This window comes from Pieris napi, chromosome 3, assembly GCF_905475465.1.
Source record: "Pieris napi chromosome 3, ilPieNapi1.2, whole genome shotgun sequence".
Taxonomy (NCBI): Eukaryota; Metazoa; Arthropoda; class Insecta; order Lepidoptera; family Pieridae; genus Pieris; species Pieris napi.
In genome coordinates, this window is record NC_062236.1 from 7,474,665 (window position 1) to 7,546,753 (window position 72,089).

The 72,089-nt window shown below is 32.9% G+C and overlaps 1 protein-coding gene across 2 annotated transcripts; it reads left to right on the forward strand.

Annotated features, from left to right (window-relative positions):
* The first annotated feature begins 17,670 nt into the window (after positions 1-17,670).
* Positions 17,671-49,468, forward strand: LOC125063691 (homeobox protein MSX-2-like). 2 transcript variants are annotated; one of them, XM_047670265.1, is made up of 3 exons: positions 17,671-18,252; positions 47,044-47,237; positions 48,684-49,468. In XM_047670265.1, the coding sequence occupies exons 1-3, from the start codon at positions 17,877-17,879 to the stop codon at positions 48,930-48,932; spliced, it is 819 nt and encodes a 272-aa protein (XP_047526221.1). In that variant the 5' UTR covers positions 17,671-17,876; the 3' UTR covers positions 48,933-49,468. The 2 variants fall into 2 exon arrangements, with proteins under 2 accessions (XP_047526221.1, XP_047526222.1); XM_047670266.1 differs by having other exon boundaries at positions 47,053-47,237.
* Positions 49,469-72,089: the final 22,621 nt, after the last annotated feature.

Genomic DNA, 72,089 nt, shown 5'->3' on the forward strand with positions numbered 1-72,089 from the left:
TACTTAGACAGTTCAGTAAGCTATTCGAATAAGGAACAAGTAGGTGCTTTGCCGGTCTTTGAGGAAGGAGTACCCTCTTTTTCAACAGTTCGCTAGTACACAAAAGAAAATGGAAGGAAAAATGAAAGAAAATGGTCGGACCGTGGAAGACTTCCAGTAATCTAGGTGATGCGGATGATATTTTGAGTTCAAGCAGATCAAAAATTTGATCAAAAGGAAGAAGATTATATTTTCGTTCGACTTTAAATTACTTATCAAACTAAATCTGTCATTCACTATTTGTAACCAATCCAATTAAAATTTATTCAAAGGAACACTTAATGGAATCACACAATGGCCCAAAAGTACAATTTAATTCAATGAAGTCCCTACGCGTTGTAATTGTCGAATCATTCAGTGAGCTTGTCGTTTAACCCCGGGCATTATTTATGTGTTAGCTCATAGCCCCTATTTGGGGAACTAAAGTGGCCCATTACGAACCCGAAATGCATTTATACGAATGATTTGAAACGCTTCGTAACGCCATGTTTTGGTTTTCTTTATAGATTCTTTGAGGGGTTATAAATAGGTACAGTGATTTTAGAAAGATTGAGCTTGTACAACTTATGGTAATTGTACATATTTTTACGCCCTTGCCATATTTAATTAAATTAAAAATCATTAAATAATGTTCACTGGCTTTGATAGCGATTTACGCGTGCGTTCAGGTCCGCCCACACAACTTTCACACAATTCATACAAAGCATCGTAAGGAAATCGACATATCTATACCCAAAAACGACGTGTCAGGGGAGGGTTCAGTTTCAAGTTAAGTCAGTCCACGTCAATGAAATTATATTTAAACCTAAAAAGTGTTCATGTTTCCCTGTGTGCAGTGCCTGCGCCGGAGTGTACTCACCATATACCCTATGGATAATATGTATTGCCTTATTAGTATTTTAAAGGTAGGTGGGTGAATAGGTAGGTGAGTCATGTGGAACATGGTGTAATGGTTGCAGCTCCTTACAAACGTTGTGAAAAAAAATGGCGATTAAAAAAAAATGGCGGAGAGTTTATTTTTCTTCTCTTCCGTTCTACGCCCTTGATTTGAGAGCTGGCAGTAAATGTAAAATTAGAAGCATTAAAAGAGATCCATATTTACTGACGAGTCATAAGTGTACATTATGTTACCTATATGATTAAATGATTTTTTACTTTTACTTCAAAATACTCAGTAGGTATATTATCAGCATCTAGTACATTAAAGATTGTAGGTTACTTGTTTATAATATATGTCAAATTGACGTGCTTTTGACAGTTTTAAAGCAATTGTTATAGTCTACGCTCTAATTATTATTATAATCTATAATTTCGGTAATTAATGGAATTATTATCATTAATTTTTATTATTAAGTTATTTTAACTGCGGCTTTCCTGTTGTTTAAAATAGTTCAATAAGGATAAAAACAAAAATATAATAAAGCGATATTTTTGTACTTGCATAACTGAACAACGATTAAGGAATTACTTAAAAATTTATCGTTTCATTCGTTTAATTAAAATGGAAGTAACTTTATTTATAGTTTTTATTAATCTATATATATAAAAATGAAACCCGTTTTCCGTTGTCACGACATAACATGAAAACGGCTTGACCGATTTGGCCAATTCTTTTTTTTATAATATTCTTTGAAGTACGAGGATGGTTCTTACGGAGAGAAAAAATAAAAAAAAAGAGTGAAAAAGTCTAAAAACAACACTTCTATATTCCCATACATAATATTCGTAATAATACTTAAAAGTCAATTTGAACTTTAATACCATATCATAAAGTTCAAGTGTTAGTGGAGGGGTTCCGGGAAGGTAAATTTTTATTTTTTGACATAATGTATTTGTTGTATTATCAACTTTCTTTTTTTATCTTACTAGCTAGACCGGTGTCCCGAATAGCAGAATAAGTATTAAAAAAAATAAAGAATCAACTGTTAGGCGGTACGAGGTTAGCCAGGCCCGCTAGTTTGAAATAAAATTGTTTTATGGCATTGCGCAAGTAGAATTGAAATTAACAGTGTACATTGAAACCTAAATGAATAAATGATTTTGGATTTATTGATAATGCCCAAACCTTAGGTTGGCCAGCTGAGTAACACCAAGTGACTCAAGACAGCAGAGGTGGGACTGAGTGCAAAAGTACTCTCTCTATTAGAGATTCCTCCAGCCTGGGTTTTATTTGTGCTAAATTGAAGATTCGTATCGCCCCAATCCAAAACCAGGACCAATTTAGAAGTTTCTCGACGCTAACGTTAGACACATAAACATTAAAAGAAGATTCAATGCTAAGTAAACTTTAAGTATAATCTATATATATAAAAGAAAGTCGTGTTTGTTACAACACTTATAACTCGAGAACGGCTGGACCGATTGCCATGGTTTTTGATTTGTTCGATTTGTTTCCGTCCCGAATAGCAGAATAAGCAATAAAATATCGGATAAATGATCGAATAACAATTAATTAATTAATTTTACGAATGCAAAAACCATATGGTGCCATCTGTTGACAAAACTACGCATCATTTTACGTCGAATTCGTGTCAGTTCAAGAAATTCCGATCTTGAGGTGAATGAGGAGATGCATAACCATGCTTTGATCCTGATCAAAAGATGTTGGTTATCAGAAAGTGCTTAACATGCAGTATCGCCATATTGACGCTAGAGAGAAGATGCCTAATGTGTAAAACTGCCATTCTTCTTTCGCAATGGCAAGCAATAAAACATTTCTGTATTTGCAAAAAAGTTGTATGAATGTAATACTTAATATTAATAAAATCCTAAAATAAGTTAAATTAAAGTAACAACGATATTATAAGGTTGTAGGGCGGAACGAAGTTAGCCAGGTCAGCTAGTTATTAATATAATTAAGGATGTTATTGTTTAACATTGGTATTTCCACATGACCTGAGCTAAGTGGTAGGTATACCTAATTAAAATTTGTAAAGTTTCCCGCATAGATTATTTTTATTGGTATTTTGGGCTTTTCCAGTGTTTGTGTTACATAATGAGATATATTTAAACAAACTTGCCTATAACCGGAAAAGTAAGGTTGGTATTAAATTGGTAAAATAATGAGATGCAAGGAGAAGAAACAGAAGATAGATGACTCATTGGTCTAGTGGTTAGTACCCCTGACTGCGAATCCATGGGTCCCGGGTTCGATCCCCGGCTGAGGCGAACATCGATGTGATGAGCATTTGGTGTTGTTCTTAGGTCTTGGGTGTTTAAATATGTATTTATATGTATATCTATCTATAATATGTATGTATATCCGTTGCCTAGTACCCATAACACAAGCTTCACCAGCTTAGCATGGGACTAGGTCAATTGGTGTGAATTGTCTTTTCAAAAAAAAATCAGTAGCGCTGTAACCCTTGGTTCCTGCTATTCACATGCCGACTCTTGCTGGGTCGAAAGCTTTCATTTAAATTCGCACATACAGTCCAGTCCATTGGTGCACAGTTGGGGCCCATTTAAAATAATCATTCATCTCTTTCGGACAAATTGTTTTTACGCTGTGATAAAAAGAAACATGTATAGGTTTAGTTAATGTGTAATTTATTTATTTCTAATTGTGTATAAGGTTAATAATACTTAATTTTTTGAATATGAAACAAAATTACTTTCGTTTTAAATTTCGAGAATACGCTTTCACTACAGCGCCCCAAGGTCCTTTTAAACTTTTGTTTTTGACGTGACAACGTCTTAAAAATCGATGGAGCCGGCACGCAAGAAAAAACATGACTCATGCGGCGTTACCTCTGAGGCGTTCCATTTAAGGCTTGAAGTGCAAGCGAGAGCACTCTTTCCGCGCTCTCGCTTGCACACAAAAATTGACATAATTGTATTTATGCGTACAAATAAATGTAACTTGATCAATTCAATTGTGATTCCCATTTACTTCCTTCTCTATATCCATACAAAATATCTATCTAACAAATAAAATTAAAATTTTCTTTTGAAGAATGCAACCATTCCATCAGTATTTTCTTATGACGTTGTCACGTTCAACTATCGTCAGTAAACCGACTTTACAGACAACCGATATTTTTTTTTTGCTTTAATCTGTGTAAAATTTGTTTATGAATTTTAGTCTATGTTATTTCAAAAAAAGGGTCATTCATAGTTGTCACACAGTCCATGTTTTCGTTTAAAAAAATACTTATTTGTATTAGAAAAAAATGTGCAACGTTTGACAACTTTTGACACAACGCCACCTTTGACATATGTTACTCGTTAATCACTCCCTTTTCACTGAATTTGATGAAGAACTTTCCTCTTTAACTTACTAGTTCCTGCCCGCAGCTTGGTCCGTATATCGTGTAGGCAAGATTTACGTAAATTTAAATACAACTATAATTAGGAATTGAGAAGCTCTTTATTTTAAGTGAAAATACACATTTGAGGGGTAGTTCTTTAAAACTTAAGACCACTCAACATAGCACAAATTCCCTAAAGGACTTTCTCCCAAACCGAGTAGTGGCCGACTGGAATAGGCTTCCGGAAAGTGTAATCAGTGCACCATCTTTGAACACCTTTAAAAATAGTTTCTCCAAATCTCAAAATACACGTGCATCAGCTTATTAAAAGCTGTCAGCTGTCAATACATAATAATAATAATAATAATATAATAAAACAATTAATCTGTCTCAGGAATCACTCAATCTATTGGTAGGTTCTAAAATTAGTTCAGTAGTTTTTGAGTTTCTGGCGTTCATACAGTCGCTGCCAGGTCTGTATATAATATGTATTACAAATGTTGATAATGTGTATTACGTAATATGTGTTCCACGTCCGTTATAATTAATTACCAATTACATTAATTATAATAAGGAAAACCTCTAATTAGGCAATTTGTTGTAAAATCAGTTTCCTGGTTGTATTTATAGTTATCGTATATAATGAGGGAAAATATAATGTTTTTGTTAATTAAATAATATATGCTACTACTAACTAAAGAGCCGACAACGCACTTGTAAGCCTGTGCATATGTTATAAGCTTCGTGTGCCTGTGAAATAACTATGTGCCGGAAATCAAACCCCGGACCCAGGCATATAGCCTTTGGTTATATCCATGCGATATCCTCTAAGGGACAAAGGCACAATCAATTTTTTTTTTAATTAATCAATGCCGAGTTTACGATATCTTTTATGAAGTTCATATAGAGATAAGATGTTATCAAATTTTCTCTAAACACCCTATACATACCCCCCAACCCGGTTTTCCACGCGTAGAATCACACGCGATAGGCCATTACATGAATAATAATTGTTAAATGTACCAGAAGTGAGCAAATTCGTTTTTAAACGGCTATCAGTCGGTCATTAAAATGGCTCTGAATGCGCGTTTGGGTCCTATATTGTGTTAGCTGGGGTGGCAAGGTTTTAATAGAACTAATTTCTGTATAAATTCATAATTCAAACGTACTTAATAACAGATAACTGTTATGCAGATATTGTTTGTTAACAGTTAGCACGCAACGGTTAAAGCGTGAATTAAAAAAACTAAAATCACACATTCCAAATTTAAAATACAAATCAACCGTCATTTTTTATTTTATTTTATATATGCTCTCAAACTTCACACATGTTAAAATGAGGACAATAATTATGAAAATATGAAATACGTGTGTGTGTGTGAAAATGACACGAGATCCCGCAATCGCAGTCCAAACCAGACCCATGCAACTTCCTAACAATCGAGTAGTCCGCAATATCGCACACTCCTGAGGGAAGATTTTGTATAGAAGTCGCATGGGTCCGCCAAGCATGTACAAATATACAATGTAAATATATAAATAGCAATTAGGTAATATAAAAAAGCAAAATAAAACAATATTATTAAATAATTTACAATGCAAGGTAGCTAAAACGACGACTAAATTTTTTTTTAGCCTCACTGTCTAGCTGGTATGAGTAAAATAACCTGTCTACTGTCTACTAAGTACATAAAAAGTTGCCTTTAGTTCTTCCTATATCTTCAATTGTATATAATGAGTTCTAAATTTAAAATACAAATTTATTGTTTGGCCTCACTGACTTAGTGGTATGAGTAAAAGAACCTGTCTAATTTTAAGTACATATAAAGTTGCCCTTAGTTCTTCCTATATCTTCAATTGTATAAAATGAGTTCTAAATTTAAAATACAAATCTAACCTCATTTGTTTGGCCTCACCGTTAGTGGTATGAGTAAAACCTGTCTGCTTTTAAGTACATACAAAATTTCTTCAATTGTAGAGAGCTGTTCCAAATTTAAAATATAATTCGATATATGTATACAAAATTATAAGCAAATATTGTCACCCTATTACCGGTACTCACGATAATAGGAGCAGTGACAATGGAGTACGATAAATGGAATATCACTCGCTGTTTGGACATATGGGGTTTCGGAGCCGAGTTAATAGATTGTACATTTGCGCTGTCATTTCGCTGAATGGTCTCTTCAATATAATAATACATGGTTACATTACAATAAGTCAATAGTAAACCATTCATGATTTGATTCGATACAAAGTCCAGAGTACTAAGGCCCACTTACCAAAACGTATCTCGGTTTTAAAGATTTCCCCTTAATAGAATAATAATAATGCAGTGGCGCTACAATATGGAACTTGGCCTCAGATCGCATCCGTTCAATTGGTAATTATATTTCAAAGACAAGTAGGTAGCCCTTAGTCATATACTCACGATGTTTTCGCACATACCTAGATGACTCCATTGGTGCACAGTCGGGGATCGAAACTACGACCTCAAAGATGAGGCGCAAGCTATTCAGCCAATACTGCTTCTTATTCATATGATCAAATCATTCTAATTCCACCGTATGAACTAAAGTATTCATCTGTATTTTTTCTTCATAGTGCAAACAGAATTTGACAGAAAGAAACAAAAGAGCTCTTTTTACTTTTATACACATTAATAATGAATAAATGTATTTAAACTCGATAGTCAAACAGTTTAGATTTGATACATGATAAAAAAACTAAAGAAAATCAAGATGTTATATGATGTAGTAAACTACTTACATACTAAATAATGTTTAATATAAATAAATAATTAAATGACACAAACATTAATTAATTTAGTACATAAAAAAATACATATTGTATGTACTGTGATAGTATACTTACTCTGTATTTGGAGAAATTAAAAAAATAATAGTGGCATTACAATCCTTTAGATGAGGTCTCAGATTTGATTTGAATCCCCTTCATTCTCATTTCTCTTTCTTAATAGACAAGCAGGTTCTGTAGCATCAGCCTTATGTGCGCGACACTCCGTCGACTTTTTGGGTCTAAGATATGCCGGTTTCTTCTGATGTTGTCCTTCATAGAACAAGCGTTAAATGCGCACATAGACAGAGTTCCATCGGTGCACAACCGGGGATCAAACCTTCGACTTCAGGTTTCAGTCACACGCTGAAGCCACACTGCCATCACGATGAATACTTAAAAATAACTTTCTTTAAATAAGCATAGTCCAACTTAGACTGGTTGAAAACCCCTAACCAATGGGCAATTTAGGAATACATAAAGTATATAATGGAGTACTTAACTGAGAGTTAATGAGGTGAAAAGTGATGTTTAACCCACCCTCATCTAATTTACCGTTTCAGTTTAAACAGAATCCCTTTAACAACTTTGTCGTACTTTACAAGGGCATTGGGAATTAAACTGCGAAAACCTTTTGAATTATTTTCTAATCATAATAACAGATACTAATATAATTATATATTTATTTTTAATGGATTGTGTGGTTTATTATTATTTATGCTTTATACACAAACATACACATAACAAAAATACAAAAAAAAACATGTTACAAAAGTTATAAGGCAACGGGCGGCCTTATCGCTAACAAGCGATTTCTTCCAGGCAACCCTAATGTGGAACAATGAAAAAGAAACACCTATAGAGGGTAGAGTACAAGAATTGCAAAAATTATTAACAAAAAAAAAACTCAAAATAACCCGTTACTATAACTAAAATAAAGTAAAGTCTAAAGGAAAAATAACAATAATAATAAATAAAAGTATGTATAGACAAAAAGTTAAAATACATACTTACGTGGTTTTATGAAACCACGGTATAAGTGAAACTTTTTTTCACGTTATAGACATTTAACTAAATTTTTTTGGAATAATATTCCATTAAGGGTAGGTATATAAATCGCTTTATCAATCTTAATTTTATACTTGGAAAATTGGAATGATAATGGGAAATAATAGAAGTAGACTAAGTCTCCAATTAATATTTTTATTTAACTCTGTGTCTTAGAGAGTACGACATATCGTCGCTGCGCGTGCAATACCGCGGAAGAGCACTTTGTAAAAACCGCGTATCTGCGTTTTTGCGATTTTACAGGAAGAAGAAAAAACTAAATATCTCAGTCATTTAACTACATTTTGCTGACTGAACTCTATCACTACTAGTTTGGGGCTTACTTTATGGAGTAATAGTGTAAATTTATTTGTAACTTCCGTAAATTCCGTGTAAAATCACTTACGCGGTTTTGTTGCAACAATTGATAGAAAAAGTAGTATAGTATCAGTAAGTACGCGGGTTTGAATTTTTTTTTTATTATTAGAAAACATTATTAATTGTGATAAAAAGCAAAATTTTTTCAGAAAAACAATATCTTTCTATTATTAATAATCAACATTATAAAGAAAACTTATTTTTGCTAAGTATAAGATGTGAGCTTCTTATAAAAAAAAAACTTCTAATCTGTAGAAAATTAATATTTTATTCATTAGTTGGACGAGGAATAGATTTTTATTTTCATAAGGAGTTCACATCTTTTACTTAGTAATACACAGAAAAAACTTTTTATAAACGTTTTAAAAGAAGTACAGGGAAACTATAATATTTTTTTTACTATTCTCTATCAACATTCATCTATACTTAACATTACGTATATAAAAAAACTTTTTTATTGGTAAGTTTAAGATTTGAACTTAACACTCTTAAGCTCCTGTAAGTGATCATACTTAGTCTTGGATATTGGCTGTCTAGATTCATAAAGTGAAGGCACACTGTCAATCGGAACTATTTTCTTTGGCCGTCTTGGTAAAGGAATAAAATCATCTGCAAAGCGGAGCTTATAGTCTATTGTGCCACTTGGATTATATCTGAGTGCTTTTATTTCAACGACACAGTGATCACCCGCCCCACGACCAGGTCTTATTGAGTCATAAATCAAGCATTCTTTAAGACCGAAGTCTTTAAAAAATGTATAATCAGGTGTAATAACTTCGTAATGACTTGGTACTTTTCTCGCTTCCTTCGTGATCGTGGCGTATTGTGAAGGTAAAAAATTTCCCGATTTTTCAGCTTTCTCTCAATCACCGAATGAACTGAATTTACTTCCATTTGAGTATGGCCCTTTTCTAGATATTTTTAAGTAATAACTATGTTCTTAGCCATAGCCAAACGCAACAATGCATTGGAGACAATGTTATTTCTGTTCTGCGCTGTACAGCCATCTGTAAATATCACAACGTCCTTCGGATCATTATCCAGTAATTTGGTCAAATAATCCACAAAAAATGAAGCGTATGTAGTGGCTTTTAAATCGCATGCCGTCTCATCGAACCAGTAACAAGTGACTCCATTATTACCCAGAATGTAGATGGAAAAGTTATGGACGGCAAGTTTTGTTTTAAAGTAAAGTGCACTCGCATTGAGGAAAGGACATAGTTTTACAGCTTGAAGATCTGCTGTTAATGCATGTATGGCACCTTTCTGTGCCGCTTCTTTGTCAGAAGTTTTTTCAGCTCTAGCTAAGTCTTTCCGTTCAATATGTTCAGTATACTGCTCATGCGATATATTACCTGCTTTGTAAGCGCAGCACTGGTCGCATGCATCTTTTTTAGGCTGAAACAACCCTATATTCTTTTCAAACAAAATACTTTCAAATACTTTTCTTGAAGCTACCCGTGGTTCATTTTCCGAAAATGAATAGTCTACATATAGACGATACAATTGCGCTTTTGATTGGATTATGGGTTCTAAATATAATTTTGAAGTAGATTGCCTACAATAAAGGGACGGCAGTTTCGGTAATGCAGTTAAATATTTTCGGGAGCACGCGGTAATCGTGTCATAATTTCTTCACCGTTTGGGTAAATACGCGGACTTGCAGCCAACTTCAGGCATACTACTGTTCCGCTGTATTGCTACGATGCCAAAAAAGAGGTTTCCCATTGGCTAATTCAAATTGCGTGAGAGCTAGTTTAAGCCAATCCGCATCTAGGATCTATTGGCGCGATATCTCAATTTTGTTCCTTTTGCTGTTACGCGGTATTAACAAAGTGCTCTTCCGCGGTATTGCACGCGCAGCGACGATATATAATACTTAACAATTATTTAGATTATATACACATTAAATAATAGTCTATACACTACACGGTCAGCTGCTGCGAACTATAGGCGCCGCCATATTGGCCTTGGGTGCTATGACGAGCGCCTTTTACTTTATCCCTACTCCGCGGCCGACCGTCACGCGACATGCAGCACACAGACGAAAAAGTTTGAGACGATGTAATAAAAGTTTCACTTTAATATACGGTTAATCATTAAGAAAAGAGTAATAGGTAACTAGTTATCATCTATTTTTATACTCTAACAGAAACTACATTTTTGTTATTGTTTGTGTGTTTTTGTAGTAATATTTAGTAGATCGGAAGAAGTGGGCGTCTAAGTGTGGAAACTGAGTCCAAACTTCTAGTAGAATGTTGTGCCTCCAAGGCTGATTTGGTAACTTCAGGTACTGAAGACTAAATCATTGTGGTGCGTTGGTTGGCACCCTGTATCGAACTCCATCTATGGACTATCGATGTGCACATTTAAGACTCACCCGTGAAGGAAGAGAGGAAACTGGCATACCTTAGACCTGAAAGGCGAAGTAAGGTACAGAAGGCTGAACTTGTATTAGAAAAAACAAATGATCACGGAACAGATCTGAGGCCCAGCACTTAAAATATTGAAAGGCTTCATTTATTTGAAAGCTAGCCTACTTATAAAATACTGATTAACGAAAACCTGAAAATCAAACGATTCTGTTATGCTTACGGGATATAAAACTATGTTTTAAATTGTATGAAATTTTACGATTGCGCGCGCACCGTGACACAAAGTTGTCAGTGTGATTATAGCGTGCGCGAGCGAGATGGGAATAAAACAATCTAAATAAAAAGAAATAGAATATGCGTGAAGTTAGCCAAGAATTTTGAATGACCATAATGACATTTATCTTTTAAACAAATAAAGGAGTTTTAATTATTTTTTCAAAGAAAGTTAGCAATGTTTTTTCACAAAGACCTATTGTTACTTAGTTAAAAGGTTATGAAACATACCAAGTTATTAAATTGAATTAATAATATAATAAAATAATAAATAATAATAATAATTGTTATTAATATACTAAATATTAAATATTATTAAATTGTTTACGTTAAATATTAATTATATTTAAAAAATATAAAGAAAGCCAAAGAAGTATAACTTCTTACGCGCGTACCTGATACTGTAGGTATACTTAAGATACTTTGTATGAATATTATGTTATATAATGGTATATATAACCGTTACAGTTTTATTTTCATAAGAGACTTGACTCTTAACATTTGACTATTGCGGGAGGCTTCCAAAAAACTAATTCCTCTATCACATTTGACAAGCCATTGTGCAAAAACCCTTTCAATTATCCCCCTCGCAAGAAAGGAGCCGACTAGCAGATGTTTTACTATTTAATGCCATAAATAATTTGATTAGTTGCGTATTTATCAACATAAAACCATCTCACGGAAAAACGTCACCCATTCATATCTATGAATAGTGTTTTATATGGGAACCCATTGAAGTGGCTGGACAACCGTTTAGAAGCCACTAATGTTATCTAAATATCTTCACGGAAATGAAGACATCATCTTTGACACAGACTACAAAGTGCCATAGATAAAGGATGCCTATGGACTCAACCTTATTCGAGGGTAATAAGGACTGGCAGTTTATAAAGTTTGAATTTAGAACGTTGGGTTTTATTGTTGTTTATTGATGTTTTTTCGCGTCACCTTCGTGATATCAAAGACCCTCGAGATGTGAACACAAAGGGATTTTGCACGTGTTCATGCGCACGCGTTTCAATAGCTTTAAATAACTTAAGTAATTTTTATTTAATTCAGTTGGTGAGTAGGAGTTGGGTTTATACAAGGATATTTGATAATAATCACGAGAGTTAAGGGAATTACGCTCTTTGTTGTATTATTTTTTTAAAACAAGGAATAGTTAGCGAATTAGATTTATAGCCGATTTTCCGACACTTTTCAGAAATAAAAATATCTATTACAGTATCGCATAGATAACATCTCCATGCTAAATATAATTAAAATCTGTTAATCAGGTCAACCGTTAATATACACCAATACAACATTTAAAATTATATTTGATATATCCACGATTTAAAGTTACACGTAAATATTAGCAGATGCTTGAATAAACTCAATACAGCCCTAAACTACACAAAAACCGAACAAAGAGCTTCTCAACCACAATTAGGCGCTAATACGAAAGGAAAACACGTTAAAAGGAGAGTCACAGATTAAAAATCATCAAGCAGGTAGACCACACACGTAATGTTTAACTCCCTTAAAAGCATAAAAGGTGTTAAATGCGAAAACGTTCCATTTTTGAAAAGTAAATACAGAGCCATAATCTGCTGTTGGCGCCAATATTTGAACAGAGTTCGAATTGTTACAGTTACACAGTTCAATATTTGTTATATGAGGTACTTACCTATACGCGAGAGTATAATGTAACGTTCTTTGGTTCTGTTTTAGTTTTATTATACTTCTCTAATCACAGTTCGATAAAGTAAAGCGATAGTCTGTAGTACGTCTAGATATAATCCCAAAAAAAATTGAAAAGGTTTAAAAATATGCTCTTTATTTTTACGACAATACAAAGTTAGTAAGTTTGGCGAACTGGTCACGTACCTACATGTCAAAACTTATAACTATATTTATTGTTTATTGTAATTAAGCCTTTATTGCTGAGACCCAGTATATATAAACATTTGTTTTAGTTACATAACCTTAATCTAATACATCAGATGTGCCGGTTTTGCTAATCAGCGTGTCCTGTGACACATAGGCCTCTTCCAGCTGCTTTCATTCTTATCTGATGTCAGCTCTTCTTGTACAAGTTGTCCCTCCTATTCTCTTTATATCGTATTGCCCATCTCATGCTCTGTCTTCCTCTCTTCCTATTTCCATCTCGTGGTGGCCATTCTGTATGATGATATTACTATTTTAGTGTAATGATTTTATTTATATTAGGATATTTCGCTAAGCTATATAGTTGACGCTTGTGGCGTTAGGTGTGTACCCAGAAAATGTTTAAATTAGGTAGAACCCCATTTAATGAGACGGTTTATCTCGAAGGGACGAGTCGAGGGGTCATTTAAAATTGGCCGAGATAAGTGATGCTTAAGTGGTAGTATGTTTGCTTGTTTTAGGGTGCTGTTTGTTTTTGAGATTTACACAGCCTTCTCTAACAAGGTGGCGGTGTTGTCGTGATTAATTTTTTTCCGAAGTTCTTAAATATGTGCTAAACTTTTGCACGGACGGATTTTAATAATGTTTACGTATGGGTATGAAAGTTAACAGCATATAATGAGCAGCGTGGGCCTGGCTTCAGCGTGCGACTCTCATCTTCGAGGTCGTAGGTTCGAGTACCGGCTATGCACTGATGGACTTTCTATCGAACATCTTAAAATTCGCTCGAACGGTGGAGGAAAGCTTGCCTTAGACCCAAAAAGTCGACGGTGTGTGTCAACTGTCAAGCTGAGTAGGCTGATTGCCTACTTATCTACCTATTAGATTGACAAATGATCATGAAACATAAGAAATCTGAGGCCCAGACCTAAACCTTTTGTACTGTAGTTTCTGGAATAATTGGGTACAAACATATTTATTATGTACCTATAGTAACTGCGATGGACTTCTTGGGTTCGCTGGTGAGAAAATAATAGCTCTTCCATGATGAACAGTACAGAATTGCCTATGGTGAACATTTAAAACAGCTAGAGGTCCCCATGCCCCGTTGGGGATTACCGGATACTTTTACTGTTTGTATTTGTGCACTTTAGTGACGTGTAGGTTTTGAATGTTGCATTTTAATGCAAGCAATTTTTTTATGTGCTTATCTGTCTGACTAAGATCATCATTATCTATAATTAAACAGAGCCTTAACTAAAGCTAAAGGTATTCTCCATTAAAATAAAAATAGATTTAAAATAATTCCTTGCAATTTTAAGTATAAACAGACTCGCTACAATGGCTATTCGGAAGGGGATTTATATACCTAATAAAAATTTAATTACGTAAAAAAACCGTTTAGCAACTAAATTAAATACTCTGCAGAGACATTAAATTGAAATTAAACCTCATTGGAATATTCCCGGGCCCAGGATACGGTTATCTGGGTGACATTAAGCATAAAAATATAAGGAAAAGTGGCAATTGCGGAATATTAAAGAGGGAAATGTTTTTACGATGACAGCGGCGGCGACGCACGTTTTATTACTTTTGCCGCTTTTCCGACACAGGCTGTTCGGAAAATTCCTTGATTTTCTCTAGCCTAATGAGGTTACAATTAATTATAAAGTCTGTAGTAGTAGTAGATTGTATTTTTATATTCGAAAAATAGAGTCCGCCAACACTCGTGATGTGAGGACCACGATTGATTGACGAGCATGAATTTTTCGTTACTTTTTAATGTAGTTTAATTCTATATTTATTATCTGGTTAAATTGAAAATCTTTAACAGATATAAACGTGAATACTTTCATCTACAAAGACATATTTATATAAACATATATAAATCTTGCCCTTTCTCAGTCAATTAGTCTCTAAGGCCGGCAACCCATTTCCGAGCCCTCTGGCAATGTGAGAGTCTATACGGCGGTATCACTTGACATCATGAGGCCCGTTTACACCCTTTTTACAAAAAAAATATTTAAGTATGTGGTTCGTGCAAGCCAATTGAATTCAATAAAATATAGAAGAACGATGAATGAAATCATTTCAATTTGACAATTGACACTGGCATTAATTGACAATAAAACAAAACATGCTCTTGCTTGCCATAATTGTCAGCTGCTAATCAAATTGACACAGCCTGTATAACGAAAAAAGGTCGCCAACTAAAAACTCATTTCGCGCGGAGTAATGGCCGCCCTCGCCAACTTTTAATAAAAAAATATCTCATCTCCGCTAAATTGTTTGCAACACTCGGGAATATGAAAGTCATTATTACAAAGAGCTTTATATTATTTCAGTATAAATTTTCAGTGGCCCCTTGAAACTCAAATTTTATTTGCTCTTCATTATCATATAAGCCGACGTAGTGAGATTTATAATGGAATTTTAACTCAGATATTTCGTCATTTAGGGGTTTTATAGAAGTACAGCATTGCGATTCTGTAACTCACGAAAAGTGAGTTACAGAATCGCAAGGCACGCCTCTTAAACATACGTTAAACATATAGATGTGTAAAAGATCTTTATTTTATTCAACAAATGCTTATGAATATCGCTGTACAGATAATTAAATATGACAGAAGGCGATAGTTGTAAAACATTGTTGAAGAGATCGAAAAGCAATACAATTTAGTTCATCTTATTCCTCATAGAGAATACAATCTCGAAAATTTGACATTTCCTTCTTGGAGTATAATATCTATTAATAAATTTAAAAAATTCATTATAAGTATATGCATTAAAATGTATAAGATTTGGACTTTTAATTAAAAATACCTGTGTCAAGGTTCTCAGTTCTTCCTAGTTTAGAAGTAGGTACTTTCGTCTCTGTTCTATGTTCTACATGTCTTTTAAAAATGTAGAATCATCCCTCCAGTTATACCAATGGCGCTATAACTTTTTAGGTCAAATCCGCAGATTTCCGTTTTTGTTTCATGATCATTTCTAATACGCAACCTCTGTGCCTGACACACACCGACGATTTTTTGGATATAAGGCATGCCAGTTTTTCACGATGTTTTCCTTCAATGTACGAGCTAGTGATTAGCACATAGACAGAAAGACGAACCTACGACCTCAGGGATGAGAATTGCACGCTGAAGCTACACTAGGCTAACACTTCTTTACCTTTGTAAAAATATCCATATGATTCATTATCTACATTAAGCAATTTAATTACACAAATTCTATGGAAGTTTATGATAAATATCATTAACTAAATTAAACATAATAAATCCGATTATTTTCATATCAAAATCGGTACATTACACTCTTTTCATTAAACGAAGGATAATCTGTATCAACAATTACTGCGTTAATTGGATAGGGGACGTAATCTCTAGTTTATGGACCGTATGAAAATTGACATAAGGTTTATTTTTCTTTGACATTCTGTGCTTTTGTTCTTTTATTGTTTCGTATATCTATGAGAATAAGGTTCAAAATTGTATCAGTGATTAAAATGCGAACATTTCGATCCGGGTTTGACGTATTTATGTCTATTTAATGACATTGATCTTGTTAATTTAGTGTCATCTATGAAGTGCATTTATAATAGTAATGATTTGCAATAAATTCCTACATAAAATGTAGCATTTAATACCTACAGTTCTATTAGATTTCACGTCTAATCATAAATATCAATTAACTTGCTGTGATATTATTGAATGAAACCTTAGCTACTCTGAGTTGTTCATTAAAAGTTACCTAGCGGTTATTTAACCATTTAGATCAGATTCGAAAGATCAATGAGAAAGATACTGAGGATTTTAATATTGATCATTTTTAAAATAAACGAGTTTCCGTATTTGTAGCACAAGTCTACTAAACTGGCTTTTTTGGCTTTTTTTATTAGGACGGAATGAATCCCGAATGTATAATTTTTTTAATATAATAAAATTCAAAAATATTTGATACCAAAATTGTTAATTTGGTTTAAGAAGATTTAGGCATACAATAGATCTTAATGATTAGAAGTTCGATGGTAATCATTAAGACAAATCCCGTTTGGACATAATTAATCAAACAAAGACAATACAATTAATACATCGTTGACACAAACAGCATCCCACCGAAACAACTAACAAGCAGTACATTCAGCTAAATTAACTCCAACTTGCTAAGTTCCCACAGACAATATAGACGTTTCAACTGCCAACATCAACGTTTGCACCTAGCCCGTGTCATAAACAAATCAAACATGGCCGGCCCGAGATATTAATGAGACAATGAGACATTAGCTCGCTACAAAATGCCTCCGTATTCGCGAATAATTAAATCGTAAAGTCCCCTCCAACGTCGGTAGTCTATTTACTCCTTTTTCATTCAACACAATAGCAACTTCAATCTGACGTGTCCACTGCTATTACGTCACTAGTGCTTATTTAATCACAATGCAAAATACACTTTATGCACACCACGTAAGGTTTATAATATTAGTAGCAATGGTTATTGTATAAGGCGTACTCCATGGAGGCGATTAATTTGAGCGCGACGGTCCCCGCCTACCCAATCTCGCGTTTACACACATGTTGAATAGTATCGTTGTCTCGTTCTGGCCGCGCCGCTTATTAAAATTCCTCGGTTCATATCTGCGTCTCTGTCGCTTCGGGAGAGGCGGGCCGCGATCTCCCCAATACAGCCGCGATTACCGGCGAGCCGCCACGCGAATCATTTCGCGTACGACTCGCGAACACTACAACGGATTACTTGAGTGATCTGTGATTAATCACTGTGAACTAGTGATGTGTTTGAATTGAGAATGTCACCGCCGGCGGGGAGGTGATCGGGAAATGTCAAATAGATGATGAAGACGTCGCTCGAATGCGAGCGGTCTGACACCGCCGAGAACGGCGGGAAAGGCCGCATTTCCTTTAGCGTAGACTCTTTATTGGGGAGTAAGAATGACGCGCCGAGAGATACTCCGGAGCCGAGTAACGATAGTGTGATAGACACTGATGATAGTGATGTGGATATTGAAGATGTCGAGTCGAATGTGGGTGATGAGCGGGACGAGAGAGAGAGTAATCAAGATGGAGAGGAAGTGGAAAGAACGGGCGTTGTGGTGCCGCAGCCGCTACTGCCTAGGCTGTATCAGGGTCCTACTCCGCACGCCTGGCCCTTCGGAGCCTTCCCGTGGATGGCACCAAACCCTATGTTTAGAGGGGGCTCACCTAACAGTAAGTTTAATTATCTATAGCAAAAATCCAATAAGACGTTATCACTGGTAAATTTTAATAGATACCTAATAATATTTTGCGTGTAAATATATTTCCAGTTCTATGTTTATTTCCGAGCGTTAATTTGTAAGGTAAACATTTTTAAGAATTCAAGGATTATCGGTTATTCACAAGGTCTGTTTACTCAAAGAATATAAAGAGTGGGCACTATATGATTACCAAATTGAAATACAACATAAACATAACAATTCTACAGCGAAATCATTTAAATTGATAATTTTTTGTTATATTTTTGACTGCGTAAAAAATTTCAGCAAATGTTTTTTATTACTAAGTTTTATAAGAAAATTCTGTTTAAATTATATGATTTATTTCTCACTGCAATATTTACTTATCTTTACTGACAATAAAGTATTTTGAATATGACATAAAGGACGTCATTATTTATCACATAATCAATATAACTATATAAATAGCTGCTAAATATACTAAAATGCTTTATATTTAAAAATAAACAAATAATTAATAAGTTTTCTTCAGTATAATAATAAATACATTACGATCAATTAAAAATAACAATAATAATTATACGTTTGAATATAAACTATTTCTATGAAAATCGTTAATATGAGATAATAAATACATTTGTATCTTATAGTAATTGTTTTATTTTAATATAACTTTTTATTATAACAGTTGGAGGAACAGAAAATATACGGAGAATATTTAATATAGAAATATTACGAGCTCAGATAGATAAAAGCGTTCTTTAACGCATATAAAAGACAACTTATAACGTAATTCACACAAATCAAGAGCTTTTCATAAATCGTGAGCGCGTAAAATCTTTCCATCGTACAAATACTCCAGCGCATCATCAAAGTAGGAACTTATCTTACTGTACCGAAACGAAATTAAACGCAATATTTTTTACATGTATAATTACAAACGGGAGCGGATAAGTTTTTAAAAACCCCAGAAGTCATCATGATAAGTCGAAATACAAAAACAAAAAATGTTAATTACCGTAAAATGCAACTTCATCTAAGTTAAAACAAAGCAATGTTAAAACAAAGAAATTAAAATTTGTATGCTAATTGTCAAATTAATATTATAACATGAGAACAAAGAATGCTACTATACTAAGAACCTTCTGTTTTAAAATGCGAAAAACAACTGTATTTTATATGAGAAAATTTACAACGCTCATAATTATTTATTCGTTTTTAAATATGAAAAATATACCAAACCGATCATAGTATTATTAACAAACGATAACCGTACTCAGAGACATCCATTAATCGTAGATTGATAGACTATTGCATTTAAAAAACGTTTTACCTCTGCTACGAAAATTCGACCCTTTTCAAGAAGAATTAAAACCTCATTGCTATTCAAGAACTAACATGATTGATTATGTAAAGTATTAATTAAATATCTCAAACCTATCAAAGTATTATTAACAAACAATAACCGTACTCAGAGACGTCCATTAATCGTGAATTAATTCATAGATATCATAATTAATAGGCGTTTCAAAACCGTTACACCTTTGCTACGAAATTATCACTCTATTTAAGAAGAAATAAAATCTTACTTATTTGTTTATAAATATTAAAAATATTAATTAAATATCCCAAACCGATCATAGTATACAAACAATAACCGTACCGACGTGCATTAATCGTTCATTACAATTAATGTACGATTAATGCACGTCAATATAGACTATTGTTTTTGAAAACCGTTTCAGCTCTGCTATAAAAATGCCACACTTTTAAGGAGGCATTAAAACTCCTTTATTCGCTTCTCATTGCTATTAAATAACCGATAACTGTTAATGAAACATTCGTAGCCTTGTCCAGTCGTACTAATAGTCATTACAACACTTTCATTGAGAATTTTATCAAGGTGCTACTTCGCCAAAATATAGGTACGGTTATCCAACAAAGCAATCTTTTTATTCACATTTCGTTATATTAATACAAATCAAAGAACATTATATTAAAATTAAACAAATAATATTAATAAAACAAACTAAAAAGCCAATCTCGCGGGTGAATTACAATGCAATACAAAAGAATAAGAATTACAAAAGTCAAGATTGAGCAGTATGGGATATGGTTAAGTAATTTTTGTGCAGACAGTTTTCAAAGATGTTAGGTAGGTAGCCAATCGTATGGAGTCGGATAGCCTATTCCATTATATTCCGGTAGGTTCTTATCAATTTTGATATTTCTTTTAGCGACCCCTTCATAAAAATATTATTAAAAATGTAATTTTTTAAAACAATTTAGTTGTGTAGGTTCTATAATAATTGCGAGAATATTAATATAATCCAGTGGCGCTACAACCCTATACAAGTCTTGAGATTGCATCCATTTAGTCAATAATAATTGAAGTGAGAGTTCTTAAGGCGCATGAGGGTAAATTTATTTACGGATGAAACGCAATAATAATAATATTAGCGTCACGACTATGTGCAGCGTTTTTGTCGAAGAAAAGATATATTTATACTAGCTGACCTGGCAAACGTCCTTTTGCCATGTACCTATATCATTTATAATAAAAAATAGGGGTCAATCGTAGAGGGGTGAAAATTAGGGGTTGTATGTATTTTTAATGCTGTATCATAAAAACTAAAATAAAAAAAAAATTATCTAAAAATTTAAAAAAAAAATAGGGGTGGACTACCCTTAACAATTAGGGGTATGAATCACAGATGTTGTCCGATTCTCAGACATACCCAATATGCACACAAAATTTCATGAGAATCGGTCAATCCGTGGAGGAGTTTAACTACACACACCGCGACACGAGAATTTTATATATTAGATAGATAGAAATTCTATTTTTTAAATTAAAATTTCGTAAAGAGAATTTATGAAATATTAGTATTTTATATATGCAAAATAATTTATTGAAATCTCAAATGACGAATTGTAAATTTAAATTAAATAGATTTTTGGATTTGAGACATGCCGGTATCCTTACGATGTTTTACTTGACGTAACTACCGTACGAGTGAGAATTAGATGCTTATATAGACAGAAACTCAATTGATTCACAGCCGGAGATGAGATTCGCACGCTGTAGCCAATAGGCCAATATTGCTTTTGAATTACGAACCTTCACTATATCAACTGACCAAATTACTGATGGTAGGAGACGAGACTCCCATTGTTAACCCACCAGAGTCATACTTAGCACCACGTGTCGACTCTGAGAGCCAAATTCCAAGACTCGCGTCTATACTAAAGTCATGGATTCTAATCTCTGCCGTACCTACATGTAATTATTTTATCTATGTGATACTTGATAGTAAGATGGATGTCTTGGTCCCAAAAATCGACAGTATATGATGGCTGATACAGCCACTGAACATAGATATATTTTATTTAATATAGCAATTAACTCTAAGTTCGTAACACATTGTTCAAATTGGACACAATCAAAACAAATGAGTAGCGGCCAAGGTCTCGATCAAAATTCTTAACTAATTAATCATTTGTATGTTAATGCTCTAATGTAATTACTTTCGATTACAACTATTTTTTGTTTGTTTTTAGAATAAAATTAAAAAATTGAATTCAGTGTTAGGTGTTACATGTGTCCGAAACCGAAATTCCTGTAATAATATGTTTCAATTTTATCTCAAATATTGTTACATTTAACTTACTTATTCTTATCCATTAGAACAACAACATACTCTACTTTACGTGATACATAAAAAAAGTAACAACAGTAAATATAACTATATAAAAGAGCAGTAATGGCCTAGTGGCTTCAGCGTGCGAATCTCATCCCTGACGTCGTAGTTTCGATCCCCGGCTGTGCACCAATGGACATTATTTCTATGTGCGCATTTAACATTCCCTCGAACGGTGAAGGAAAACATCGTGAGGAAACTGGCTTGCCTTAGACCCAAAAATTCGACGGCGCACGTCAGGCACAGGATCACCTACTTGCCTATTAGGTTAACAAATTTTCATGAAACAGATACAGCAATCTGAGGCCCAGACCTAAAAAGGTTGTAGCGCCACTTATTTTTAATAAAAGTATGATAGCCTAAGTCATAGTCATTCTAATAAACGACTCTGACTGCAGCTGAATCCAAATTATCTTTCCATTCGATGTGCGATTAATTTTGCAAATATTGTATACAACTTTTTTGTGTCAGCTTCGCAAAACTTTGTTCGCTGAGTCATTGTTATTCGATTTACCTTTAAAATCTCATTATTGTTCGAATTAAACTAATTAAGTTAATTGTACAATTATAATTGAGTTAATTTCAATGACAAACAAAATACACGATAAAAACATTATCTGTCTGTCGCTTTAATCATTATCAACAAATTTACGATTTGATAAAACTAGTTTCTTCGGTCCAAGATCTTAATTCATAAAGATATCAGAACACGTATTATATAATATCGTAAATATATTATAGTATAGAACAATCTGTCAATTAAAATCAATTATAACCATTTATAAAAGTATTGTTGGTCTAAAAGTTTGGTTTAAAGTGAGAATCAAGAGTTTAGAGTCACATCTTTCATGAGTTTCATGTATGTTTAGTAATTGGATTCTTCTTATTTTTGTGCACAATTGTGTGTGCAATTGTGCAATTAACATCTGCTCAGCTGAAGACATTGCAAGCACCTTATATAGGACTCATACGATATCTTTTGTATGACTAAGCGAACTTTAACTTTAACTCAAAAGTCAGGGATAGAAGGTCAAATGCCTTAAAAAGAATAATGAATTATACAGATACATAAATCTGACCCCACTAGAGTATTATTATGATTCATTTCACCGTAAGTTTACTAGTAGAGTATATTACTAACAATCAAGAAATAATGTCATTTACTAGCTAGTATACGTTAGATTAATTTAGAAATTATTAGATTTTTGTGCTTCCTGTAATGGCATCTGTAAAATGAATTGAAAGTAACAATGTTTCTTCAGGTTTTGGTATACGAAAAGAAACTAAATGTTTTCCATACAGTTTACTGCAGAAGTCCCATCGAACTTTGTATGTTCGTAAGGAGTGTTGTAGGTAAGTTTGTGCTTGTGGTTAAATGGTTCCTGACATTTTTGATTGATGAAGATTTGAATCCAAAATTAATGGTTGGTCATACTCTTTAGGTAAAATGCCTAGGAGTTGGGCGTTCGTTTAGTTCTTATCTACTTACGAAGCACTGCCTAATTTTCTACACGAGTTTGTATAAATATATTACTATTAAGTTAGGACATTAAAAATAAATACTTAAAATTCCTTTTCGGTAACAGAGTCGCGTTCCAAACTAGTATACAGACTGTATGCAAATTAAGAACGAAAACAAATTTTAAAATTTTAACAATCGTGCACGTTAGATTAAAGGTTAATTTAACTTTGTATGTTAATTTAATATGTTTAAATTTGGTTAAAGATGTCCCAGGTAGCTTACGAATGAATAATTAAAAGTAGCGCCGTGATATGGTAAATTTATAAATAATCCTTTAAATTACAACGAATTTAGTTATTTATTTACTTGTTAAGATAAACATACAATTATATTAAATAAAAAAGGAGCTACTTAAAATGGGGACAAAATTTGATATTTTTGTTAAAATCCAGTGGAATAATGTAAATAAAATTTACATTACAATAACAATATCATGGCGTATCAATAAAATAAAACAAAGATAAAATATATTTATTATGGAATATAAGATACAGGTATCACTTAATTATCATTAAATATGTATAGGTAGACACCGGCGATTCCTACTCACCGGCGTAAAAATCTCTCGGTACTCTTTTAAAATATCAAATCATCATACAAAATGACTATGGCAATTGGCAAACATAGATAGAAGAAACCAGAAGGATGGAGATACGGTCCGCTCTTTATTTGTATTAAGTTTCCGTAAGTGACATGACGTCTGAGCCATAGACATCAAATATAGTTGTTGGCCTAGTGGCTTGTCTGACTCTCATCCCTGAACAGGTAGGTTCCATCCCCAGCTGTTCGTACCAATGGACTCTCTATGTGCGCTCTATCACTAGCTCGTACGGTAACATCCTGAAGAAACCGGCATGCCTTAGGCTTATTAAAAAAACCAATGATTACGAAAGAGATATACATATCTGAGACACAGACCTAATAGGTTGAAGCGCGATTACATTTGTGTAAAAGAAAAAAAAGAAGATTGATTAAAGAGAATTGTATGTACATTTATCTATTCTGTGTTCGGTCCCATGCCCAAATGGAGGTTACGGAACTTCTAATATAGTATGTCTATTTATGATGAATTGTACGTCACCGTTGAATTAATGATGTTTGTCTAGACAGGGCGGACGGATTTTAATAATAATACCGAGATGTCCTTGAGGTTAATGAACTCTGTCTTACTATAGACAATTGTTCTATACTTTAGAACAATTGTTCGAACCTATAGAATCTATAGGTTCAATCTTATTAGCTGTGCTCGTCATCCTTCACCAATCACCAGTTCCTTGAAGGACTTAAATTTCGGATAAAAAATATTTTGTGTTAAATTGAATTATGCCAATAAAGTACAAGGTAATTTGAAAGGTGAATTTGCGTTTAGTTCATCAATTCCAAATACAACGTCCATCGTTCCAGCAGTTTCTGCATCGCACCACCACTACGTAGAACCAGCTGCCCACTGAAGTATTGTCGAACCAATTCGACTAAGGGTCCTTAAAGAAAAGAGCTTATCAATTCTTAAAAGACTAGCAACGCACGAGTCCTCTGGCATTGAGAGTGTCAATGGGCGGGCGGTTTTACTTATCATCAGGTCAGACTCCTGCCCGTTTGTCCAATGTTCTAAAAAAAAACCTAACATACCTTTTGCCAACTAACATCAGATCTATGTTGTTTTTTTTAATATTATCATAGACAAAATCTTATTAAGTCCTGTCGACTTAATGTTGGGGCAGATTTCCTCTCTTTATCGTTCAAGCTAAGTGTTAATTAAAAATGTGACATATATTCAACTTTAAAAAACATATTATATATATATATGTAATAACATATATACAGTCGGGGTCCGAACGCTTGAACTTAAAAGGCACGCTTTCGATAAATAATTTTAAGGACTTTTTTTTATTGATAATGGCACTAACCAGTAATAATTTATGATAGATAATAAAAAATGCTAGACCACAATTTAATTTGATTGACATTATATAATGCTAAATGGACATCTGCTTTAATTAGTGAGAGGTGAACGAATTATAATAACTAAACACCTCGTAAAGTGATCAATTTATTAGTTATGTAAATGTTTATTTTGATGTTTGGTTTTATTGACCGAGAGCTAAAATCGATTTACTAGTCTAGTCGACAAGTTGAAAATGGTACAAAATAGAGAATGGATTTTAAAGTTTTTGTTTAAGTAAAGACGTTGTTATAAACAAAGTATAAATATTTTTTTAACTTTTATGGCACGATCTTGTTAAGTAGGTATGTATGTAAGAAAGGCTCTACGAAGCGAAAATTTTTTACGACCATTATTTAGACATTTTTTTTCTCTTACAATTAAGACGGTAGTTCGAGAAAATTTCGTTAGTTAACAATTGTTTAACTTGTTGAAAAATTAACTTTCAGTAAAATTTCCAACGGGAATAAATTAATCATAGTGTTAAGAACACACCATAATTTTTTCAAATTTAAAAAAAATATTCAATACCTTAAATAAATTAATTAATGTGCCCTACTCGCTTTTGACGCCACGCGCGAATCCTAAAAATGTCACGCGCAGACCTATTTTCAGCGTTAAATTAAAATTATAAATAATGGAGATAGAGTTCCGGGAGTTAGGAGTTTTTTATTGGAAATTTCCTCCTCTTTCAGAATCTTTATTTGAAATTTCTTAAATATTAATGGTTTATTAAATATTGGCAAAAACGAAATGCCATTTTTTTTCATCTTTAATTGTTTATAACTTTTGCAATTTTTTATGACACGCTTTTGGCACATTTTTCTAGACGTCATTCCGGATCCAATGAGCTATCGCACATAATTTTAAGAGCAGTATCTCTATTTTATACCATTTTCAACTTGTCGACTAGACTATACTGTCGATTTTTAACATTTGTTCAATCAAACTTATGACAGGGCGCTGGCATTGACCAGCCAGGCTTTATTTAAAAAAAACAGTGCCAGAGTGTTTGAAAGCCTCTTGTTTATTTTGCATTTCATTTCCATAAACCGTTTTAAACTCAATAATAGTAATTGTATCGCTTACGTTAATTAAAGATCCTTACCAGTTAAAATACGAGACAACTTAAAATGACAACATATAACCCAATAATAATAAATATATAATAATAAAACACAACTACAAGCCTTAATATTCCTTCAGGATATTTGGACATATAGCACGCACGATATCTTGAAGAAGCTTACTCAAACTCAAAAATATCTTTATTCATGTAGATAAACAAGTACACTTATGAATTGTCAGAAAGAAGTTAAATTAATTGTAAATTTACATTTACTACCAGTTCGCAAGTCAAGGGCGTAGAGCGGGTAAGAAGAACTGGCAAGTAACTTTCCGCCACTCTTTTCAATCGCCAAGTATTTTCCTACAAATTGTTTGAACTGGAGCAAATCAATCCCAAGGATTAGGATCATTTAAGTATTCCTCAATAAAGATACTATCCTTTAAATTCAGCTCCTAGACTATAAGGCGTCAATCAAACGTTTATTACATCTAATTAGTTATTCCGATGAAAGTCGCGTTGACGGGTTTAAAACCGCGTAAAATGATCCAGTGCGGTTTAACAAGGTCATTTGTAAAGCTGCGTGCTTATCTAATAGACGACATCTAGTGATAAAAGCCAGACAAAGAAAAAACACGTATATTTACTGCTTAAGTAATTATTACAAATTGAAGAAATAAACGGTATTTTTATGTTTAACAACAACACGAAGAAGACTAACGACAAAACTAGTCTAGAATTAAAATGGCACTAGAGTCCTTGGACTCAGATCTTATTTGTATAATTGATCATTTATAATAGGCAAGTAAGCTCATTTAACACTTTAAGTGTTTGTAAATTTAATACTTAAGTTACTTTTAATTAATAATTCCTTATTCGGTGATCGTCGAGCCTAAAACCCCAGTCTCCAGGGAAAATAACTTTCTAGCCTATAGCGATAGTAAGAAAATCTAGAGACAAAATTATTATAATGTTTTTGTTATTTATTTTAGATATTAAAAATAAATAATCCACATAAATTATTATTAATACTGGTAATAATATAAGTAATAACTAAACCTTTTGAAACAAATTTTAATGTTATAATAACAATGGCGTCCGGCCGCAGTGTTGCCCGATTGGATTACGTTGTTGTCCAAGATTTTTGCGTCATTTTACATACATCCTACTGGTAGTTCGGTAGTTGTGACTTTACTTCATTAAATAACGGAGATGTTATAATCTGTGAAGTCCCATTATCAAAACACTCGAAATCAAAAACCTTCTGTGGGCTCAAACTTGCTGTGGGTTTTTGAGTTTGTATAGTTTGCTTGGAATTGAATTCAGGTGAAAACCGTCACTGTGACCACGCACGCTGTAAAGCACGCGAAACGTCGGATAAATTTAAAATTATGTTAAATAATTGTAAATTTATAATAATAGATACATAACTTTAATCCGTTAAAAACAGTTTTTTCATCAAATGTGTAAAGGTTATGTCAATCAAAGACAATATTATTAGTCCATTGAAATGTTACATTTTTTAGGCCTTACCTTGCGTTTTTTAGAGGACGCAATTTTATTTTTTTGATGTGTAGAGGGGGTCAGTGTAAAGCTAAATACAAGTTTGTCGCCAGTCGCCACCCTTGTCCCATGGCGGCCATCTTGGATAAAGGGGTCCAAAAATCACGTTTTTGGCTATATCTTCTAAACTATCCATCGTACATAAAACTTGTTAAGACACATTTTGTATCAAAACGCTGTGCCTACAATTATGTCTATGTAACTTTTTATCATAAATCCAAAATTCAAAAAGTTATAAGTAAAAAAGTGAAAATATTTCCTATTTCTTAAGTTGACCAAGTTTCTAAAGCCGATCAAAACAGCAGTTTTACCTTACTTTTAAGATCTCTCATTTATTTTAAACAAGTTTTCTAAATAAATTATTTTTTTTTTATTCCTACAATTTTACTTTTTGGTATTCCTAGTAGGCCTATTCCACAGACAACTTGCTGATATGGTAATCTTCGACATATATTATCAATCAGTTATTAGAATCACTTTTTTATTTAAATAACTTTTTGAATTTTGGATTTATGATAAAAAGTTACATAGACATAATTGTAGACACAGCAATTTGCTACAAAATGTGCCTTTACAAGTTTTATGTACGATGGATAGTTTAGAAGATATAGCCAAAAACGTGATTTTTGGACCCCTTTATCCAAGATGGCGGCCGGGGGACAAGCACGTCAACCCCACAAACTTGGAGTTAAGCTTGTATTGACCCCCCCTACATGTTCCATAAATAAAATTGCGTCCTCTAAAAAACGCAACCCCAAATGTAACTTTTCAATGGACTATATAACCGTTCATTAGTTTTTGTCTACTAGTACTACTATTTAGACGAGAGACATTCATTTAGAATATCATATAACCTGTGAGGTCCATAATGGGACTTCTATGGCTGCGGCGTTCAAACCCAAAACAAGTTTGTGGTGGAAGGAAGGTAAAATGTTTCCCAATAATTGAATCTAGCATCCATTTCAAACGAATTGGACAAGCCTAACAAACTGTTGAACGTAATTACAATCCAACTCAACTACGCAGTAAAAAATAAATCATTTTCGACTTGCGCTGATTTGTAATTGTAATAAAATATTATTTATATTTTAATCTTAAATAACGTTAAAGGGAATTAATCGTTCGTATATACGTTTAATAAAAACCAACAATGACTGTAAATAATTGATTTCAATTCAATTTGAGCATGCGCGTGACATTTTACGATTTGCTCGATTACTTTCGTTTCCAATGTATTGGATTGAGATAAGTATTATTTCTATTAGGAACAAAGAAGTAATTGTGTGTTTATTTAATAAACAGTACACGTGAATTATTTAAGTTATACTTCTTTTGTCGCGTTAGAGAAAAATTATGAGAGTAAATTTTTACGATCACAACGTCACAAAAAACCGACGCCCTGAAGTTAGCTATAGTCAAATTTTTTGTTTTTTGAAGTTTTAATTTTTTTTGGCGCATTAGGGAAAAATGATGAGAGAATTTTTTTTCTTTTGTTAGGTCGTTTTTTCTACAAACGTAGAATAAGGCTAAAGAAAAACAAAATGTTTAAAAATATTTTTATCTTGTTCCGCCAAAGAAGTATAATTTATATCGCGTGTACACACACGTTTTTTTTATAGTATTTTTTTACATATTTTCGACTAAATTAAAATATAGAAAGTACAGCCAAGAATCGAACCTACGACCTCAGATATGAGAGTCGCACGCTGAAGCCACTAGGCCAACACTGCTTATTTTAGAATAGAAATTCTTAAGCTAAGGATATAATATTTAAAATTTTATTACTAGAACACTAGAAGTTTTAAAAGTTTGATCCTTGTGGCATCCCTTAATAATGCCAACATTTCTTTACTGTATTTTGAATTGCGATACTTATTCGTTTAAAGCACTAGCTCTAGATTCGCCAGTACATAGGAATTTATTTATATACACTTCGGGTTCGATCCCCAGCTGTGCACCAATGGACTTGCTTTATATGTGCGCATTTTACATTCGCTCGAACGGTGAAGGAAAACATCGTGAGGAAATCGACATGTCGTAGACCCAAAAAGTCGACGGCGTGTGTCAGGCACAGGAGGCTGTTCACCTACTTCCCTATTAGATTGAAAAGTGATCATGAAACAGATTCAGAAATCTGAGGGCCAGACCTAAAGAGGTTTTAGCGCTACTAATTTTTTTTTATAAAAAATATATTTTTATGTTCTAGACTATGCCAAAAGGGCAAATCAAAATTAATTTTTGTTACTTAAAATAAAAGTGGTATCTCAAAATAAAGATGCACATGTGATGCACAGTGAAATTTGCACTCTTTCCAACAAACGTTGTATCGAGAATGGGGTCGTGCGTACACGACCATGCACTAATAAATTTTTCTATGTGCAATTAACACTTGCTCCTAAGGACAAACATCGTGATGACAAAAAAATAAAACATTTTTGAAGTAAACCTTCTTTAGGAGCATGAGGCTTTTATGGATGAAAGGCAATAATAATAATATTAGTATAATAATATTAATATGCACTGATGTGCAGCGTTTTTGTCGAATAAAAAGACCGATTGAGAGAGAGTGAGAAGGGTGAATTACCTTATACATAGAAATTCTATTTTTAAAATAAAAATTTCGTAAAGAGAATTTATGAAATATTAGTATTTTATATTTTATGCAAAATAATAAGAAGTTTTACTTCTGACATGTGTACTTTGTACGCACGCACTTTTTTTTATTGGTAGGACGCTGTTGTACTATCGCCCCCTATCATCACAAACACTGTCAGAAGGTTCGCAAGTGCATTGTCGGCCTTTAAAGAATTGGTACGCTCTTTTCTTGAAGGACCCTAAGTCGAATTAGTTCGGTAATAATTCAATGGGCAGTTGGTTCCGCATAAGTGGGGGCTGATCACCTAATTGTCTATAAAAAATATCAAAGAAACGGATACAATAGGTCAACAGTCAACACCCATTTAGGGTTGTAACGCAACTGGATTATTATTAACAAACAACGTGATCAATCATCTTAAATTACTATTTAATATACCTAAGCTTTGAAGTTACCTTAAGGGTGTTTATTCTTAACACGTCGTATATTTTATCGCCTTATTAACTCGCTATATTTCTTTGATTGTATACTCCGGGAATGTTCGATGATATTAATTTCAATTGTATTGTTTACAACAAAATTTAATTTATCGATTTTAATCGACCATGTCTATACAGTTTAATCGTTTTGTGAATAATAAAGTAAATGCATTTGATGCATACATTCGAACCAATTTGATTGATTGACTGATTAGTTGGTAAATGCACTTAAGGAAATAACAGTATGAAGTTAAATACAAATAAAAACTTGAAGTTAATCAAATCGGACAAACGTATGGAGAGACTACTGATGTTTTTGGTAAAATCAGGTAAAAGTTTATTTTAAGTAGTATAATTCGTATATTATTGCGTTTTTAGAATAATTATTAGCAGCAAAAATACACGCTATGCCATAAATTATGTCGTAGAAAACAGTATTCTTAATATTCAGAATAATAGACACAGAAAAAAGTAATGTCTTGAATATTTTTTTATATATGTAGGGTTTGCTCTTTGAAGTTTTTGATAGTAGCAGCTGCCGTATGTCATATTTAATAACAGTTTATCGACGCGGAATTCCTTATCTTGTTTAATCGTTCATGATAGTTAAATATATTAACTATCATGAACGATTAAACAAATAATATTATAAAGTTAGGCTTAGTAGTAGACCAATATTTTACTGTAGAGTTTTTAAATACGATATCTCCAAAAACCGTAATGTTAGAAAAAAAATTATTTCCATAGGAAGGTAAAGAATAAATATTTAATTACTCACGTTAATAAACAAAAAATTATTTAGGACGGTATTACCAAAAAATCTATACCGTTATCTCTGTATTTACCAGCATTAGTAGTGATAATCATAAGGCTCATTACAACACAAAAAGTACGCAACAAGTCACACTAACAAGAATATTGAATGACAGTTTATAAAAAGCATTTCTATGGAATATCTCATGTTGTGCTCAAATCATTAACGGTCTTTATTTCCGTTCATTCATACAATTCTATCACTTTACAGTGTAACATTCTATTACATTTGATATATTTTATATCACGCAACGTTTCAAAATGCATTTTTATACGATTTATTTACTTAGGTACGACCACTTATTTTATATATAGATAAAATATTATTTACTTCTATTACTATTTATCACTCATTAATGTTTTGACTGCATACACTTCCTTCGTAAACTTGACATACGTCAAATAATAATTGCATGTATTTAATTCTGAACATAATTATAGATTAGATAGTGTGATAGATATAAAATTAAGAGACTTTAATAATCAAATCACTGAAGTATTTCCGAACTAATTCGACTTAGAATCCTTCAAGGAAACAGCGTATCTAATCTTAAAATGCCGGCAACACACTTGCGAGCTATCTAGCAATGTGAGTGGCATAGGCGGCGGTATCACTTAACATCAAGTGAGCCTCCTGCCCGTTTGCCTCCTATAACATAAAAAAAATGTTTATCGATAGACATATACGATATATTAATCGATAAAATTATCACCCGTTCAAGAATCAACGCACGGTTAAGAAACAACAGAAAATGACATTACGAAGTTATTTAAAGTAATTAGTTTTAATAGTGATCATAACTAAAAGTTCGCACAAATAGTTAACCTATTTGTTTACCAATAGACAACATTTATCTATAGATCCATCATTCAACTAATCAAATATCACGTTGACATTTAAAGCGTATTTTGCGCGCTAATCTATTGTTGGTATCTATACCTAAGATCGATGAAGAGTATTACAAAAAATTAATTCACAAATTATTTCGTATGTATTATTTTTAAATTTGAAATACTGTATTCAAATAAAAAAGTGAAAACTAAACATTATATTTGAAATTATTTTAATAAGATCATTTCCTCATATCATATTATCATAATAATATCAGATTATTATCATTAAACAACGAAAAGTGGCGTACCTGGGCGACGTCTAAAGGTGGGAACTGACCAAAGTTACGAGGTGTAATGTAGCATTCGCATCGAGCATGTTACGCTGTGTTCTAAATTAAATCAGCGTAACATGCTCGTCAAAACTCTGTGCTCCACTTTCGCCGCTAGTGTTCACGAGATGTGATAGTGATAATGTTGATATCTTTCATTCTATTTAATTATTGTTTCATCCAAATTAAGAAGAAGAAAAAATGTTACTGGACATAAAACTTATTTAAAAACACAGGCGTATGAGGTGGTTTGTTATTGATTGCAATATTAAAAACCAAATAATTACTGGACAGTATAAAAATTTTGTACGCAGGTCTCGATTTTGAAGAACTGTTGAATTTAATTGGACCAAAAGTACTTAAAAAAGACACAATTTATAGAAAATCATAATCATGATGACTCGCGACGTGCGACGCGTAATTGCTGAACCTCGTAACAGTCAAAGGATTCGCCAAAAAACCGACAGCCGGGTGGAGCACTCAAAGCGAGCAACGAGCGGCTCGTTGCTCGCTGGTTTCCCCGTAACACGACGTACTGACTGCTCGAATGCTCGCTGTGTAGCATTACATTACATATTACATTACATCTCGTAACGTTGGTCAGTTCCCACCTTAATTCGAATACTTTTCAAGTATTCGAATTGAAAATCGACTATTTCGATTCGCAAAGTGAATACCTACTCGATTTTGATTTATTTAATAACTCACACATAAAACAACAGACTTATCAAACGTTTATTAAGGGAAATAGCGCCGCAATTATTAACGTTGATTTTAATTGTAATTTTTTTAGAATAGGATTTTTAGTTCGAAATCAAATCGATAGATCCCTTTAGTAATCAAGAGATCAGATTTGGCATATTATAGGAGCATTTTGATTTAAGCGTGGCCCACAACCGAAATGTCTCATGAAGGGTCTTCAACGAGGCGCCGAGAGTGCTAAACAAAAGACGGTTACGTGTGATTTCTGATTAGTCGGTGATGTGATCTGTGATTAGTCTAGATGCTATTGACTCACAGTTCGTGTTACATTTATACTCTCGTGATTTAGATTCTATCGCAACAGTCGAGTATATATTTTAAAATTGTTTATTACCTATATTTAAAGAAATTAATGAAAAACATTAGTTTATTTGATTGAAGGAACGGCTTTAAACTGCTATCATCAGCCAGATATAGCCACAACTAACAAAAATATTGCCATCAATAAAAATAATGTTATTTAAAAAAAGAATAAAAACAAATTTGTTTGTAATTACAAACACAAACATAGAACATGAACAATGTTGACACATTGCAACTAACAATTTAATCTAAAAATTTAAAAAATATATTAATTGAATTTGTCTTTGAAACTGTCGTCTCAATTACTGGCGTCAAACTCAGATTTCTTTTAACTGAACTTAAAACGAGCCTAAAACAGGCCAATAAATTACTCAATATAGCAAGAAACCGTTTCTCCGTTTTACTTAACAAGCCACGGGCCCGGTTTTACCTTAAATGAACAGCAATTAGAGATACCTCGTATACAACTTTCGACTTACAAATATAGTGTACAAATAGCTTTATTTTAACCTCCTTTCTAGTTGCGATGTATCAATTTATAAAGACCAATTTTTATGTACACTGAGGATTTATAAATTTTTTCTTACTTTAAACATGGTTTTGAGCTTTAAGGTGTTTTAAGGTAGATAGTACCAGTACACAGCGGACAGAGCGGTATCACTCCGTTGACGAATTTGTAAATTATTTCTATTAATATATATATAATGGTATCAATCGCTTATACGAGTACCTACTGTGAATAAAAAAGGCGCAACTGCGTTTCTCTGTGAATATAAAAGAAACAACATTTAAAGCCTATATTCTAGGTTTTATAATATAAAATAATAAAATGAAAAAAATAAAACATCTTCTATTTTGTCAAGTGACAAATTAAACATCGTCGATCAGACGGCAAAGAAGAAAAATAAAATATAAAAAGAGTTTGTATAGGAAAATATGTTTTCCTTACAGATATAATCATTATTAATGTTATTATTAAAGCTTTATTAATATAGCCATACAACAATTATTTTTACATTTATTAATATTAGTTTTAGCTTAAATTTGTTTTCTTTGCTAGCGTAGTCAAGTTGGAGAGAGTAATATTATTTTATGTAAAATTACGTACTAAGTAACTTGAGTACAGGTTATTACATATTAAGCTTTCAAAATGATAGTGTAATCTGTACATATATACTCTACATATAAAAAAAAATTTAAACGTGCCGTTATTTTAGTTAACTTTACAGTTCTTTACTTATTATCGTACAAATAATACGTATTTTACTAACAAACGCACGCAACATACGCTAGTAGTTAATGCTATGTTGTGGGAATTTATTTTTATGTAACAGGAGGCCAGCTTGCAGGAGGCTCACCTGATGTTAAATGATACCACCGCCCTTAACACACACTTTACCATGAGGCTCGCAAGTGCGTTGCTGGCCTTTCAAGAAATGGTACGCTCTTTTCTTGAAGGACCCTAAGTCGAATTGGTTCGGAAATACTTCAGTGGAATAGTTCAGCCGGAAGCATATACCTACTAGGTAGCAAATAGGTTTATAAAAACGTTACTGTTATTTATTAACACCGTGTTTAGTATTAATAACGACAAATACACTTTCAGGTACAGATTACACTTTCATTTAGAAAGTAAAATATCACTAATTCATCAGTAGGTACTCAAGTTATTAAGTTCGGAATTTTACATAATAGTATTGCCATCCAACAAAAAATTGGTATTTAAAACATCTAATAAAATTTTTACATTTTCGTACCTGCGAGACCACTCCGTATCCTCTTTAGATTCTTAATTATTATTGCCATACAAAAATATCAAAAAAACGCTTAAACTCCAGGGGTTACAGCAGCAATTTCGCAAATATGGTATAGTGAACAAACCGATGACAATTACGAGTGCTAACAAGATCGCTCCCCCGCTAGGTCCCCTTTTGCAGTGATAATTTCCCGTAAGTTTTATTAAAAAAATACCGTTTTCTTAATGTTTCTAGCTATTACCACTGAATACCAATGTCGCAGAATTATTTACAAGAATCGGCCCGTTTTTGTTCCAGCTATATGTTTCTATGTTTGTCCAGTGGGAGTCACTTAGGTAGCTTTTAATATTTATGAGCTTACACACTTAAAGATGTAAGTAAAAAGCTCTGGAAAGTTTCACAATACTCTAGTCTATGCGCTAAACGGTAAACCTAAACCTTCATGCTTAGAGGTTCTAATAGGTACTTAGACATATTTCACGAATTTTTAGGTCTGGGCCTCAGATATCTGTATCTATTTCATGGTCATTTGTCAATCTAATAGGCAAGTTGGTGATCAGCCTCCTGTGACACACGCCGTCGACTTTTTGGGTCTAAGTCGAGCCGGTTTCCTCACGATGTTTTCGTTCACCGTTCGAGCGAATGTTAAATGCGCACATAGAAAGAGTCCACTGGTGCATGCCGGGGTTCAAACCTACGATCTCAAGGATGAGAGTCGCACGCTGAAGCCAACACTGCAAAATATACCTGATATATATAGAATCTGGATAAAATACATAATTTTAATTAACGAATAAAATGATCCTTTAATGCTTACGCAGCTGAGCATGCATTAGGCAGGTGACAAATTTAAACACCTTTGATTTTTATAATTAAATTTTTTATTATTTAAATAATTAAAAATATCCGGTGATAGTAAACTTGATTAGTTTATGGCTCTACAATTTAAAAAGATATAAATGAGAGGATAATAACACTAACGATGTTTTAAAATATTTATTCAATATACTTGAAAGTTACGGAGGGAAAACAAATTATTGGATTTGCATGGGAATGCCTCAAAATGATATCATAAAATCTGATAAAAGCCAGGCTGATTGCAGATAATAATAATAATAATCACTTTAAGCTTTACAATATTCGAAGAGATGAATTGAAAATCATCAGACATTGTTTTTATTGTTTCGCACAGTGTTTTATGATATATATCATTTTTATACGGTTATAATGACCATTATATTTTAAAGGAATAAGTAACTATACTTTTATTTTATTTCGATAACCTAGACATTAATTAAATATATAATATTGAGTCTTACTTGTACTTTTTTAATTTTTAATCTAACTAATTGAGACCAACTTTAGCATTGGTTAAGTTCCTGTTAAAATGGATGTGTAAAGTTACTTCAAGTTTTTAGAGACACTCTATTTTGTTTTTATTAATAATAAAGGTCCAAATACACATTTCAGGGTTTTTGTTTTGTCTCTCTTTTGTTTTTATTTATTAACAAGCGAGACATTCCAACTAAACTAAGGGTCCTTCAAAAAAAGAGCGTACCAATTCTAAAAGGCCGGCAACGCACTCGCGAGCCCTCTGGCATTGAAAGTGTCCATGCGCGGCGGTATCACTTAACATCAGCCGTGCGATTCTATTAATCCGTTAGTTCACCTCGTACTAACAACGCTCCCTTCGTCACTCACGTCATTTTTGGAATCTCATGGTATGCTGTTAAGCAATTTCACATTACGTCTTGACATGCGGGGGAGCTTGTAGTTTATTGTTTATCAGATTCAATGCCAAATCATAAAATGACTGCTTCACGACTGATTTGAGAGCGACCGCCGATGCAAAAACCGCTGTGTGAGTTCGAAAAGTGAGTTATAGAATCGCAAGGCAGGTGAGCCTTCTGCCTGTTTCTCCCCTGTTTTATACAAAAAGAACATAGGTCCAAATACCAATACCAGGAATAATACTTATAAGCGACACTGCTCTTAGGAAGCCCTAGGACTCGTAGCAACCATAACAGCTATTCTGAGGATCGAACTCAGGCGTAAAATGGCGGAATTTATTCAAACTACCAAAACTATTAAGCCATAGAAATACCGTATAACCTTTACACGTATTAACCACGCAAAAAGAGAAGCACGCGAATTGTGCCTTAAAATGTCTGCGATATTAATAATTACACATTTGTCAGAGTCTTAAAAAGAGAATGTCTGACCGGCTACCATATTGGGCACATGCCTCTGCGCAGCTGACCAATTACTGAGGTGCGCAAAAAGCGTGCGCAGACAAATTGTAAAATTGTTGCGCGCTACGCGCCGGTTGCGAAATGGACGCGAAATGTTGTTGTGGCTCTATTGCGAGAATTGTTGTTGGAACGAAGATTTTAGAGGTTTGATTTTTATTTATTAAATTATTAAACATTGCTGGTTATGTGGGATATTAAATGGTGCTCTTATGTAAAAAATACTGTGCCACTATAACGTGCAAAAGACTCAGAAATCTTTTTTAATATAATTAAAGAAGATTAAAGAAGAATTTCATCTAACACGTGTATATATATGTTTTAATTATTATTGTAAATTTATTAGAAATACCCTCTTCATAAAAATTAATGCAGTAGGTAGTTTTAGAAACGAAAAAAAAAAACGAGAAAGTGTTACTTTTGTTCAGCAAAACTATTTTCTGCCAAATTGTCTTTGAGTTGTGATGTTGGGACAGATCAGTAAAATCTGATTTACTACTTATAATGGGGGTAAATCTCTAATTAAGTGTAAAAAAAATTTTGGTACAGCCTTTAAAGGTATTAAAAAACAGTTATCTTAAACGCTAAAGCTCAATGGATTGATATTAAATGCTTTAACATAACCAAACAATAATATCGGAAAATTAATAAAGTATTGCCTAAATTTCGTTACGTTTCGTAATATATAACAAGAATTATACCTACTTAAAACATACACTTTAATTTTTCATTTTTTATTGTTTTTGGTTTATGAAAGGTTATTTTAAATCGTTAATCATTTATCATAATAAACAAGCTATTGATTACAAAAATCATTCTTATTAAAATCTACTTGTTATTACTTTTAATATACTTAGGGTTTTCAAACGTTAATTTTTTCGTATTTTCATTTATTTTCTCAACATCACGTTTTTCTTATGAAGTACTTGTATACAAACGTAATTTTAATATTTCTGTATTTATTAAAGCACAGGAGGCTGAATCAAATACAGACTCAAAAGACGGAGAGACTTGCATATAAAAAAAGGGTGCGTGTACTTATGTACGCGCGTAAGAAGTTATACTTCTTTGGCATTATTAAAAATAGTTTTTGATTGCATGCAAATAATTAATTACAATTAAATAATCAAAGACTGGAAAAGGAGTCATTATAGTCAATAAAGTTCAGTTTACATTTGAAAAATTAAATAAATAAATATTTATTATTATTCTCTTACATTAAGTGTAACATAAATTCTATTATTATTCGAATGTTGTTTTTAAATTATGTCCAATGCCGTAGCATCTTCCGTGGGCAACTTCATTCTGTTAATTTTGTGTCACGGTGCGCGCGCATCGTAAAATTTCACTCTCATCAATTTTTCATAACGCGCCTAAAGAAGTATAACTTCAAAAACTGTAGGAAACAAATAGCTACTAAAAACGTTGCTAAGACTTGTAGCGCCACAATTTTTAACATAAAAAGCTATCTACATATATAACAATACAAAATCAATCATACAGCAGTTATATTTCTTAATTTCAATATCCCAATACATACTGGCTGCCAACCCTAATCATACCTGAAAAACAAAATGCGTCCGCCATGCGTGAATGTTTTGCTCTCTCCGTCACACTTATCACTAATTAGACACGAGTGACAGGGTGGCACGACAGTTTTCCATTTGCTAAAGGTGAACATTCCCAAGTTTTTGCAAAAGCTTCCATTTTGATCGAAACGGTATGGGTAATAAAATATAATGAATTAATTAATTTTTATTGCCTACTGTATGAAAACAATAAACATTTATAACGGCCACTTACGCAAATAATAATTGTATGTTATGTACCTATTGTCATTTAATTATTTTTCAAATCTATAAACTAATAGGTCTTATTTAAAAATTAATAAGTCCTCTTTTGTCGAAATATTTCAAAACTTAATGAAACGTATGTAATTAACTTACCTTAACACTTTGTACCTACTATGTACTATAATAATAATAATGCCACAATAAAACTAACAAAGACATGAAGAAAGTGGTCAACAGAAGAAATAGAAGAGCTTATGTTTTGGTATTAAAGCAAGATTAGGAAGAGCAGAATACGACCAATACATAGACTACAATTATAAATGAGCGAGTATCTTTTTCTTGAGGGTCTCAAGACGGGAATCATGTTCATAGAGTCAGACGCGGCCGGGGGAGTTCGTGTCCGGGTATGTAAAAACGAACGTAATGTAAAATATATTTAAAATTTATTTTCACATGATTTTTTAAATTTAATTATCTATAATAATAATTTTATTTTATTTAAATAAGACTGATATAGTGTAGTATATAGGTATAGAAGTTCCATATACTATGATCCATGCTCCATCATTGTGATCGTAAACAGTTGTACAAACAATCATAACAAGTTGATAAAATATACAAGCAAAACCTAGTTTAGAAGACTTGATCTTTTTTCTATGTTCTCATTGAAATTATTAAGTTGGCGAGTTAAAATCATTCAGTAATTAATTAAGTCCCTTATCAGCTGTAATTGGAAATAATAATGGAATGTAGACAGCAAAGAAACCAATTAACAGTCTGTCTATCGATACACAGTCTATGCACTCACAGTACAGACTTATAAACTACAGATAAAAATTGATACAATAAGTTATATTTTTTTAAGTCTGTAGTTTTTTTGAACATTTGTAATTATATTAAACTCTTAATTGTTGTTTATGTAACATGTATTTCTAATTTTTTATAATATTCAATAGGATTTAAATATATTAATTTGATATTATTGTTTTATTAAATAAAATTCATTCCTGACTTCTTAAAAAATTGTTTAACAAATTACTGTTTAGCGGCACTTCACATCTAATTTAATATCTCTAACACTTAAAAACATATGAATTAATTTTCCAATCTATTGATACCATAGACAAGTAATTGTATCTGTCGATTCGTCGAAAAATCAATAAAACATTGATCGGTGAAGCATCAATAATTTTATTTACCGGAAAATGCCGAGGCTTTTATTTTTTTATTCGTATTTAATTGGATACATTCACGATGATCTTAGTTACGGCCTGGTGCTCTGAAGATAATCTCTAATTTTCCATTCATATGGTTCAGGAAAAAGCATGGGGTGCATTATACATCGTATGTTAAGATAATTCGTTGACGCTTATTGATTTTTGAGAATGGATACATATTAATATTTTTATATGCATAATTTGTTTTTTTATGTATTTTGTTGATTTTCTGTATATCCTTCACTATTCACACTTCCGTCATTAATGTTATTTTCAAATTAAATGAACTTATTTGTCAAACAAACATAATAATTCCATTGAATCTCGATGTTTCCATCGTTTAGTAGATAACAGGAATTCAGATTCTTGAATTAATTATATTATGTACATTCTTTAAGCCATACTTAGAACTTATTCAGGAATTGCATATAGTGTTGCCCAAATGCAAGACCAAGACGAGACTTAGGCCAGTCTTGGTATTGTCTTGCGTCAATACACCTGGTCTCGGTCTTGGTATTGGTATTGCGCTCTCAGTCTTGGTCTTGGTCTTGATCTTGCAGCAAGAGTCTCGCAAGTCTCGCAAGACTTGCAAATACCTATTTGCCTATTGCTATTTGTGGGGGCTTGCGGGATATCCTGGAGCATTCACCAATGTACAATGTTCATCAACCAATAATAGCAGGCAGGCTACAGGCATTGTGTTGAGATTAGCAGATTTCATTACAGTGTGCGTAGGTACATTTTTTAGGCAATTTGTCGTACTCGTGACTGGCGCGCTTTGCTACGTAGGTACTGTCGTTAAAGTATGTGTAAGTAAGAAACGATGTAAGTACCTACTACAACAAAATTGTATTCCTTAGAAAAATAATCGTCGTACCTACACGACGATTATTTTTATTTATTTAGTAAATCATCGCTGAAGACAATAGTCGCTACTAGAGTAGGTACGATAGAAGTTGATAAACCGACACTGCAATTCTCGATGATATTAAAACAAAATGCGTAAAGCAATATGACGTCGCTCATATTTGGAGCTTTTCCACGTTTCAAGTTTGTTAAAATCACCCACTTCCAATTTTGCAGTGCAATGTCCTTTAAAAAGGTATAATAGGTAATCTATATATATAAAAATGAAACCCGTTTTCCGTTGTCACGACATAACATGAAAACGGTTTGACCGATTTGTCTGATTTTTTTTAATAATATACCTTGAAGTACGAAGATGGTTCTTACGGAGAAAAATTAAAATAAAATTGAGTGAATTAGTCTAAAAACAACACTTTTCTATATTCCCATACAAAATATTCGTAATAATACTTAAAAGTGAATTTGAACTTTAATACCATAGCATAAAGTTCAAGTGTTAGTGGAGGGGTTCCGGGAAGGTAAATTTTTATTTTTTGACATAATGTATTTGTTGTCTTATCAATTTTCTTTTTTTATCTTACTAGCTAGACCGGTGCCCCGAATAGCAGAATAAGAATCGACTGTTAGGCGGTACGATGTTCGCCAGGCCAGCTAGTAATAATATAAACTAGGTATATTTTTATTACTTACAACAATTTTTATAAAATCTACCTATCCTTACGACTACATTCTTCCTTGCCAGGACAACATAATCTATTTGCGTCCGTTCTGAGCACCCGGAAACTTATTTTATTCTTTAGAACATGGGCAGTGGCGGCGACCTTTGACATGAAAGCGACGGCGGCAACACAAAGTCTAGAAGCGGACTAAATTTTTACCTATTTTGGTGGGGTTGTCAATGTTGGCATTAGCACAGAAAAATAAAATTAAGTAAACACAACGTTTATCCACTTTTTAATAACTAGGTATCCACGATAGAATATTTTTTCTACTAATTTCCTAAGGGTCGATTCGACCAAACTTCAATTTATACACGAGTAACTATACCAAGAATAATCTATTCCATGATTTTAATCTCGAGTAAATCCATAGTCGTTTGTCCACGTAATCGATAGTATAATTGCGCTAGGAATAACAATACGCGAATAGCAAGAAAATGGTGAACGAAAATAAAACTCGGCAAATAAATGTTGTTCTACAACGGGACAGTGTAAGAGCATACATCATGTCAACTCGATTTTGCCGTATTATAGTGTGAAAAAGTAGCTTTTAACAGGTGTCAAACGACAACAAAAAGTTTTTATTTCTTGTTTGTTTGAGGCTTTCGTCTAAAAAGGAACTTCTGTTGAGCCCAGTTGAATTTCATTCTAATATTATAGAAAATAAAAAATCTAAAAATAAATAAATAAATAATAAATTGTTTAAACGTTTCATTTTACAATGCCAGAGTCCAGACTATTAATTTAGTGCGTTGCGTTGACTTGAAATTAAAACACAGAACACATATTTTGACAGAAATCAGCTGATTGGACTGACTGACGCCATTAAATTATTCTAGGAATAGCTGTTATTCCGTGCGAAACGGCGGTATAGTTGCAATTCCCGAATAAGCCCACTATTCTTAGAATTTGTAGTTGGTAAAACGTAAAATTTATTTACTCTCTTACTTACTCTTGTTTGGTCGAATCGACCCTAAGTACTCAGTCTAAATATCTTTTTCATAATTTTTGTTTTTCAATAATATGTTATGTGTAATTGAATGGTAAACTCTAAATCTTACTAGAGAGCTTTTTTAAAATAAACTTATTGAAAGCACTGACATGGCATATACACTTTTCAATCTTGCTGCTCACATTTTAGTACCTAGGTATCACTCACTATCTATCATTTACCGATATTAACAATGATTATTTCGAAATCAAAATATTCGCAATTCAATAGATGCAATACCTACTTAGTTATTAATTATCATCTCGCCCGACAGCTTTTAACGCTGTAGTGTTCGAATTCAAGCCAGTGTGAGAATGTATTTAAATAAAAAAAACTCAGAGCATTCAATTTATACCTACCTACTGCTGGGACATCTTCAAGGTCATTTAATTTTATACTCCTATACCAACCCTACCAAAATAGGTAAAAATTTGTGTGCGTACTCTTTGTCGGCGAATGCGGCGCTCAGTGTCAAATGCTGTGTTACACTTGTTGCAAACCGCGTCTTTGTCGGTAAATTATCAAATAAGTAGGTATTTAATACACCGACCGACCAACAGTTTATTCGCAGAACGTCACATTTCCCCAATCAACTTTGAACCTTAATTCTTTAGCGATAAACTTGAAAATCTGTTGAAGAAATTTGATAGATTGTAGTAGCTTGATGTGCTGGCGTCTGTACCATAGTATTGGCTGCCGTAGAAACTGTTACTAGACCTACTCGACTCGCTGTTAGTTTTAAATTTTGCTAAATAGAAGAATAATATAAACTTTGAAACATAAGTTTCACACCTACATGATGTTTATATAATTTTGTTAACTATAATTTTAAGCACATACCAACCTACGAGTACTAACGTTAGATCTGCACATTAGACATAAACAAGCATAACATATTATTATAGGTAGATACCTACAAGGTATGAACTTTGCTAGAAAGTTATTAGGGAACAGATTTGTGAGTATTAACACGCTACCTACTTAATAAATTGTTGAAATATAATAAGTACTTACCTACCTAATCAATACAATACGTTTCAGGGTGCTTTCAGACGAGCGGCACGTTGCCAATTACAAATACAACTGCAGCCCTTAGTTTAGTGTTATGATTTGTGATACCTACGGTTTTGATACTGGGGAACGTTTCTCAAAATCGGGATTGAAACCAAATACCTACTTAATAACGCCCAAATCTCAGTTTGTCTTAACTGCAAGACGCAAGAGTCTTGCAGGCTTAAGTATTGTCTTGCTCAAGTCTTGCAGGGTTCAGTCTTGGTATTGGTCTTGCTATAATAAGGCGGTCTTGGTATTGGTCTTGGTCTTGCAAAAGCGCAAGAACAAGACCAAGACTGCAAGACCAAGACCGATTTTGGGTAACACTAATTGCATATTATACTACTTGATATTTTTAGGGCGTGGGTTAAGTAGGTAGGAACATTAACATTAATTCATATTCATAAATTTTATAGATGTAAATGTATTTTTATCTTGCTTAAGGCAATAAAATTTGCCATTTAATAATGACATAGATCACAAACGATGATCAAAAAGCAACTCAAACGAACACAAATGTGCAATCCTCATAAATCCTACCAATTTAAAGCCTTAATAAGCATCTGCATAACGCATTCATCCACAGATTACAATAATCCAATTAAATTTAGACATTGACAACTAAATCCTATTAAGCATCAAAGAGCGCGCATAATTGGACGCCATTACGCGGTAGCGCAAATTGTCTATGGTCTGTCATCAAAACAAAATGGCGGTGCCGTACGCGCGGGAAAATAAATACGTTTCGAGATGGATATTATATCTTCATTAGCGTAGTGCATCGCATTGATACGTCTGCGGGTTCGGCCATTGAAATTGTTTGTATTTTATCACTCGCAATAGAGCCTTTTTGGTTTGTCTCACTATTGTATCGAAAGTTAACATCTGCTGTCAATGCAGCGATATTTAATGGTAATATGAGTGGGAAACTCAGTTTTAAGAATATTGTATGCTATTCAAATGTCTCATAGAATTTCAGTTAATATCGTTGGTAAAGTAATATGTAGTTGTGTCTATTTAGTTGCATTAATACGAAACACTTTGGTAAGTATTCAAACAGCGTATTGACTGTTGGCCGAGTATTCAAAGGATAGAATATTATCTGTAGACACGTATAATGAAATAATACAGAATTCCTTAGCAAACACTTGCCAACCGGAAATGTCATATCGGATAAAATAGGTAAAAATTATTGGTCTGTGATTCAAATTGACAATGAGGTTATTGCCTCTACTTTAAATTAATAAAAATAATTACACTATGGCAAAGACCATGTAAACAATAAACTAATGAATTTCTAAATGAACTATTAATAAAACTGATCAACATAATAAAGGGCTTGTATGAACTTAATGTTTGTGTGTTAATGCAGGTCAGGAAACATGTCAATGAACGGTAAATCAATGAATATATTAATATTAGAATCGTAGCAATTTTAAAGTTATATAGACATTAAGCAATTGCAAAAGTTGCCATGTAAAAATTTTCCATGATTATATTATTTATTCCACATTTAGAGATCATGAAAATTCGTAAAAAATTATATAGTTCAATTCAATTGTGTCACATCATTATAAAAGATTATGAAATAATACACTTTGGCCGTAAATATTGATTGCTTATATTGTTAGCGATATAACCGGATGAATCGATTTTGAATCTATATTGTTTTTGAATAGAATATTAACATCGAATCGAGGGACTGTATAATAACACATGGACCTGTTTCCGGCGACCTAATTATATTAAAATCGATAGAAATACAAATGTGAATTATTTAATAAAATTATGTTTATGCGCAATTGAAGCGCCTAATATATGTATATTATTTATACGATGTCGTTTGATTCATAAGTTTTAAGTTTTTGTAAACTACACTTCTAAAAATTATTCTGAATTTGAATCTGTGTCATTTATTGAATCGACTCTTTCTATGAGGATTTTTCTCTTTGGTGCAAGGTTTAAATTTCAGATACATATACACTATACTATAGTAAAATTAATACAAACTTAAATAACTTATAAATTTCAAACATTTCACAGACAAGTTTATCTGAATAAAGCACGCCCCTAAGTTCGTAGGACCAAAGATAGTTCATAGTATTATATCGATAGATCATAGTATTTGCTGTCAAGATTTTTAGGTACATAGATTAAGCATAAATCAGAAACGAAATTTATAATATTTATTTCCCGAATATCTGAAGTATAAAAAGTACAATGGCAGTTTTCTTAGCAGCACCCACCGGCCCACCAGTGGTCAGATGCCAACTCCGGAAACACAAGCCGAACCGGAAGCCGCGTACACCCTTTACAACGCAGCAGCTTCTTGCGTTGGAGAAGAAGTTCAGAGACAAACAGTACCTGAGCATCGCGGAGAGAGCTGAGTTCTCTTCTTCGCTAAGACTAACGGAAACTCAGGTAATGCGAATTTAATCATCTCTTTGTAATCTCGTTGAAATTTTTTATGCTTTCTTCTACCTTCATCCGCTATTTTGCTAGTTTTTTTTCTTAACAATTATTATTATTATTATTATTATTATAGCCTCTATTCGGACATGCCAGTATTTTCTTTATTTTTCGTATATTGTACTTTTCTTCCACTTTTGCTTGTCCGTTTGCCAGATGGCAAAGGCCTCCTCCAACCTTCTCCATTCTGGCCTTTCTATGGCCACTCTACCCCATGTTGTTCCCGCGACTTGTATAATGTCGTCGTCCCACCTTTTTTGTGGTCTACCTCTCTTTCTCTTTCCATCTCTTGGGTACCATTGTGTGATTATTTTACTCCATTTGTCCTTTCCCCTGATCATGTGGCCTGCCCATTTCCACTTTTGTCTTCTTATTTTCAAAGTTATGTCCTGTACCTTAGTCTTTCCTCTGATGTTGCTACTTCTTACTTTGTCTTTTCTTTTGATCCCAGTCATGCTCCTTTCCATGGCATGTTGACATACGGAGAGTTTATTTGTTACGTTTTTTGTTAAAGCCCATGTTTCGCTCCCGTAAGCCAGCACTGGCAGGATGCATGTGTTAAATAATTTGCTTTTCGTTGAATTGTTTTTTCTTAACAATACGAGGCAAAAAATTACTAGTAAAATTTAAAATTAGAAGTGTAATATTTTTATTGCATTTTTATTTTTTTACTTTTTAATTTTTTGTTATATTCAAATAAATAAATAAAAACCTTGTTATCGTAATACATTATAACGTATATAAACGTTTAGGGAGTAAACCTTAACAAGTAAATTATTTATTATGAACACACACTTTTATTACAAACATTATACAGACACATCTTAATAAATGTAAAATTTAAGTAATAATTTTTATACTTGAAGGGATATTAATGTTAATTTATGTGAGTAGAATATCCGGGAAAAATTAAATTTATAAAATGCATTTATTGAAATACTTGAGGTATTTTGACGTTTTTAATTTATTTAGAGATTTTAATTATAAAATAATAAAATTAAAATAAATAAATCAGTGGCACTGAAACCTGTTTTTAGGACTGGGCCTCATATTTCTGTATCTGTTTCATGATCATTTGTCAATCTAATAGGCAAGTAGGTGACAATCTCCTTCGACTTTTTGGGTCGCACATAGAAATAAAGTATATTGTTGCACAGCTAGGGATCGTACCTACGACCTCACGGATGAGAGTCGGACGCCGAAGCATTAGGCCAACACTCATCTAGTTATAAAATAATACTCAAATTTAAATTGCACATATCTATCTATATAATAAGACTAAATTTATTAAAAAACTAAAATACAGCACATACCGTAGCAACTTAATTAAGTAAAGAGTAAATTATAAGACTTTTACAGTAAAGCCTATTTCTGTAATCCTTACGTCACTCTTTCCAGGTAAAAATATGGTTTCAAAATCGCCGAGCAAAAGCGAAACGACTGCAAGAGGCTGAGATTGAAAAGCTCAGGCTTTCTGCGAGACCGTTGCTACCACCTTCCTTCGCATTGTTCGGGGGTGGGGGAGCTCCCCCCCTATTTGCAGCGATGGCCGCAGCCACAAGACCCCAACTAAGTTTCTTAGGGGGACCCCCATCTCACCAACACGCCATTAATATGAATATCCTGAATTCCTTGCAACCGCATTGACATTCAGAACACGCGAATACGCGTGAACATCCGCCATCTTGAATTGGCGGGAAATGGACATTTTGAATTTTGGAGACTTGTGACAAAATAATCTGTAGGAATGATTGTGTTTTAAAAAATGATTTATTCTTTATTTAAATTTATTTGTAATATGACACTAATTAGCGCAAACCCTACCATTATACCTACTTAATAAACAAGAACGAAAGTAAAAATTAGTAGAAAATAATTTTAAAAAAATTCTGCGGATACTCATTTTGTGTTAAAATACGCAAAACTTGCTCAGTAATGGTATGAATAACATTAAATTAAAAATAAAAAAGACATCTCAATATATTAAATGGTAGCTTTAATATTTAATATAGTCTTCCTATTTTAAATTCCTGAGTATCGTAAAGACTTCCATTAAAATATTTTTAATATTTCCAATTCCATTATTAATTGGCCAAAAATTTAAAATTCTTTGTATGTTAGTACAATTGTGAGTCAATAATATTAATATTTACATTAACAATGTTATTATATAAGTTAGAATTGTCTATGTTAGAATTGTCTATTAACAGATAATAGTCAAAATAGTCTATTGTGAAAAACAATGCATTTCATAATCCGGCTTGAGCGAGAAAAATGTCGATATTATGAAAAACGTTACCGACTCGATACAAATGTATGAATTTCGTAAGTTTTCTTGCTCTTTTTTAATTCATACGATGTTTACACATTATCAATATTTCTTGATAACAACAAAAATATGTTTTATGATCATTGTAAATACATTTAGCCATACTATGCATAGTATATTTAAATTATAGGTATTTTAAGGAATATTTAGTAGTGTTTGGAAGACGATGGAAATTTTATTTACTGTACTGAATTTTGATTTAATGAAAATTAAAAAAGTTTTATTGAATATTGTATCATAGATTCAAGAGTCCTAATACAAAAACTGAATGTCGTTTTCAAATTTCGAAATATATATTACAAAATCTGTTCTTAATTTGAAACTAAATAAATTGAAATGCGTCGACACGCTTCCAAATTTAAACCGGAAAACCGATTGTGGTCTAGTGTTAAGAACTGAAAAAAAATATTTTTTGTAAATTTTTTAAATCATTGTTCTTAATTTAAATATTGTAAACAGCTTACATAAATCTATAATTTGTGGAAATGTTTTAATATTTATAGTATTCGAATAACTGAGCCGATATAAATAGATATTTTGGTCTGCACTGTATTTGGCTAATTAGGGCTTTTGTACAAAAATTACATTGATTTGATAGCAAAATTATTGTAAATATTTAATTTATTCTATAGGTACGTAAGATGTTAGAATAGATTTTTTAATGATTAAATTGCGGTAGGTATCCTGTTACATAGATTTAAACTGTAAAATATCTTTGTTTTCTTTACGATAATGAAACATATGATAATGAAAATAAAACGAAGTTAAAATTTATGATTGTTTTATTAAATTGCTACACAATGTAGTTGATAGTGTAGTTGATAGTTTTATCCCAAAAAAAATTGTATGGCACACGTTGGTAAAACCATAGTGAAACATAGGATATATTATAAAATAGGCTACCGAATAAACGACCCGGCAAACGTTGTTTTGCCATGTATATTATTTCTAGAAAACATTTTTTTATGCATTTTTGTATGCTGTATCAAATAAATACAAAAAGTTTCGTCTAAAAAAAACTTAGAGGTTACCCTTAACATTTAGGGGATGAAAAATAGATGTCCGATTCTCAGACTTACAGAATATGCATAAAAAATTTCATAAGAATCGGTAGAGCCGTGTCGGAGGAATATGGGAACGAACATTGTGACACGAGAATTTTATGTATTAGATAATAAAACAGACATAGAAACTCCTACTTTAAAAGCTCTGCCCTTTAGCATTGCAGTAGCTCAATAAAGGTCAAATGACGACGACTTACTATGGGGACGCTACAGACCTTACATGGTAGGTAAGTTCTTTAATTAAAGAAGGCTTTCGAGTCCGTTATAAGGGCGCGGTATTTATTCCTCTTTTAAGCAGTCAACGTCACGTGAAATGGCTTGTCCTAGATCCCGAACTACTCGTATATAAAACCTAATTTAGTATCTATGTGTTTTTTGACAGTCAATATAGAAAAAGCGGATATAACGACAATATAGAAATACCGAACTATGTATTTTCTATTTTTGGAGTTATACTTCTTTAGGCGCGTTATGAAAAATTTATGAGAATGAAATTTTACGATGCGCGCGCACCGTGACCCAAAATTAACAGAATGAAGTTGCCCACGGAAGATGCTACGGCATTGGACATAATTTAAAAACAACATTCGAATAATAATAGAATTTATGTTACACTTAATATAAGAGAATAATAATAAATATTTGTTTATTTAATTTTTCAAATGTAAACTGAACTTTATTGACTATGATGACTGCTTTTCCAGTCTTTGATTATTTAATTGTAATTAATTATTTGCATGCAATCAAAAACTATTTTTAATAATGCCAAAGAAGTATAACTTCTTACGCGCGTACATAAGAACACGCACCCTTTTTTATAGTTTGTACTAGTAGTGCAACAGGTTAGGGTCCTGACCTCAGATTTCTGTATAAATAATTTTTCTCCAAGCAAGTTGATCAGACTTCTGTGACGACGATGTGGCGATTTTTTTATAGAACAAGGGCAAACGGGCTGGACGCTCACTCGTCGTTAAGCGTTTAACATGGAAACTGATAGTGTCAGAAGGTTCGCAAGTACGATGCCGGCCTTTTAAGAATTGGCACCCTTTGAAGGAAGTGTAATTGGTTGTCTAATACTTTAGTGGGTAGCTGGTTCCACATGGTGGTGGTGCGTGGCAAAACTGTTTCAATAATACTGAGTTGTGGAACAATCACACGATGATCTTCGGGTGTACGACGTTCCTCTCTATTTGTTCACCGTACGAATATTATTTCTGTACGTAGAAAGCAGGATCCATCGGTACATAGCCTGTCTTAAAACGCCTTGAAAAGGAAAATAGCGTTGACCCACTCGGCTAATTCTACCTACCGGGATGAGTAATCTGTAATATTATTGGTATGCAAAACTCAAATAATGAGTTGTTCCCTACATATTTCCTATATTGATTTTTTAAATTAAAACTGACATAGTAATATTTGGTCCGAAGAAAAAGTTATGTAAGACCATACGATAAATATTAAAACTGACATTTTCTTCCAGTATTTTTAATAACCAATAAAGTAGCCTTTATGAATGGCATCGAAATAGCATTAATTGCCATATTACAGTCCAATTAAGAACGCAATTATTATGATAACCGGCACAAAAGCTTATGTCAAATAAAAAACAGCTCATGTACTATCAGCAAATGAGGCTAAAAAATTGTTTACAACGATGCAATATTCCCGCCCTTATGAAGTCCGTTATATACCCTTTAACGTAACCAAATGTACTTATATTTATACCTATTAATAATCTTATTTTTGCGTTTTATTAAATCGCCATTCTGATTTATAATAAGGTTAAAATGCCTGCTAAAAGCACGCGAAATGACTGGTGAACAAAGTAATTTTTTATTCAAACGCAATACGCGTTTTAGTAGCAATAATTCCTTTAAATTTAACCAAATAAAAGCTTTTGATTAAGTCTTGAAAATATTATAGAATAGAACGTTATTTTTGCTTTTTTTCATACCCTTCAAATTCTAAACAGAACGTTCTTCTCTTCAAGTTTTTCATAGAAAATAAATATATTATATTATTAGACCCTTTTTAATCTAATTCTACTGACCCCAAGCGTAACAATAAGCGAATGAAGGCATCTGGTGACGCACTTTTGCTGATGGTACAAGTTTACCGTCGTTACCCAACTAATTGGTGTTGCCAGTGAAAAAACTTCGCCTCGTTCAATGTTAATTCGCCTTAATGCACAGATTTGTATTCTGCGTCGAACGCAACGCTGACAACTGTCATTAATTACTCATTTATTTATTTACCAAAACGTTTATATACACAGTAATTTATTATAATTGATTTTATAGCCAACTTTGGCCTCTGCAGTTAATTTTTTACTTACTCGTTACTTTAACCTTTTTAGGGTCAAACTTGAATTTTTACATTTTATTATACGGGTGGTATTTTTGTAATGTATACGAGTATAGTTAAGTAATGTCTTGGATTTTCTTAAATAACAATATATATATAGCTTTTACTACGGACGGACGGATGCAAAAATTATATATAATTAAACAACTGACAGGATACCTGATTAAAACGTACCTATCCCAATTTTACAATCTAAAAATAATTAGAAATTACCCGTATTACTGTAAAACATGCAAAAGTAAAAACCGTAAGGCTGCAGTCATTTTAATATAAACTTAAGTTATTCTTCTTATTTTGGTGTCTCTCCATTACTAGAGGTTGGCCATTGGTCTCGTGAAGAGTGCTGTCCTGTGCTAGATGCAGCAACTCTTCGCAATAGCCGTTCCCACCCTAACGTTACGCGGCCATGATATATTTGTTCTATTTCTTCTACCAATCAACAAAACTAAATACCAAAGGATTTTACCCATCATAATTCATTGAAGAAGGTGGTAGCATGACGCAACACGTGGCCCTGATAACCAAATTTTTCGTTATTCATGTTCTTGAACTTTATATATATATGATATGTATAATGTATATACTATGTTAAGTTAGGTTACTTTTCTATAAACATAAGAGGTCATTTGCTGACGACCACTCTTAACGAATAACGTGAAACGTTCGAATCCGTTAAATCCGTATTTGTACTCGTTCAAACTATAACCGTGAAGACACTTCGCATTAATATCAAAATTATAAATATGTATAACGTGTCCTTTAATGCCTATAAAAATGCCTTTTGCGAAACACGATAAAAAAACGTCAATAAATTCACCCAATTAAAATGTATTTGAAGTCAGCTAATTGAATTTATAATCAGGTAATCATTAATTAATCAGTCATTCCGGGCATAAGGTGACGTTTGCTATAAAAGGAGAATAGCACATATACAGAACATATTTTTAATAGAAAATTCTAAATGATTACCAAGCGTTTTTATGAAATTTACTTCATTGCATCGAGTAGTTATTAAACAAGAAAACTGCAAGGCTTATAAGCGATCTCTCTAACCCATAAAAAATTGTATAGAGTTAGGAAAGTACAAATATAAAATATATATTTAAATATAAAATTCGAAATTGAAAAATAAGCCATACCTACTCCTGCTTTAATAATATAAAAAATCATAATCGTTAGAAAGCTACAGGATGTAGAGGGCTGATTAGACGATTTCTGTGCCTTATACAAATATTAACGAAATCGATGTTGAAATCATATCTTAATATTCTACATTAACTAAGCAACGTAAAACTAACATTCTTTGAATCCAAAACTAAAAACCTTACCTCTTTGAATAGCTAGACTAATTCTTTGTCGAGGTAGCTGCCAGCTCTTTGGTCCCCTGTGATGTCGACTAACCTTTTAGCGTTATCCTTAAAAAGCCTTATAATAGTGCGTGCTATTTTGCGTGTAGTATTAAATAAATTTTAATTATATGCATTAAAGTATTTAGAGAATAACGTCTTAATATTCTTGCAAATGGTAAACATGCATATTTAATGTTTACTGTAACAAGTTGTCAATAGACTTAATTTATTCTGCAAATATTGCGTTAATTAATTAAGGCAATCATTCAATCGAGAGTTTATAAACCGGTTTGATATTTAGTTATAACCGGTTACGGAACCTACCGTAGTTTGCACTGTGACGTCAAAAGCAGCTCTGTAACTTCTAGTATCGGCAATGATACCGATTCCGAGGTTTTAGTAGGCATTTTCGATGTATTAGCCGTAGCGAATGTCGCAATATTGGGATCGCTGTCGGTATCGTGTTGAAAGTTATAGTGTGAGGGCCTAGGCTGATAACATATATATATATGATATATTATTAACAGTGGCGCTACAAATTTTCATGATCATTCGTTTTTTCAAATAGGCATAAACGACATTTGATTCTAAGGCACGATATTTTCCTTCCCCTCTTTTCTCCCACCGTACGAGTGAGTGATAAATGCGCACATTGACATAAAAGTGCATTGGAATAGGCGAGGTTCGAATTTACAACATCAGGTATGAGAGTATATAATGTATATAGTAAATATGTATTTATATGTATATCTTTCTATAATATGTATGTATATCAGTTGCCTAGTACCAATAACACAAGCTTCACCAGCTTAGCATGGGACTAGGTCAATTGGTGTGAATTGTCTTTATAAAAAAAAATAAAAAAAATTACTCATATCACAAGAATTCAAACTAATTATAAGGGGACGGAAATGGTCGCGCTCACCTATACAATGTTCCCCAAGCTGATTCGGCCACGGCGGCTTGTCTCAATTGAAACATGCCATATACGCAAGAGACTTTTGCCATCTTGCGTACATGCGTGTGCGCCGAGAATCAAGTGCATTAATGCGTGGGGTTATAAGACAGTAATGAAAATATAACCAGGTTCTATTAAGGTCCTGTGTTCGAGGTACATAATTTGGTCACCCTTAATTATCATAAAATACTTCATAATTATAACCAGAGAAGTTACGGTCTTGGCCCAGTATAAAGTACCAGTTTTCCATAAAACCGGGAATTAACTGTAAAGATAAAGAAATTTCACTTTTCAGCCGTAAATAATACGTAGAATTATTATTTGCGCAAATAAATAAATCAATATAGAATTTTATGAATGTCTAAATTATTATTTCGTTGAATCCGAAACGAAATTACGCAAAACCCGGTAAATGTGTACCGGTTCCTTGCACAGCTAATTAGATTAAACATTATTCGCAGTGTTCCAATTACTACTTTGTTTTATTCCAGTTTTATTTATCCATTAATTAACTGATTAATTGACCGGAAATCTATCATTAAAATATAAATAGGTTTATTTTGGCTTATTTATTGCTTAATTTAAGCGGCTAACGTTTAAATCTACAAAAGGTGAAAACATTTCCTAAAAATGACTATAGGTACATAAAAATGTACTAGAATTGAATTACTTAATGTGTTCGCCTTTATTACTGGTGTTACACAAATCCTTATGTACTTGGATATCTGAGTCAATAATTAATATAATAATTAATATAATTTATTAACTATTTGAAATTAAAAGGAATATTGACTTGACTGAATAGGAATTTATTGTCGAGTTTTCCTGTTTTATTTCTTTCCTTTTCTTTTTCAGACAGGCAAAGTTGCGACGGGAATCATTATATTTTTGGTAAGCATATATCACTTATATACTACTTTATACATTTACCTAACTTAGGTCAGTTAAATTAATTTACTTACTTCTATTTTTAGCGTCGAATAACATTATCGTAATTATGATAAGAGCGAAAAATAATTAGCATTATGCGATGCGCGTATCTCATGTTAGCAATCAACTGCAGTTAATAAACAGTGGTGCTGGGTGGGGCCACGTAATTGTACTCACCTATAACTAATATGGGCTCGCGAAAAGATGCTTAGGGTTGCCACGTGAGATTATCAAACGATAAATCTATTGAATAAAGTTAGTCAAGTCAATAGTCAAATCATTTATTTAAATTAGACCATCGAAAATGACACTTTTGAACGTTAAATAAAATATAAAGATGATTCTAGTTGTCCCTTCTCATGGAAACTATTTGGCTGTACTCTGTATTTCACAAAAGTAATGGTGGACAAACTTTTTATCATCATAGATTTGTTCAGATGTCGTAACAACGTAGTCATAACGGAAAAGATAGAATAATTAAAAGATATTTGCAATTTTGGAATCAAACGAGAAATATATTTCATCAAAATGTTAAATATAAAGATCTCGAGTTATGAATAAAAAAATAACCCAAAGTTTAGCAATGAGCTATTAGATACTACAAATAGCTCATTGCTATTACTCGCATTGCATTACTACTAGACTCAGTTGCAAGTTTGACTTGACAAGTAGATAACTATTTATCAGCCATTATGATTACACTAAGCAATTTTTTTACTCTGGATGGAGTAAATATTAGATCAGTTATACAGAAACTGCAATAATGAGTTGAATAGTGACTGAACATCTGTTTATCACTCACTCACTTCGCATCCTTCGAAATGGAATCTTTGCGCGCTGTCCTGTGCAATGTGTCCAATTGCTGACTTTCAGCTGCACCAATTCTTCCACACAGTCGGTCCAGCTGCACTTACTGCTCTCCAATTAGGCCGGCGGTCCAGCAGTACTTAGGCCGACCTACTGGTCTCCAGCTAGGCCGGCTCAGGTAAGCCTCCTTCACCACCAAACCTGGGTCCATGAAAATCTGTTAATAAAATATCATATTCTATATATAAGATTTTTATCACAAATTTACATTAAAACGCAATTGACAAAATTTGAAATTGTCGTTGATAACCCTATTACAGTCCCACAATATACTGGTTGGCCATTTGTCAATAATAATTATTCTTTCTGAACGCAAATATTATAAGCGAATAAAGATTTTGATTACAAAACACCTCCCATTCTTGCTGTTTCTTTAAATTTACATTTTGCTGTCGGTCAAATATGATGATGCAATATTCTTTGTTTTATATACAATTAACAACAATCATTTAAAACAGTTAAATAGACGGTAAACAGCGTGGTAAGCTGCGCAATGTGAAAACGTCAAAATATTCCTTTAGATGTATCGGCACAACAAGATTACAAATAATAAAATAGCATGTTACAATTTTATACAAAAGTGACGTAGATAACACAAATTAAACCACGCGAGAGTCACAACAAGGATAAAATTAGAATAAAAGACCACTATATTATCATTCAGCCCATATTTAATTGTTCGCGCATCGCCACAGGCAATATTTGACAGCTAAGACAAAATATGAAAGATTATCTGTCGGGTGCAAAATGGCCGCTGCCTTGGTTGATGTTTTAATTAGCCCACAGGCAACGCTCTTCGCCATTCTGCCAATTGGTCTCTCAAGATAGGGCTGGCAGGTACGTTTTCGATTATGAGAGTAATGCATAAGTAGTAAATGGTAGGATATAGTAGGAAATGTATTATTAAATAACGCTGAAATCTAGTCAACGTATAGTGCGGTTCGAATCTTCACGACCAATCCATTTTCGAGCGGCTTGATCCCTTGGCGTTGCTTAGAGATGTGGGGTCTCTCTGCATCTTCTACAGCATTTACCATGGAGAGCGTTCAGAAGTGTTGTTCAGATTAATAAATGCAGCTGAGTTTCATCATCGGACGTCGAGGCGGAATACGAAATTTCACCCTATATCCGAACCAATTCGACTTAGGGTCCTTGAAGAAAAGATTCAATTCTTAAAAGGCCAACAACGCACTTGCAAGCCCTCTTGCATTGAGAGTGCCCATGGGCGGCTGTATCACTTCACGTCAGAAGGTTTCGGTTTTGTAAATCAACTTATATATGAAAAATTTTGGTTAAACACCTTATATCAAATTAATTTTATTGTTTCATTCATGTAACGAACGAAACGAAGAAAACCACAAATACTTAAAATTACTTTTCATCAGTTGCGAAATATAAATCTCATTTGTGGCGGCCCTAGTTAAGGTTAGTTACTGCTAAGAGGCCATGAAAATTGTTTAACGCCCTTCTACTGTCGGCGGATCTCTTCATTTAGCTCGCTCTATTGAAAGCTAATTTCGAAGCATTTGATATAGATTCGTTAATCCTAGCTACCGAAGTATTATATATAATATGAAGTTAATATGTGTTCATGGATACTAGTAAATACATTAAACCTTAGAAACTATTTTAGGTAACCGAAAGGAAAATATTGCAGCAATAATTGCGGCCGGCGTTACTAGCCAGCAGCTAAGCCGTTAGCCTAAAGCTCGGCTGTGTACTAATGGAATTTCTTTTACATGTGCGCAAGCACTTGCTCCTATGATGAAGGCAAACATCATGAACCCGGAATGTCTCAAACTTAGACAACATTGAGTGTCAATTGTCAACATGTGTCACAGGCTGATCACCTACTTGTCTATAAAATACAAATATTCAAATAAACGTCCATCCGTGTAAGGTTGTAGCGTATTGAATTATTGTTATAGGACAAGGTCAAATATTGTACCACGAAGAATGCCTATGGGCGGCGATAACACACAAATCCTGTTGAAAATATTCTACTGCTGTACCCAAAACAATAAAAATTATGGCTTTGAACGCTTAATTTTTATGTTAAATCGTATGATAATTAAAAGATACGGTAAGTCGGACATAATTCGATTAATAATTTACAAAATGTGTTGATATTTTGTTTAAACAAACAACATCCAGAGACTTGTCTGGTCGTTATGTCGTTAAACTTCCATTTAAAAGTGTCGATCCAGTATGCAAGTGCAGTTTCTAGCTGTAAGAGCTCTGCGCCAGTCAGCGTATGATGAAGGGGAAAAATCAGTAGCTTACCACTGTATCTTGAACCGACCTTCCTGTTTCGCTATTGATATTCCATGTCATTTTAATTACATTACTACTATTCTTAATTTTTGTACTCAAGTAACGTGACTTGGCCATACAACAAACTTTTTTAAATAATTTAGAATAATTCTTAACATATAAATTAAATTCAGCAGTGTTAATACAAGTCCGTTCATCACACAACTCATAAAGTCGTTTTCTACTTTTATGTATACCAAAGGTGGCCCAGTCACTGAAGCAAGTGTTATTATTAACCGAGAATGCCTTTGGAATGAAAGTGTTATCAAATTGTGTGCAATACATATTAAAAAAATCATTATATTGTTCATTAGGGTCATCATTAGTTGACAAAAGGGGTAATTTACTTGACAGTTTAGTTTTAAATGATTCCAAACGATCAGCTGTTTTTGGATTAACAGTGATATCTTTTTAAGTATTTTTTTTTGTTTAGATTTGGAATGGTAATCAATTGTCCGCAATGATCTGAGTCTATTAAATTAATAATTTGTTTGTGGGTTGGTATAATATTTGTATAAATGTTATCTAGGCATGTGGCACTAGTTGGAGTTATTCTAGTGTTACTTTATAGAGGACTGTGTATTATGATTTTTAGAAAAAAAAAAATCTTAACTAATTATTTAAACAATAGAAAATTTAAAAAAAAGATTATAAACAAGGTTTTATTTTATCGTTTGCCCACTAGGTGCCGCATCTGTCAAAGGAAACACCATTCATTATTACATTCAAACAATCCTGATGTAACCTTACAACCAGGAGATACTAGTGTTGTGGCAGCAACAGCTACAACAACAGGCGAGATCGTAGAAACTAAAATTACCACTTGTTTCTCTAGCAATAAGAATCAAGTTTTATTGGCAACAGCTTTAGTAAAAGCTGAAACAAATCTCGGATCTCAAATGACACTAAGATCTTTATTGGATCAAGAATCACAGGCATCCTTTATCCCGGAGTCTGCAGTCCAACTTCTTGGACTGAAGAAAATACATACCAATAGTGTCATTACGGGGGTAGGAGGTGATGAGAACACATCACTGAATTCCAAATATGCAGTTTTTATCAAACTACAATCAATTCAAGATCCGACTTTTACCATCAATGTCAAGACTTTTGTACTCAAAAAACTAACGTCATTCCTTCCTGAAAGAAAGTTTATGATCAAGTTGTGGCCAACTTAGCAGACCCGAATTTTAACGTACCTAACAAAATAGACCTCTTACTTGGAGTGTAGGTATATTGTCATATTTTAACTGAAGGCTTAATGAAGTGTCCGCAAGGATCTCTCATTGCCCAAAACACGAGGTTTGGCTGGATATTTTCTGGTGAAATTAACAATACCAATGACGAATCTTCGAGATGTCATAATGTAACCTCCCATCATGCTGTTGTAAAATACGAAGAGTTTGATTTGAAACAATTCTGGGAAATCGAATCTGACAAATTTTGTCTTAAGTCTTTACACCTGAAGCAAGCAATTTACACCTGAAGAACAACGTTGCGAAGATTTGTTTTTTATTTTTTTGTTGTTGTATAATATATTAGTTATGTTGTCACTTCTAGCTACTGTGAAAGGCTTGTACGAACCATTCAAACTCAATTACAGTCCACTACGATTATTTGTTTACAGTTTATTCACGGTGGGCGGAAGTGATGTACATTCTGTCCATGGTGGGCGGTATGTTTAAATGATTATAGTTTTATGTTCAACCAATAGATGTCGCCTGTAGTATCTTGAATCGCGATATTGTTTTGATTTAAGAACAGTACAAGTTTTTCGTTGTATTTTGTATTAAAAATATCTCAGCCTTGGAAATGAAATTTTTATTTCACAAGTTAAAATAAAAATTCCTTTGCCAAGGCTGAGATATTTAATACAAAATACAATTGAAATACCTCTTATACTATTCTTGAATCAAAACAATACCGCGATTCAAGGAAACACAGGCGACATCTATTGGTTAAACATAAAACTATAATTATAAGGGACACAACATTCTGCATAAAAATCGATTATTTTTTAAGCATGAAAAATCGATAAATAAATAATCGAGTTTTTTATTAATCTATTTTTTCCTAATTTTTGAATTAATTTCAAAATAAACACCCTAAATATTTTATTTTTCATGGTTTTTTTAATTAAAAATACAATAGAAATTATAAACACAAATTAACGTTTAAGAATAATCAAAATCGAAATTAACCTAATCTCGTTTTGATAGATTTTAGGTGAAATTTGATAAAAATGCTGAGTGTATGCCTTTTCAGTAGCAATTGCAGTATTTTTGTTGTCTTTTTAATTGTATGTAGCCTTGTGCTGCTGAATAAATTTATTTCACTTTTAAATTAGAGTGTTCCATTCAAACTTGAGTTTTTGTAAAATTAACTGGTTTTATCCTCTTTTCGATGTTTTACAAAAAAACATCAATGCATCGAGAAAGTATATCAATACATCTTCAAAGAATCGGATTCAATGTATCGCATTGTAAACATCGTTGTATATCGAATATCCCTAAGTTTGAGGTCCGGGTTATAAAAGACCAGACATAATGTCGGGAGGTGGCAGATAAAAAAACGGTTATGATTGATTTTAATTATAAAAATAATCGATTATTTTAAATATAAAAATCGCATAAAAAATCGTTTTTTTTAACAATCGATTATTTTTCACATCCCTAATTAATTATTTAAACAAAATGTTTCTATTAGGTCTTAGTAGTCTAATACTACTACTACTACTAGGTCTTTTTATCTAATTAAGTATGTACTTCAGATTCACGGGACTACCAGGCAGTAATTCTTGAACATAGATTATCTCGTTCTAATGTACGCAACGTATGTTATTAGCATCATCATCAACAATGGCTATACCACCCTTTGTGGGCTCCTCAAGTATAAATATACCTACTTGTAAATATTGTTATAAATATCAAGTAAAGTTTATTTTGTGCTTCTTGCTTCCAACTTCGAACACCTATTGATTCGCGGTCCTTGACAACTCCATCCTACCAACACAGCCTCGGTCTACCGGGTGTTCTCTTGCCACCAGGTTGTGAGTTCAGTAAGGACCTATCTGACACCTACAGCTCATGCTGTTATACTATTTTAGAAATAATATTGTAACATATACTGTAGATGTAGTATTATACATTATATATATAGATGTGGTAAACTTTAGTAAATAAATAAGGACCTTGGGGTTCTGTCGTCCTTCCGTGCACCACTTGAGCCTGTTGCATTCTACGAATATATATTATTACCAGATATAAAAATTCCAAAATCAAATAACTCTCACAGATGGCAATCGCTTATTAAAATCTCGAATGGGCTCGATTAATTCGCGCGGATAATATACCGCACGCCGATCGTTAATTGGTTCGCTGACGTGTATTCGAGTTGATAACTCACTCGCCTGTGGGCGTTATATTGCGCGTTTAATCACGGCTCGCGATTAAAAACAACCGTAATCGTAACAAATGTTTTGATGAAATTTAATTTCCGACTGACCGCGGTATGAGGCAGTTTATAAGTGATGTAAGTGGCAAACATTTCAGATAATACAACATTTGAACGATTTTGTAAACTGGGGGCCTACCATGAGCTCTGATTGCGAGCCTAATGACAACATGCAATCACTGCATTGCTTATTCATACCATCACGTCCAAGAAACAACCCAGATTAGGTTTCCACGTGGCCTCAGCGGCCATTAGATTTCGTTCATTCAATTTGTATGAAAATTCGTAACATGACCTCGCGACGGAACCAGAATGAGCGATTCTGAACAAGTTACTTTTTGCTAAAAGTTTTTGAATCGAAATGCCCTAATAATTGTTTAGGACATATAAAATTCAACATTTTAATAAAAACTACTTCATAGAGTATAAATAATATATACTATCTCTGAACTAATAGACAATTCAAACACAGGAATTATTTGTAACTGTCATGGTACTGGTAACACTCACACTAGGACGTTGACATTTGACATGACGTAAACGGCTTTTGATGTATAGTTGATTAATAAGAAAACGTGTTGTACATAGAAGCTTGCCTCCCACAAGCACCAACACGCTTTACAAGTTTTTATGCAATATAAAGCCGAATATGGCAGGTTTAATTTACTGAAAATGGTATTAAACGTTTCGAAGAAAAATTTCATGCCGCCATGATCATTAGTGGTACTTACTTACCGTTTAATATGACGCGAAAACTTGTTCGTAATCGATGTTGTGGTTTTTGTGCTTGTTAATTAGCATACAGCTCTGCTTTATGCAGATTAATTCAGACAGTCGCTACTCAATTATAGTGAACTAAGTAAAACTTTTGTTTTTTGGGTAAAAATAAGACTGGTTTATTTACAAAAGCTCGCTCGGCACACATACATAAGAAAAATATAATACAAGCACTTTTAGGCAAACATAACTAACGGGAAGAGAGAAAAATACATCGTTTTATGAATTATAAAAACTAAAGAAAAATTGAGTTCAAAGTGGAGGGCAGCAACTATGGATATCCAGACCTAGCTAATTATCTAAATGATCCATCTGAATATCGGTGAGTTTTGGCCAAAACGCGTTCTTCTAAAAGGGATGATTTCTTTTGATAAAAAGCGCAGTCCCTTCGCTGTATGGTATTTTATTTATGCTTCGTAAAATTCACCGAAATTGTTAATACTGTTATATTAGAATCTGACTCACGATATTGTTAAATACATCCATCGAATACTTCAAAAATTTTAACCAACCATTGAATTATAACAATGTTGACATAAGTGTTACGTGGAAGGCAACCGTGCCGCGGGAGGGTATGCGTAACGCATTTCCCCACGAAAAAAAAAAAAAGTGTTACGTGGATAAGTTAAATACAAAAAATAAGGCTTTTTCCTTGTGTAACAAATAAATTATTTGCTCTAATTTAAACCTAACAGCTAACACCAGATAAAGGCGATTATAAAATAAAAGTATTGTATATTGGAGACGCTATTTAAAAAAATAAGTACCAAAATAGCTTCCAAAGAAATGATTGTATTTTATGAATCGCTAATATCCAACTGTTTTAAATATCTGTGCCCTGCCAGTGTTTCCTTAAAAGTAAAGTTGGTATAATGAAAATAATAGATTTAATTTACCTATTCCGATATGCAAAGTAGGATTCCTTGATAATCGGCCTCTGAGAATATCAATCAAACCACATCCCAAGTACTTACATTATACAAACTAACGACAGCAGATAATTAAAGGTTTTTAGAGTCTAGGGGAAAACTGCAAATATTTTCTTCTTTCTTTATTAACCTTATGTGTATCAATGATCAGCCTTTTGTGCCCGACAAGTCGATTTTTGTGTCTAAAACACTCTGGGTTTCCTCACGATATTTTTCTTCACTGTATGAGCAAGTGGTGGTTATCGCACGATATCTAGCTCTAAAGCTAGTTGAAGTAAAAGTTGTGTTAGTGCGACATGCGATTTTAGAATCGCATGTCGCACTAACACAACTTTTAAGAAGCAAAGACTGAAAGTCAAAATAAGGCATTGAAAGTTTCAAAAAAATATTTGTTAAAAAGTAATTAGCTTGAAAATAAATTTATCACTTAACATCAGATGAGCTTTCTGCCCGTTTTTATTATTAATTTTTTTTTAACTTACTAACGACAGCTCTCTCTCTCTCTCTCTAAAGATGGAGAATGTAATGTACATTAAAACCGTATTGCATTTGCTTTGCAAATGATGTACCATTTTCGTCCTGTTCTATAAAAATAGCTCCAGTTCCTATTTTAACGCCATCAAACGCTTAACGTATTACTATAAACGCCAGTATTTTAATTATTCGTCGGTTTGTCACAAAATGACCAAATAAAACTCAACACGATACTGCTCGACCCAACATGGACCCTTAATTGAGTCCGGTTCTAAGAAAGTAATTTCACAAATTACTTTTGGCTACTGGATTCAACGCTATACTTGGAACCTTGTCGAAATACGTTATGTTAAGAGCCTTATGAAACAGGGAGAAACGCTTATTTTGACAAGGTTGCACTGGTTGGGAGATAAACTTAGGTGTGTGTCGTCAACATGTTACAGTAAAGTAGGGACGGGTTTTTAAGGTCATATTTTTTATTCAGTGCAGTAATTAGGTAAACTTTAAATATAAAGTATTAATTTTGTTAAGAGTATTTCAAGCAAACTACATAAATATAAATACTTGCAAAATTAGACAATATTATCATGGAAATAAGTAAATGTTTAGCTTAACTGGTGTATAATAATTCTTAAATCAATATATTTCTAATAACCTAAAACTAGCTAGAATGTTTTGATTATACCCAAATCATGAACTGCAACGGTAGCATAAATTCGTATCAAGAAAAAGTATCACTTAAAATTGTACGGCCAAATTAAAATTCGTGAATTTTGTCGTGTCTGCCTTGAAACGAGGCATTTCTCGAGATACATTCCTTAACAATTAAACTTAATTTGTATTGTGCCCAATGGCGAAACAGACATACCGACCTCATCTCAAGCATATTATTATGGCTGTTAAATGCTCATTATAACCATAAATTTATTTAATGATTTTTGTCATTATTGTTAACTTATAAGATTCCGCATTAATGACGAAATTTAAATAAATACTTGTCCTTTATTAATGCGTCAAATTTCAACAATTCTACCCAATTAACTCATTCGTCGCTTCCGAATTCAAGAGTTCCATGAAATTCAACCATTACCTCCCAAATAGAACCGATCAGAATGACCGATAAACCCCTTCAAGAAGTTTCTACTAATTGCTGTAATAAATTTCGAATGCGGCAACACCGAATATACCAAAGTCCCACTGGCCCATCACCCTATTAGGAAGTTAAAAAGTTACAACCACAGACTAGGAATCTGTCGAATTTGTTTCTAGACATGCGATTTCCATCTTTATCAACCCGAATTAATAAAGGGACAAGGAAAGAATCGGTTCTTGCTCTATGGACGCTATAAAGAATCGTCATCTCGTTTAAATTCCATTTTTAAATTGAAAAAAACTTGACACAGGAAATTCAACCTTAGAGGAAGATCGAACAAAAAGGTTTAATGAGGAGCTTTTTGTTAGTGATGCGTTGGTGACAAAATATTGCGCCAATTATACTAATGACATTTTGACTTTTATTACATGGAATTAAGGTTTAGATTGGCCTGAAATTTCCTTGTATTTGTTATAGAGTCGTACCCGTTTGTATCACGTCATGAGGACGAATGGTTTTTGTCGTTTTTAATTATATTTATTATTCTTGTTATTTATTTATTGTTTTGTATCGGTCGCTACCGTGCGTGCGTTTTAACGATGGAGATAGGATGCACAACCAAATTAGGGACTTTTTGAGAATGCAAATGTGCTTCTTTGCATACGACTCGAAAAAATCGTCGCAAATCGCGATGTTCACATGGAAATTTGGCAAACGGATGTGTTTTTAAATATAGAATGTAAAATTATGCCCAATTATTTGATTAGAGAACTCCCAATTTTTTTAGTCTGTTGACTTGTAAGGGACTCCTTATTGATTATTATCCTATTAAAAGTACTATACCAAAACTATCTACAATAAACTCGGTTATTTTCGAGAACACTTACGATTACTTTGTTTAAACCTTTTTTTTAAATATTATCTATTACCATTACTCGGGTTTATTAGTCGATTTCTTGTGAGTAAAATATTGGATAAGTAAAGAAATTTGCCCGCTTTCCCTCACCTTATTACTGCTATAAAAGCAATTGTTTGAAGAACATTTACAAACAAAGGGCAGATTACATCTTCTCAGATAAGATGTTGACACACTGATGTGCAGACAAAGGGTCTATCTTTTTATTGGCCTTAAGTGAAATTCATTTTGAAACCTGGTTTGACTACACCCTAACGAAAAGCCTCTTTAGGAAAACTACGTGATTTTTATAAAAACTGTAAAGTACTTTATATGATAAATAAAAAACATTAAAGACAGAGAGAATCTCGAATCATCAGTTATGGGAGCTATGCAATCAGGTGCCAATTGACAGGTCTATAGAACACCGAAAGTGGAAATGGGTGGCCCGAACGCTTCGGACCCATTACCAAACACACCATCGACTGGAAACCTCAAGGCAAATGTGACCGCTGGAAGCTGGAATGACGTGGAGTGAAATTAAGATCGGACCAGGAACGAACCGGCTGGTTTTCTACGCTGGATTCAGACCCACTTGGGGGACATAGGACCTTAAGTCAAGTCAAGCAAGTCATACATTAAAGACAAGTAGAAAATTTAGAATAAATCCCAACCGGGCCCAGTACAAAATACTTTAGAAAAGCTTTTATGATCGTATTACAAAAGATAAAACTTGTTTTAACATTTATGGTTCACATTTTGACTTTGCTTGGTACAATTTTGTGTTACTCAATTGAATTTCATAGTCAACCTATTTATTATTAATACAACAATTTATCAATAGACCATAATTCAAAATAACACGTAGCCGCGTGTGGCCATTGGTTTTTGCTGATTTCTAAGTAAACTATATTTTATACACTATCAATATTTGCAAGATTGCAAAATATTGTATAGTACGATTGATGCATCTTGATACTGTGATAGATAGATAGCTAGCTAGGTATGATATTAACGATTCGTAATCATAACACTTAATATAGAGACTGGAGTTTCACTCCTTCGTTGTTGACATCCCCAGGTGCGCCGCACTGCACGACTTGGATCGTCGTTTCTGGTACAGCAAAGGAGTGGAACTTCTTGCCCTCCTATCTTCCCTAAGTTAATTATGGGTTCATTTAAGATGTGGTTAAACAGGCATCTCCTGCAGGACACAGCGTGCCCTCCAATAGGCTGCATCTCACTTATCACTCACTCACTCACTTATCAGGGATCGTGGCCAAACATCTGTCCAGTTCTGCATAAATAAAATAAAAGATTCCTCTATCAGAATTAATTAATTTCCCATAAATTGCCCCTTAGTGAAAAAATTGTTTTCATACCAGTGCAAATTATTTTTTTGTAAGTATCAAAGTAGTTTAAGCGATACATTCTTACGTAACTATGAATGAAAGTTAAAGAATAGCACAGCAGGTTTTATTTTACGAAACTGCACCATCAATTAATAACATCTACATGGGTTTGCTTAAATCACCAGTGCTTGTAAAATATCTTCATGTTAACTAATATCGACTGGTATACTGGTATCCAGGATACTGGACATTTAAAGGTCCCTACAAAATGTTGTATGCTACACGGCAGTTGGATCTAGCGCCAGCTAGGTATTTGCTTGGTGTTTAGGATAGATATGCAATAATAAACATACGTATATCCAAAAATTCTTCGTCACTTTTTAAGACAGCCGGTTTGTTACGTATTCCATTTTATTTATGGTCAAACACAACTAGGGCAAAAAGTTATGCTTTGTGGAATGAAGGAAAAGGATACATTACAATAATAAAGAAACTACTTTTTTAATTAAACTGTTAATTAATATAAATATTTTTAATATGAATCGTAATTAATGGTGAATTCCTGTTTTGTTGAAAAGCTTGTTTTTGTAACAACTTTCAATTAATAAATTATAGGTTATCGTTTAATGAGGTCTTTTTGTTTTGTCGCTTGTGTTAATATTTATAATTAAATAGCTACTTGGTTTAGCGCCTCCATAAAGGTTTTACTTACATGTTCGATTCCCGAAAAAACAATAATTGTTTTGAGCAAGGTACTTACTAAAAACCAGACACAGATCTCTATCCCATGCATATTTGTTACCTTTTTTTTATTGTTGGGAAATCAATTTACTGACCCCCGCGCCGGGGCAACGAATTAAAAGTGACGCAGGGAGTATTGGAGTCAGTCCGTATGTTGCAATGGACACCTACCCACTAAAAACAACAGCCCCATCTGTTCACTATGGACGGGAGGCGCGGTAACAGTTTCCCTTAATCCGTGAAGGCCGCCTCCAAATTATTTCGCTTGCCATCCACCCTCTTCCCTCTTTTTTTCTTCTTCCCAGGTTTCTTGTAGGCTTCCTCTCCATTTTTTACCCACTGGGATATTAATAATAGTCCTTTATTAATTCCTGATTTCCTTAACCACTTTAAAAAAAATCTTACGAGGTTATCAATTTGACTTGTATTTTTTTTTATATGTGACAGAGTGTCCGTCCAACCTACCAAAAACTTTAAATTTTTTATTGATGTAATCATTTATTATTTTTGATTTTATTAGACACAGGCTCTTTTTTACAACTATATTTACACTGACCCTTAAACAATTAAACCAATCATTATGACTTTTCCGTAACAGACACGACACCCGATTACTGATTTTATTCTTACTTATAAAGCCCATAAGTAATACTTTATCCGCCAATAAAAACCGGATTGATAATACTTGGTTAAAATAAATTGTTGAATGTTTTGTCACATAATTAATCGTTTATAAGCATTAAAGGACTCGCAATTAAATATAAATTTCACAATAAATCATGAATTATGTTCTCTGTTAATTACTTGAATAATGGCTTCAGATTTGAACATAATACAAAAATCACGTTTTATGTAAGATAAAAGACGTAATACGTGAGTGAAGGTTTAAAATTTGTACTTTAGAATTATTATAATACTAGCTGTACGGTTCACCATACTTTTAATAAGTAGGTATAAGGTATTTTATAACGTACCTATTAATTTTGTTTAAGATTTTTATAGGTTATTTTTTTTATAAAGTTCATGACTATAAAATTTGAATTAGGCAGACTATTGCATAGTTCATAGACATGATTGGATAGAAAAAAAAACAAATCGAGACTTTTAAAATTAGAATGATACACAGTTAAGATGTAAAATGTATCTATGGACACCTTTTGATTGTGCTACGAAAGGTAAGGGCCATTAATAATAAATAAAATTCATCATCACATTCAAAAATCCCACGGGATAAATGAACTCCATAAAGATTAAGTTATCACAAAGGATTTTATGAGTAACTCCCTCAGTGGTCATTTTTTGCATTTTATGAATGAATGGCTCCTTTGAATGCTGTTATGAATGAATCCACTTGTAGTGAAGGCATAGACAAGTTTTTAGACTATAAAAATTTGTTTTGTTCGATCGATATTATTTATGGTCTTTTTTATAATCTGTGAGCGTGAAATCGAGAGTCAACGCGTTATAACATTTTTATGTATAAATTCGTAATGATAAGTTGTTTTGTGAAAAAATATTAAGAATTAATAAATTATTACCAATATTTAAATTGAATATATTATTATGTACAACTGACAAATTGATCTAGGTCTACCCGCGTTGAACCCAGCAGTAGCAGAAGTCATTGGCACTTTAACTATTTTTAGTATTTTATATTTTTGTTTATAGTCAATGTTATTTTAAGACCAAAAGAAAATATTCTATATACCATTTTTTTATTAGGAAATTAATTAGAAGCTTAAAGATTATTTATTATGAACCTGAAACACAACATAACTGTAAATATTTTCATTTTGGCGCATACTACGCATTGCAATGTCAACTGTCAAACCTGTCAAATGAATTTACTCAGTGGTCAAGCGCAGGTGGAAATCACAAAAACTGCGTTTTACTGCGCGTGGGAACATCATGTCGAGAGAATCGATTTCTCTCAGTCGATTAAATTTTTGAGTCGATTTCGGTCGTCTTGCCTCATTAGAATCCTAAAAATTATTTATCATTCCAAATTTGAAAAATCGTGGGAGATTACGCAAGAAATTGGCAGTTTGTCACAATGAGATCCCTTACATTTTTTTTACTTAATACTGTTTTAAGAAAATTGTTTAAGATAAGCATATAAACTAAGTAATTATAGAGTAAGTTTAATAGTCTAACTTGTGATATTGACCTATTCGCCTCAAGTGTGGTGTCGGCATCCTTGCCGACACCACACTATGACACGAGCTATGACATCTGAGCTCCTCAGTGGAAGGAATGATGAAACATAAGTTTTTATAAGTGTACATATTAGTTACACTAAACTGTTTAGCGTAACTTAACCAATTTTTACTTAGTTTATTACTTTCTTTGTTATATATTTATTTAGTTGAATAAAATCATTTTATTGTTACCAATACAGTTAACATTATTAGTACCTAACTATTTGTAAAGATTTATTTAATGGCGTATAAGAATATTGTATTTACTAAGTAAGTTAGTAATAAGCTGTAAATCTTTTTTAATAAAAAAAAAAGTAATATAATAGCGTAATTATTATTTTCAATAAATCAATTTAAATTAAGCTAATAACGAAGTACATTCCACGCACCCCAAATTGACTTAACGAATAGAATGTTCATAATCGGATATAACCCACAGATAAAACAGTTATTTATTCAGCAATCATCTTCACACTGCGATAATCCCGCACCCTCCGAATAAACTAGGTGGTGTATAAATTCAAATTTCCTCTCCATACACTTATTTCCATATCTCGTCCACTCTCCCTCCAAGCTTTATTAAAACTCCTGCAAAAACCGACACTTATTCGCTATCTACGTTAGGAAATGGCATTATCGGGAACGCGGGCCGAATCGCACACGTCTCACCCAATAGGGCATTCTTATCAGAAAATGACTCATTTCAAATGACAGAGTG

What these genes read in the sequence shown, in the direction of transcription:
- LOC125063691 (XM_047670265.1), top strand. Translation starts at nt 17,877, where the DNA reads ATGATGAAGACGTCGCTCGAATGCGAGCGGTCTGACACCGCCGAGAAC. An exon ending in TAGAGGGGGCTCACCTAACA is followed by an intron (nt 18,253 to 47,043) that starts GTAAGTTTAATT and finishes GTACAATGGCAG; the next exon opens with TTTTCTTAGCAGCACCCACC. An exon ending in TAAGACTAACGGAAACTCAG is followed by an intron (nt 47,238 to 48,683) that starts GTAATGCGAATT and finishes CACTCTTTCCAG; the next exon opens with GTAAAAATATGGTTTCAAAA.